General features: G+C 34.4%; 2 protein-coding genes across 2 annotated transcripts; one reads left to right on the top strand and one right to left on the bottom strand.

Moving 5' to 3' along the window:
- The first annotated feature begins 19,027 nt into the window (after window positions 1-19,027).
- LOC18589349 (pumilio homolog 6, chloroplastic-like) lies at window positions 19,028-34,501 on the top strand. The gene is made up of 10 exons (XM_018127261.2): window positions 19,028-19,188; window positions 21,224-21,955; window positions 22,272-23,707; window positions 24,757-24,898; window positions 25,018-25,125; window positions 27,976-28,188; window positions 28,296-28,406; window positions 30,197-30,391; window positions 31,446-31,617; window positions 33,696-34,501. The coding sequence occupies exons 2-10, from the start codon at window positions 21,314-21,316 to the stop codon at window positions 33,716-33,718; spliced, it is 3,042 nt and encodes a 1,013-aa protein (XP_017982750.1). The 5' UTR covers window positions 19,028-19,188; window positions 21,224-21,313; the 3' UTR covers window positions 33,719-34,501.
- Window positions 34,502-34,903: 402 nt separating this feature from the next.
- CYP59 (cyclophilin 59) lies at window positions 34,904-46,013 on the bottom strand. The gene is made up of 14 exons (XM_007014281.3): window positions 45,626-46,013; window positions 45,379-45,483; window positions 45,073-45,190; window positions 44,817-44,867; window positions 43,805-43,896; window positions 43,565-43,664; window positions 41,800-41,922; window positions 41,634-41,711; window positions 41,213-41,259; window positions 41,075-41,130; window positions 39,189-39,229; window positions 38,091-38,196; window positions 35,779-35,911; window positions 34,904-35,691 (listed from the first exon to the last, which is right to left on the bottom strand). The coding sequence occupies exons 1-14, from the start codon at window positions 45,721-45,723 to the stop codon at window positions 35,058-35,060; spliced, it is 1,782 nt and encodes a 593-aa protein (XP_007014343.3). The 5' UTR covers window positions 45,724-46,013; the 3' UTR covers window positions 34,904-35,057.
- Window positions 46,014-72,089: the final 26,076 nt, after the last annotated feature.

Raw genomic sequence — 72,089 nt, 5'->3', positions numbered from 1 at the left:
TCTTTTATTATAGTTTGGTGTCAAAGACGAACAAAAAAAAACTGAATACAATGTCAATTACTTTATCTATATTTGCAATCATGAAATTTAAAGCCTTTGCTTTTTTATATTGTTTTTGTCTTACAGTGGTTGAATAAGTGTAGATCAACAGTACTATACTCAAAGAATGTTGCCAAAATGATCTCGGTGCAAGTTTATTATCTGCAAGTTGACAATATTATGAGAAAGTTTATTATTTCACTATTTTATACTATTTTGCTTATATGGGATTTTATGCTTTAGACTTGATTGTTGTTTTCATTATTTTGTTATCTGTCATTTTATCATTTAAAAACCATAGTTGTTATTACCAAGAGTTTACTTCTTCTGTTCTTTTGTTGCTTCATTTTGGTGTTACAATGAAGGCTATAAATCATCAATAAGAGTAAGTAGGAGAAAACTAATATTTCATAGTTTAAGTATACTTTTTATTTTTTTTTAACTATTTTTCTTTTATGACTTCTTATATTTGGATTATTGCATTATACTTCAATTTTTTGGTTAATGCTGCTAATTTTTTCTTAATACTTGTTTTAGTTCTTTGCTAATACTTTTGGTTTTCCTAATATGGTTTTGTAGGAAATTAATATATGTACATTTTCTCTTGATAGCTATCTTGCTATAATTATGAAATTGTCCAAGTAGAAATGAGATTATTATATATTATACCTTTTTTTTTTGGATTTGGAGAAAAGAGATTCGAACTCTGCTCTTTAGGTAAGGGGATCATGTACCAATCAATGAGTCAAATGCTCGGGTGCTCATTATATATTATGCTCTTTTTAAGCACAAATTGAGATAAATTGAATAAATTTTAAATTCTATTATATCTTATGTTTTCTTTAAGAGAACTCTTAAATTGACAATATTATGATTAATTATGGTTTAGAAACTTTTCAATCAAACAAATAAAACTTTATAGTTTATTTCAAATAATATATTGGTGGATTACATTTGTCCATGCATAAAACATTTTTATTTTTTTATAGAGTTATTACTAAATTATGCTATTTTTATGTTCATGAAACATAAAATCATGCTAGCTCAAGTGCATCGCATAGACAACCCTTTATTTATCAAAACACATAAATTTTGTATTAATCATGCAACATAACTTTCACAGTAAGTTGTTTTTATTTGTTATTTTTATTTATTTTAATTATTTTTACTTATTTATAATATGTTTTATCATTCATCTTGATATAACGTAAATAGAGTACTTCTTTTGCTAAGCACAAGAAGGTTTGTTCTTTAAAATAATATAAAAAGTAGTTATGGATAACATAATATTATTTTCTAAGTGATATAATATTGTTGAGTTGTTGAAGGTTTAATAACATAATATTATTTGAATGTTATGGATTACATTAACTAAACTATAGTATTTAACATATAAATAAACAATGATTTCTTAGTCAATTTTACTATAATATACATTAGATTTCCTTTTCTATGACTTTTAGCTAAATACTATCCTTTATGTCTAAATTAATTCCATTTTCTTAGCTAAATACTTTCTTCATAGATTGAGTGCAATGTCACCTAAAATCTTACTATTGATTGGTTTTCTAGATATTTCATTGAGCATACAGAAGACCTAAATGGAGCTACTCAATTTACCAAAGCACATGCCAATTTGATGATGCATTTAATAGTATTATTAAAATTTTTAGTATTATAGTGAGTACACGACAATTCCTTATGTCATGTTTGGTATGAAGGCAGAATGAGATAGTAATTATCAAAATTAAAATTAGAGTCATAATAGAATGGTGTGATTAATGATTAATTTGGTTTATTAAAATGCTACTATTATGAAGGTTTGAGAATTTGGGATCAATTTGTTTGGTTGTCTATTTGAATTAGTTATAATAAAGACAATTTTTCTTTCTTTTCACATTTGTCACTGCATGTTTCATTTTCTACTCATTTTTTTAAGAATTTACAAAGTATTTATTTTTATTAATGTGGATCGAATTATTTTTAGGAATGACTCTATACATGTGATCGAAATTTATGTAAGCTTCATTCTTTATATTTAGAAATACTATTGTAAGTTGCTCTATCTTTTTTTTTAGCATTTGTTTATGTGCTTAAGTTGCTTTGGGGCACTAAAAATGGTTGAATATCCCTTGGTTGGTTCTAACATTTTGTTAGGTGGTTGTTCACTATAGTGTATATATTTTTTATGAAATACTTTACTACTTTATTGATAGTATAGATTATACCTGCATATGTACTATTTCTTATTTACTATAATAGTTTTTTGGGAATTTAACAAACTTATAAGAAATCAGTTTGACTGTATTGAAGATTTGGTGCTATGATTGAATAATTTCTTATTCTTATTTATTTAATTGCTTTAACTATCAATAAATTTATTTATCAATATCCTTTGAATACCTGTATAGCATTTTAATTAAATTTGTCTTCCTTACCACTTTGACGTTTATATTTTTTATTTATGGTTTATAGATTTGCTGGTAATCACATTTTGATTTTGATTTGATATTTACTTTCTTCTATTAATTCATAAATGTTTGACACCTTCTGTTTTACTTTGTTATCATGTTTTTGTCTTTTATAGATTTTCCTTTTTGATTGTTGGTCTCATTGTTCTATTTTTTTTTTTGCAAAATATAATATACGTTTTATATTGATACGTCATTTTTTTTTCACAAATCAATTTATTGCTTACTTTCACTTGTAGACTACAATTGTTTAATTGCAAATTCACAATTCACTTGAGTTGTCAAATGCATTTGTTGTTCTTCAATTTCAAATTTTGAACCTATAGACAAAACTATAATCATTTAGATGTTGAATATTATTTTAATTGCAATTTCACAAACAAGTTAAGTGATACTATTGTTTTCCTATGTACAACTATTATTAAAATTTCATTTTGAATATAATATATTCTTATTATGCACATCTATTTTTTCATAATTGTAATATCCCGTACTATGATATGGTGGCTAATAAAGCTTATCGAATGCTAATTGAGGTTAATTGGAATATTTAAAAGTGATGAAAGGTGAAAAGAGTATTTTAAGATAAAATATTTTGCACGTGAAGAAATAATAATAAAATAATAATATTTTTATCGGAGAAATTTACGAGATAAAAAGTGATTCAAAAGTGAATTGAAGTATAATAAGGTATTTTAGGTGCCAATGAGACAAGTGAAAATTTTTAAAATAAAATAATATTAAAATATTAATATTTTATTCAGTGTCAAAATTTTTCATGAAAAAGGAATATATGGTCAATCTAAGTGGGGGAGAAGACAAACGAGGAAATTTTGAAGAAAAATGAAGTTAATGGAGCCCGCGTGCATGTATTAAATAAAGATAGCACGGGTAGATAAATATTTTAAATATTATGGGGACACCACGTTGGAGTACAAACTTTATATTTCATTTGTACATGTGTAAAAGAAGATAATGGAAAGAAATTGGAATTAAAAGATTACGGGAGGATACAATTAAAAAAGGTAAAAACCTTGGAGGATAAAATGATAATTTTGCCATTAAAGTGGAAGCTTTGACTCTTCATCCTTATCCTTGGTTGATCCTTATCTCTTCGAGATGGCATTTTTTCTTCTCCATCTCCTTCCTCCCACGCCATTTCCATACTTCCACCCCATATTCACTTTACTCCCATGCAAATGAAGAGAAAAATAGAAAGAATCAGCTAAGGAAAGAAAGGAGAGAAATGTGGAAGGCTTGGGTAGTAAGTGATTCAAGAGTAATTGAAGAAATATCAAGTGGGTCTCAAGATTCAAGAGACATAAGGTAAGGGTTTTTGTGTTTTAAGCTCATGGTTGGTTAAATCTTTGGAAAAATGATGTGTGAATCATTTTGTGGCAATTATGGTGACCATGGGTGTGAGGAAATTATGAATTTTGTTGGGTGAAATCCAAGTTAAAACCAAGTGATAAGCTTAATGCTACAATTTGAAGCTTATGATTGGTTTAATATTGTGAGAATGATCGTATGCATATGTAGTGCTATTGTGATGTCATGGGTATGGTTGGAACGCAAGTATATTAATTGGAAGTTTGGTGTGTAGATATGTGTTGTTAGGAAAGGTTTAAAAGGTTATGGATGTTGGTGTGCATGAATGAATATTAATGTAATGCTTGGTGGCAACATGTAAATGAGGATGGTGGTACATGTAGACTTAGAAAATGTAAAGCCCGACCTTATAAAATACTATTCATGATATACATGCGATGATAGCATGATTGCATGCTAGAAGAGTCCCGAAAAATTTACAAAAGTCGATATTGTACCTAGAAGTACAACAAAGTTTATTTAATCCTCGAACTAGATCAAATAGGAATTTTAAGGTGAGATTAAGAGTTTCACGGTTCATGGATGACTTAAAATGGTAATTTGGAGTTTGAGGATCAATTTGGAGTCAAATCCGAATTTTCACTAACCAGGGGCAAAATGGTCATTTGCCACCTAGGGACAAAATGGGAATTTTAGAAAAGATGTTTTTGACCCCATTTGACTTATTGGAGTATAATTTGACTTATTGGAGTATGATTTGAGGTTTAGAAGTGAAAAATTTTAATTTCGGTATAATTTGGAGTAAAAAGGTAAAATGGTAATTTTACCACCTCATGGGCAAAATTGTAATTTTCCACCACCAGGATATTTTTCCAGCGCATGGTCTTCCTTTATCTTCATCTTTGACCCTTGACTAATCATGTGGTGGAGATAAATTGTTTAAATTTTTAAAATTTTAAAAACGGACCAATGACATGATGCCACGTGTCTTGCCTTTATTAATTTATTATTTTCCTTTTTAAAAGGCACAAAAATCAGCTCATCTTCCACCCCATGGCCGGCCAAACCAGCAAGAAGAGAGAGAAAATCAAAGAAAAAGTGTGAATTTTCAAGAAAATTAAGTGAAAAAGGTGAGATTTTTCTATTAAGCTTGAGTTTTCTTATTCCCAAGCATTTCTCTTTATTTTCCATGATTAAATTACATGTTTTCATGATGAATTCAATTCTGAAAAAATAGGTTAGGAGAGAGAAAGTTGTTGGATTTATTTGATTTTAATTTATGTTAGTGTTTTTAGTTAGTTTAGCATATTTAGAAACAAAACAACAAGAAAAGAATTTATTTTCTCCCCCAACCATTAATGGCTGAATTTACCATGTAGTGAGTGAGGATGAGTTTGATTTTATTCTAGGAGAATTGGTTAAGGAATAATGAATTATGAGCCTAGAAAAATAATGAGAATTTTCGGAGCAAAAATATGAATTTTTACCCACTAGGGGTATTTTCGTAATTTACTATTGAGACTGATAATTTGCACCACACTAAGGGACATTAAGTTAATTTGGGTGCAATTGAGGTATAGAAACTGAAAAGAATTAAATTGGAGTTTAAACGGACGCGTTAGGAATTTAATCGGGTGATAAGACGAATTAGGTCAATACTGAGTTTAGATAGTTACCAGTGCATTTTTGCATTCCATATTGTGCATTGGTAGTCTAAATTAGTTTAATTTTGATTTAGTACCAACTTGGTGAAATTCTTGACTTTGTACTGTGTCAAGGTGGTGAGTCCTCCGATAAAGGCAAGGAAATTGCATCCGAGGACCAGTAGACAGAGTGCTTCAAAAGTCTGGATTCTAGACATTGTGAGTAAACTTACTGTCATTTTAATTATCTATGGTGGTTTTTAGATGCTTTCATGAATTCTATGGAAAAAGGAATTTAAAAAGGTAAATTTTCATGTTTTATGAATAAATGAGTTTTAATGAAATTAATTTATAAATTGTTTTGGAATTAATAATGATTTTGAAAAATACAGTGCACGGAGATTATTAATTGTGACAATTTGATTATTTAAATTGACTGGCCTATGATAAATCGAGCATGATTGGCTAGTTGGCAATTGTATTGAAATGCGAATTGTTTGGTTGCCTTGAAAAACTGCGAATTACAAAATTGCCATATCATGTTATTGAGTTTTATTATATGGTGGATTATATATTAATTAATCACTGCAGTAGGGGGTTTATGTGAATCAGACTTTTAGAGAGGCACGGTAAACCCCATTATATTCTTACCTTGAACGGAGAGGCGCGTAGGGTATCTCCTGGGATAAAGTTTAGGGTTCACTTCACGCCAAACCACCACATGAAGGGGAACTCAGCCAACGCCAAGGAACGGCTATGTTTTCAAAACAAAAATATGAGTTATGTGAAATGTGAATTTTAATAGCCTTGGCGGTCTCAGTAGGATGCCTCAGCCAAGGTGTCCCCGAGAATAGATTTATGGCACAAGCCTAGATTTTTGTGAGATTCATAAGCCTTTTTACGTATTTTGAACGAGATGTGTTCTAATTATATAACCCAGTTTATGATGATTTACTTTATTGTCTCCATGTACTCAACTTTAGATGTTTATGATGATGTCTGTTTACTCATTGGGATTTTATAATCTCACCACCCTCCTTTCCACCAATTTCAGGTTCAGTATAGACTGTAGATAGCTGATCTCATCGAGGACTACAGTGGGATTTGCATTTTCCAAACCGTAGGTTCACAGTCCTCTTTACTTTTGTTTATTCGAGGGCACTCTTGTTATTGTAAATTAAATTAAATATTTTGGCTTACTGTATTTAAGTATGTATAAATTTATTTAGCTTTTACGCTATAAAAATTATTCACGTATAACTCTATAAATATTGTTTTATAAGAAAATAGAATATTTTACTTAATATTTCTTTTATTTTCTTATTATATTCAAATAACCATAATTTCGTTTTAAATGAAGATTTTAGACTTTTAAACTCGTTTTGAATATGAATTATGTGTTTTGTACTTGCATATTACGTTTTAGCCAGTTTCGAAATTTTTGAGAAAAATGACCAAAATACCCTTGTGAGACGAAAAATAATATTTTATTTGTTTAAAGTTAGAAACAGCTTAAAATCTTTTAGAACACGATATTTGACAATGGTTGCTCACAAGGGAACAAAGAAACTGATAGTAAAGCCTTGCGGGGTTTCGGGTTGACATCCTGGGCAATAAGTGTCTATCGGGACACCGCGGCGGTTGTCACGGGCTCGAGGGGAGTACCGGGTCGTGACAATTCGATTGGTATCAGAGCTTTTGGTTTTAAAGATCAAAGTTTTTAGTTTTAAAGTTGTTTTAAAAATTTATAATATCAGTGTGGCCCCGGATTAAGTTAAGTTAGGTTAGGTTGAATAGAATGCATGCATCTGCATATAGAGCCTAAGGTTACCTAAACTTGCTCGTATTTTTTTATAGATTACAATGCCTCCTCAACGCGGACGCCCACCTCTCACTAGATCGGTTAGGAGTGGAAGAAGTCGTTCCCAACGTCATCAGCCAGATACAGTAAAGGAGGAATCAGCTGCATCTACCATTCGGACAGCACCTGCTGCTGAGCAGGCCGATAGTCCTCCACATCCTCCATCTCCTCAGCCACCTACGGGTATTCCCGCCATGCCTACTGAGGTAGCACAAGCATTGGCAGTTTTCTTTGCCGCAATGGCTGGTCAAGCTCAGATCGGTCAAGTTCCACCTGTAGTGCCTCCAACTACTCCTTTAGTTCCACCACCAGTACAGGATGTATCCATTTCCAAGAAGCTGAAGGAGGCTAGGCAATTGGGTTGTGTATCTTTCACGGGTGAGTTGGATGCCACTATGGCCAAGGACTGGATTAATCAAGTTTCAGAGACTCTCTCTAATATGGGATTAGACGACTACATGAAGTTGATGGTGGCTACGAGATTATTAGAGAAGAGCTCGTACTTGGTGGAATTCGGTGAAGTCCCGTTCCGAGATTCCTCAAACATGGTCTGATTTTCTCAGGGAATTCGATGGTCAGTATTTCACTTATTTCCATCAGAAAGAAAAGAAGAGAGAATTTTTTAGTTTGAAATAGGGAAATCTAACTGTAGAGGAGTACGAGACTCGTTTTAACGAGTTGATGTTATATGTGCCGGATCTGGTGAAATCTGAGCAGGATCAGGCCAGCTATTTCGAGGAAGGGCTCCGTAATGAGATTAGAGAGCAAATGACAGTGACTGGTAAGGAGCCACATAAGGAGGTGGTACAAATGGCTTTATGGGCTGAGAAGCTCGCGAATGAGAATAGGAGGATTCGGATTGAGTTTGCAAAAAGGAGGAATCTTGGTATGTTTTCTAGTCAGCCAGTAAAAAGAGGCAAGGACTTAGCGACTTCAGGGAGCACTACTTCTGTTTTCGTGACATCTCCTCGACCTCCATTTCCACCATCACAACAGAGACCTTCGAGGTTTAGCAGATCTGCTATGACTGGTTCTGGAAAGAGTTTCGGAGGTTCTGACAGATGCAAAAATTGTGGAAATTATCATAGTGGGCTATGTAGAGGGCCAACAAGATGTTTCCAATGTGGACAGATGGGTCATATTAGGAGTAATTGCCCACAATTAGGACAAGCCACTGTAGCTGCATCATCTCCACCAGCTCGCACTGATATGTAGAAGAGAGATTTTTCTGGGTTACCACCGGGATAGGGAGTAGCCATACGGTCCGGTGTGGAGAGTAATACCCCGTCACATCCACCTTCGAGACCACCGACTCGTACCGCCACAAGAGTTTTTGCTGTGACAGAAGATGAGGCACGATTTCGACCTGGAGCAGTGACAAGTACTATGTCTTTATTTGATAAAGATGCTTATGTTTTGATAGATTCTGGCTCAGATAGATCTTATGTGAGTACGACATTTGCATCAATTGCTTATAGAAACCTGTCACCATTAGAGGGAGAAATTGTAGTGCATACCCCTCTAGGAGAACAGTTGATTAGAAATACTTGTTATAGAGACTGTGGGGTAAGGGTAGGTGAGGAAGAATTTAGGGGTGATTTAATTCCTCTAGAGATCTTAGATTTTGATTTAATATTGGGTATGGACTGGTTAACTGCACATCGGGCGAACGTGGATTGTTTCCGAAAAGAAGCTGTTCTTCGAAATTCGGAGGGAGCAAAGATTGTGTTTGTAGGGGAACGTCGAGTATTACCATCTTGTGTAATCTCGGCCATCAAAGCTTCGAAATTAGTGTAAAAAGGGTATCCGGCTTATTTGGCATACGTGATCGATACTTCAAAGGGGGAACCTAAGTTAGAGGATGTCCCAATAGTAAGTGAGTTTCTTGATGTATTTCCTGATGATTTACCAAGACTACCTCCTGATCGAGAGCTTGAGTTCCCTATTGATTTACTTTCGAGTACCTCACCTATTTCTATTCCTCCATAGAATGGCTCCAGCAGAGTTGAAGGAACTGAAAGTCCAGTTGCAAGATTTGGTGGATAAAGGTTTCATTCGCCCCAGCATTTCTCCTTGGGGAGCACCAGTCCTATTTGTAAAGAAGAAAGATGGCACTATTCGATTGTGTATCGATTACCGTCAGTTGAATCGAGTGACCATCAAGAATAAATACTTTTTACCCCGGATAGATGATCTTTTTGATCAATTACGAGGTGCTATGGTATTCTCTAAGATTGATTTGAGATCTGGGTACTATCAGTTGAGGATTAAGGAACAGGATGTACCCAAGACTGCTTTCAGGACGCGTTATGGGCATTATGAGTTTCTGGTGATGCCGTTTGGTTTGACTAATGTCCCGGCAGTTTTTATGGATCTTATGAACAGGGTATTCCATCCATACTTGGATAAGTTTGTGATAGTATTCATCGATGACATCCTGGTTTATTCGAAGAATGATGATGAACATGCTGCCCATTTGCGCATTGTGTTGCAAACTTTGCGCGAGAGACAACTCTATGCCAAGTTCTCTAAATGTGAATTCTGGTTGAAGGAAGTGGTTTTCTTGGGACATGTGGTGTTCGGAGCTGGAATTTATGTCGATCCTAAGAAGATAGAGGCAATCTTACAATGGGAGCAACCAAGAACGGTTATAGAGATTCGTAGTTTTCTTGGCTTAGCCGGTTATTATCGGAGATTTGTTCAGGGATTTTCTGTGATAGCAGCTCCTCTGACTCGTTTGACTCGTAAATGAGTTAAGTTTGAGTGGGATGATGTTTGTGAGAATCGATTTCAGAAGCTAAAGAACCGGTTAACCTCCGCTCCTGTTTTAACACTTCCTGTTAGTGGAAAAGAATTTGTGGTATATAGCGATGCATCTAAGTTGGGATTAGGGTGTGTGTTGATGCAGGACGAGAAGGTAATAGCTTATACTTCCCAGCAGTTGAAGAAGTACGAGACTAATTACCCTACTCACGACTTGGAGTTAACAGCAGTAGTCTTTGCATTGAAGATTTGGTGACATTATTTATATGGTGAGCGTTGCCGAATTTTTACTAATCATAAGAGTTTGAAGTATTTGCTCACCCAGAAAGAGCTTAACTTGAGACAGAGACGATGGTTGGAGTTGATTAAGGATTATGACTTAGTGATTGATTATCATCCGGGAAAAGCAAATGTTGTAGCGGATGCCTTAAGTCTTAAATCCTCATCGTCGTTAGTAACACTTCAGAGTTCTTATTTTTCGATGTTACTTGAGATGAAATCTCTAGGGATCCAGTTGAATAATGGTGAGGATGGAACTCTACTTGCTAGTTTCGTCGTGAGACCTTCATTGTTGAATCAGATAAGAGAATTGCAGAAATCTGATGATTGGTTGAAACAAAAAGTTCAAAAGCTGCAAGATGGAGAAGTTAGTGAGTTTAGACTCAGCGATGATGGTACTTTGATGCTTAAAGACCGAATTTGTGTTCCTAAGGATGATCAGTTGAGACGAGCTATTTTGGAGGAAGCTCATTCTTCCGCCTACGCTTTACATCTCGAAAGCACCAAGATGTATCGGACTGTTAAAGAAAGTTATTGGTGGCCGGGTATGAAACGAGACATAGCAGAGTTTGTAGCGAAATGTCTCACATGCCAACAGATCAAGGCGGAGCATAAAAAATCGTCAGGTACTCTTCAGCCTTTACCGATTCCTGAATGGAAGTGGGAACACGTGACTATGGACTTTGTATTGGGTTACCGCAGACACAAAGTGGGAAGGATGCTATTTGGGTGATTGTGGATAGATTGACTAAGTCCGCCCATTTCTTGGCTATCCATAGCACGTATTTTATTGAGAGGCTGGCAAGACTTTATATAGATGAGGTTGTGAGATTACATGGAGTTCTAGTTTCTATTGTGTCAGATCGAGACCCTCGATTTACTTCTCAATTTTAGCCGAAATTTCAGGAAGCTCTTGGAACTAAATTGAGATTTAGTACTACCTTTCATCCACAGACAGATGGTCAATCTGAGAGAACTATTCAGACATTAGAGGATATGTTACGGGCTTGTGTCATTGACTTTATTGGGAGTTGGGACAGACACTTGCCATTGGTGGAGTTTGCTTATAATAACAGTTTTTAGTCTAGTATTGGGATGGCACCATACGAGGCTCTGTATGGAAGGAAATGCCGAACTCCGCTCTGTTGGGATGAAGTGGGTGAGAGAAAATTGGTGAATGTGGAATTGATTGATTTGACAAACGATAAGGTCAAAGTTATCCGAGAGCGATTAAAGACAGCTCAAGATAAGCAGAAGAATTATTCGGATAAACGAAGGAAAGATTTGGAGTTTGAAGTCGACGATAAAGTTTTTCTTAAGGTTTCTCCTTGGAAAGGTAATAATTTGAAATTTTCAAGTATTAAATCTTATTTGATTATACTATTGTGATAATTTGTGGTATTTATTGGATGATGAAAGGTGTGATTCGATTCGCGAAGAGGGGAAAGCTCAATCCAAGATACATTGGACCCTTTCGTATCATTGAAAGGATTGGGCCAGTGGCTTACAGACTTGAATTACCCCTAGAGTTAGATCGGATTCATAATGTCTTCCACGTCTCGATGTTGAAAAAGTATGTTCCCGATCCCTCTCACATTTTAAAGACACCTCCAATTAAGTTGCATGAGGATTTGAAGTTCGAGGTGCAGCCTGTATGTATTCTAGATCGAAAGGATCGAGTGCTAAGGAACAAGAGCATTCCAATGGTGAAAGTATTGTGGAAGAATACTAGAATGGAGGAGATGACGTGGGAAGTCGAGAGCCAGATGAGAAACCAATATCCACATCTTTTCTTCGAATCAGGTAAGTGAAATTTTGAGGTCAAAATTTTATTTTAAGGGGGTAAGTGCTGTAAAGCCCGACCTTATAAAATACTATTCATGACATACATGTGATGATAGCATGATTGCATGCTAGAAGAGTCCCGAAAAATTTACAAAAGTCGATATTGTACCTAGAAGTACAACAAAGTTTATTTAATCTTCGAACTAGATCAAATAGGAATTTTAAGGTGAGATTAAGAGTTTCACAGTTCATGGATGACTTAAAATGGTAATTTGGAGTTTGAGGATCAATTTGGAGTCAAATCCGAATTTTCACTAACTAGGGGCAAAATGGTCATTTGCCACTTAGGGACAAAATGAGAATTTTAGAAAAGATTTTTTTGACCCCATTTGACTTATTGGAGTATAATTTGACTTATTGGAGTATGATTTGAGGTTTATAAGTGAAAAATTTTAATTTCGGTATAATTTGGAGTAAAAGGGTAAAATAGTAATTTTGCCACCTCAGGGGCAAAATTGTAATTTTCCACCACCAGGATATTTTTCCAGCACATGGTCTTCCTTTATGTTCATCTTTGACCCTTGACTAATCATGTGGTGGAGATAAATTGTTTAAATTTTTAAAATTTTAAAAACGGACCAATGACATGATGCCACGTGTCCTGCCTTTATTAATTTATTATTTTCTTTTTTAAAGGCACAAAAATCAGCTCATCTTCCACCCCATGGCCAGCCAAACCAGCAAGAAGAGAGAGAAAACAAAAACAAAACCCTAGAGAGAGAAAATCAAAGAAAAAGTGTGAATTTTCAAGAAAATTAAGTGAAAAAGGTGAGATTTTTCTATTAAGCTTGAGTTTTCTTATTCCCAAGCATTTCTCTTTATTTTTCATGATTAAATTACATGTTTTCATGATGAATTCAATTCTGAAAAAATGGGTTAGGAGAGAGAAAGTTGTTGGATTTATTTGATTTTAATTTATGTTAGTGTTTTTAGTTAGTTTAGCATATTTAGAAACAAAACAACAAGAAAAGAATTTATTTTCTCCCCCAACCATTAATGGCTGAATTTACCATGTAGTGAGTGAGGATGAGTTTGATTTTATTCTAGGAGAATTGGTTAAGGAATAATGAATTATGAGCCTAGAAAAATAATGGGAATTTTCGGAGCAAAAATATGAATTTTTACCCACTAGGGGTATTTTCGTAATTTACTATCGAGACTGATAATTTGCACCACACTGAGGGACATTAAGTTAATTTGGGTGCAATTGAGGTATAGAAACTGAAAAGAATTAAATTGGAGTTTAAACGGACGCGTTAGGAATTTAATCGGGTGATAAGACGAATTAGGCCAATACTGAGTTTAGATAGTTACCAGTGCATTTTTGCATTCCATATCATGCATTGGCAGTCTAAATTAGTTTAATTTTGATTTAGTACCAACTTGGTGAAATTCTTGATTTTGTATTGTGTCAAGGTGGTGAGTCCTCCGATAAAGGCAAGGAAATTGCATCCGAGGACCAGTAGACAGAGTGCTTCGAAAGTCTGCATTCTAGACATTGTGAGTAAACTTACTGTCATTTTAATTATATAGGGTGGTTTTTAAATGCTTTCATGAATTCTATGGAAAAAGGAATTTAAAAAGGTAAATTTTCATGTTTTATGAATAAATGAGTTTTAATGAAATTAATTTATAAATTGTTTTGGAATTAATAATGATTTTGAAAAATAGAGTACACGGAGATTGTTAATTGTGACAATTTGATTATTTAAATTGACTGGCTTATGATAAATAGAGCATGATTGGCTAGTTGGCAATTGTATTGAAATGCGAATTGTTTGGTTGCCTTGAAAAACTGCGAATTACAAAATTACCATATCATGTTATTGAGTTTTATTATATGGTGGATTATATATTAATTAATCACTGCAGTAGGGGGTTTATGTGGACCAGCTTTTAGAGGGGCACGGTAAACCCCATTATATTCTTACCTTGAACGGAGAGACGCGTAGGGTATCTCCTGGGGTAAAGCTTAGGGTTCACTTCACGCCAAACCACCACGTGAAAGGGAACTCAGCCAACGCCAAGGAACGGCTATGTTTTCAAAACAAAAATATGAGTTATGTGAAATGTGAATTTTAATAGTCTTGGCGGTCTCGGTAGGATGCCTCAGCCAAGGTGTCCCCGAGAATAGATTTATGGCACAAGCCTAGATTTTGTGAGATTCATAAGCCTTTTTACGTATTTTGAACGAGATGTGTTCTAATTGTATAACCCAGCTTATGATGATTTACTTTATTATCTCCATGTACTCAACTCTAGATGTTTATGATGATGTCTGTTTACTCATTGGGATTTTATAATCTCACCACTCTTCTTTCCACCCATTTCAGGTTCAGTATAGACTGTAGATAGCTAATCTCATCGAGGACTATAGTGGGATCTGCATTTTCCAAACTGTAGGTTCACAGTCCTCTTTACTTTTGTTTATTCGGGGGCACTCTTATTATTGTAAATTAAATTAAATATTTTGGCTTACTGTATTTAAGTATGTATAAATTTATTTAGCTTTTACGCTATAAAAATTATTCACGTATAACTCTATAAATATTGTTTTATAAGAAAATAGAATATTTTACTTAATATTTCTTTTATTTTCTTATTATATTCAAATAACCATAATTTTATTTTAAATGAAGATTTTAGACTTTTAAACTCATTTTGAATATGAATTATGTGTTTTGTACTTGTATATTACGTTTTAGCCAGTTTCGAAATTTTTGAGAAAAATGACCAAAATACCCTTGTGAGACGAAAAATAATATTTTATTTGTTTAAAGTTGGAAACAGCTTAAAATCTTTTAGAACATGATATTTGACAATGGTTTCTCACAAGGAAACAAAGAAACTGATAGTAAAGCCTTGCGGGGTTTCGGGTTGACATCTCGGACAATAAGTGTCTACCGGGACACCGCGGCTATTGTCACGGGCTCGAGGGGAGTACCAGGTCGTGACAGAAAATGTTTGATGGAAGTAAATTTATTGTTGCTGCCATGTGCTAGGTAATTATTGTGGAAATGATGGATAAACTTGATAAATATCTTTAGACAAGATTTATATGTGTTAGAGTCATAAATAAGTTGTCGGTATCCATAATCTAAAGAATTACGCAATTAAAAGATAAAGGCCACTTTGGTAAAGAATGTGTCAAGATATAAGTTAGTTGAATAAGGATTCATGATTGAAGGAAAAAGAGAAGTAGAAATGAGGTACACTAAAGATATTGAATTTGGATTGTTGCTAGGAAGTACAAAAGTAAAGGTAGTGTACTGTGGTAGCGTGTCGGAGGAAATAATGAGTGACCGACAAGTAGCAATAGCTAGATACGCTTCCGAACTAATAACGATATAACATCCCGCTATCGCAAGGTGAGTGAACTTACATTTAAAATGCTTTGAACAAATGCATATGTGTTTGAATAAAATATTTAAATATCCTTGGTTGATTTCTTTTAAAATTTTGCATAGGAACAAGCTTTTCACAAGTAATTCTTTTACGTGGTTGAATAAATAATGTGTTGAGTTATGTACTTGGAATGTTATGTTGATTTGCCAATTGATTTGTGGCATGTGTGTATTAGAAATCTAGAAATGTCCTACATTATTGGCAAAATGAATAATGTTATTCTTTTTGAGTGTTGGATAGTGCAATTATGTTTATGACCAGTAAAATAATGAATTATGTGAGATATAGTACTATGCAAAGATTTTTGTTATGTGTTGATATGTGTGTTATTCTTTGAAATGTAATGTTGTTGATTAATATAACCGTGCGTGTGTGGTGTGGGAGTGCACATGACGGTGCCGGTAATGGTGTGGGTAGGAGTGCGTGTGATGGTATTGAAATATGTGTGTAGGGAGTGCACATGATGATATTGAAATGTGCATGTAGGGAGTGCACATGATGATATTACCTTGTGCGTGTAGGGAGTGCACAAGAGTTGATGACTGGTGGTTGCATGTATGTTTATATATTTATACGCTATAGAGATGTTTATATATGCTTTAGAAATGTTTATATATGCTATGAAAAGGTTAAGGAAATATTATGTGATTGTATTGAATGTTGAAAGCTGATTTTCTTAAATGTTTTAAACGAGTTAAAAAACAACATGGAATCGAGTTTTGTTTATGGCATACAAAATTTCATTGTTTTCAAAACGAGTGCATCATGTTTTCAAAACCTTTCCGTATTGGTTGCTTGTTCCTTTTTTATGTTCACTCACTGAGTTTATACTCATTCTTTTCAAATTCATGTTTTAGTTTCAGGATCGAAGGTAGTTGGATCCTAGGTCGAGGTGCTCCCTCCTATTCAACTTTCAATAGGTTCACCATACAATTAAATGTTAGTACCCACGCCCAGAGTCACTCTGTTGACGGTTAGGGTCATTGTATGTGTATATGTATACTTAATGTGAATTGCTAAGATTCATTTGTCAAACTATCTATGTATATAATGATTGATGATGCCATTATGAGTAAATACTTAGGGTTTATGAATTGTTTTCAAAGAAATTATATTTGAATATTATGAATTATAGATTTTAAAGAAATATGGATGATAGATGGGCTAATTTATAGGTTCATATAGCAAGGCTTGCTTGGGCTTAGTGGGCTGTGCTTATTGGGCCCTTGCGTCGGTCATGGCCCGAGATTTGGACTGTGACAATAATCTCTAAGAATTTCACATTTTAAAGTCTTTGTATCTCACTATTAACTTTTGACAAGTTAGCATTTACAACCAAATGACCTACTACAAGCCTTTTGTTCACTTTTTGTTAATTCAGTAATAGTAAATCAAATGCCTTCTCTTTTTTGTATGAAGGCAGTAACCTTAGGTAGACCCTGTTAAACATCTGTCATTCAAATGCAAGTTTTTCATCCAGCCTATGTATATAACAAATTGCAAAAAAGTTTATTGGCAATTGTACAGTAGAAAGCCTTCTCATTTTTGTATGAAGGAAGTAGAACTACCAATGCCACTAAGATAGCTATTGATATATTGCTATATCTTTTGTAAGAAAATATTTTGTATATATGAAATTTTGTATAATCAAGTTCTTATACTTTTATTTTGAATCAAATCTATAACTTACTTAACTCATTTTACCACGTGTCAGTTAAAAGGGTATCCACGTTGAGACTTAAAGAAAAAGTTATAAACTCTTAGAGATTGAGCTGGGGCCCGACATGTGACGAGTTGGGAGCCAGCAAGGTTTTATTATATTGGGTTTTTCATCTTTTGATAGGTGGATTCTTGCTCCGTGTACAATGCACGGGTCGTAACTCTAGTAAATCCTTAATAATTGACTAATTATTATTTGTCAAAATATCACTTATCATCTTATGTCACGTGATATTAACGTGATATGTTGTCATATCATAATAAATGATGACATGACATAATGGCATGATCATGTGACAATATTTTGACCTTTCAGAGTTAATGTCATGTTAATATCACGTGTAATAAAAAGATAAATAACATTTTGATTAATGACAATTAGTCAATCATTACTTATTAAGAGTTTATTTGATTTAAAATAAAAAAATTGATTGAATGTAATAGAAAAATAATAATTTATTTAAAATTTTTAAATAATTTAAAGATATTTTTCAAACGTTATGCGTATATGAATGTACATTGTTAAATCCAACGTAAAGAATAAAGTAATGGATCTTATATATATATATATTCTAACAGTAGTTGACAAAATTCCCCGTTCTTGGGCTGTACGGTTTCTTTTGATTTTATCTAAATTATAATAAGAGAGAAGACATCCATATTAAACATTTCAAATCAAGTAGACAAAAAGGGACTCCAAGTTGTGCTTTGTTACAAAAAGGCAACTTCTTTTTCAATGTGAACAATCAAGCGATGACGATTTAGAAAGTGATTTCCAATTAACAAGTCTTCATACACGCTGTGAATGTTGGCACTGTTGTGCTGTGAAAACATGATTGATGACATAACTCAAAATTAGTAAACAGATGTTTCAATTTTGGCTTTTTCATTACCTCTTGCCTCTTGCTCACTGAAATATAATTTATTTGCATATACGATGCTCATTTAATCTACTATATAGTTCCTACAATTAATACGCAACAGTTGTAGCATAAAGTAAGCGCACTCCATATTATTCTTCTATAGAAAAATCACACTATTGATTTCCAGCTCCACCTCTCCTTAGCATTCACATCAATGGAAAAATAATTTAATTTTGACCAATTCCCAATATCTTATTTGTAAATTACAATCCATAATTTAATCATCTCATTGATAATTTATTAAAGTGAAAAGTTCTTGTACTTTTAAGTTGAATCAAATAAATTTTTATAATTAATGGTTGGTTAATTGATATTAATAAAACGTCAATTATCATTTTATATCCACGTGATGTTTATATGATTATTATCTATATATAATATAAAATAATAAATGATATTTTGATTAATAATAGACAATCGATTATTATTTATAAAAATTTATTTAATTTAAAAATTTAAAATTTAAAAATTTAATTTAAAACAATAAAAGAATTGTATTATGACTTGAATATAATCAAATTATTACGAATAATTTGAATAAAAATAAAATTATAATTATTACGTGTCACTTGTATGCAATATGACAATGGTGCGAATCGCGGTTTTGCAAGGGCTTGCTGTTTTGTACATTTCCGAACCAACAAACAGAAGCTCAAACTTAGCCAAAGTCGTGCTCTGGCATTAGCGCTTTTCTCCTGTTTATAGCAACTTTTTTTTTTTAAAAAAAAAGAAAATTTCCCTTGACTAAAACTAATTTTGTCATTTTAGAGCCAACTCCTTCACTCTTTCTGTCGCTTTGAACTCTCTCTCTCTCTCTCTCAAAGTCTTTTTTGTTTCTCTCTCTGTGGAAACTGGAAAGAAGGAATCTTGGGGTTTTGAACAGTTAATCTTTGCGGCATCAGTGTATCTGGGTAAGAGAATCTTCCTCTGTTTTTGCTAAGTCTTTCTCTTGTTTTTCCTTTTTAAAAGTTCACTTAGGGTTTCAAAAGTTAGTTTTTGTCTTCACTAACTATTGCTCATATTTTCATTTCTTTCTATTATTTGCTTGATTTTTCTTCACGGGTTTTTCATTTCTTTCATTTCTTTTGACTTTCAATTAGCTCTTCAAGCATTTTTCTTCTCAAATTTTGTTTTTAGTTTTTATCAATGGACTGTGCATATAAGTATTTATTTGGTATTTAAGTATGATATAGCTAATTCTGTTTTTAGCTGTTTCAAATCAAATTAGCTCTGTGTAATCTGTGTTAATGAAATTGCTGGTCATATATTCTTTGCCGCTGGAAGTTTCACTGTAATTAGAGGTAATAATTACCAGGATTACAAGATTCTGAAAGAATTGGAAACAGGGCATCGATATTCTCCTGTTTAGAGCTTTTACTATTTTCTTGTGGTCTGTAATTTGGGTCATGGCTGGTGTTGTTTTTGTTTGCGGTTTTTTATTATTGGGATTGGTTCAGTGTACTAGAGAATGAAGGTTGCATGATTTTGTCTGGTAATCGTTCAAAAAAAGTGTTTTTATTATATTTTTGTTAATCTAAAAGCTATTGTCGTCTTCATTACTTTGACATGCACAATGATATCTGTCTGATTCATGGCTGCCCTTTTAAGATAGAAATTTAAGTCAAAGCAAAGTTCTTCTTGTTGCATCTTGAATGAATTGAATATTCTAAATATTTCCAAGTTTATTTTATTAGATGACTTTAGTCATTAATGAGTCTAATTGTTTAATAACTCATGTCTTTTGTACTGTTCTCCACCCATTTAAACATGACTTGTACTCATCATTATTTTTTTCCCAATATCAAATTGATGAATTCATGATTTGCAGCTTTTCTTTGCAACCAATATATGTGCTAACTCTTATCAGCTTTGTTGGTCTCTTGATGTTTGTGGTGAGGTTGTTTTAATTAACACTTACTTTTACTTGTATATATGAACAATGTCAATGAGGGAACTGCCAATATTCATAATCTTGTGGTTTTGTTTTTATGCCTAAATTTCTGGGAATTCCATCTTCAGGGTTTGCAAAGTGTTAGTGTTGCCATCAGGAGTATTTTTCTGTTAGTAAAAGTAATGTTAGAATGGAGTTATTTCTGATTGATCTTCACCTAGTAGAATTAGATATTCATATTTAAAGTATGCAATGCATACTCATCCTTGTGTTTGTGTTTTTGTGTCAATCTGACATATAACACTCTTTGAGTAATATATATATATATATAATACTCTTCTTGATCTTCTAAAGTTGGCAGATAATGAAGTGGTTATAGTTTGTTGGCAGTCCAGTTTATTAGTTACTGGAAATATGCTAAATGATGCTTTGCTCTGGTATAAGTTTAGTTATTGAAGTATGCAAATATTAAGTTGATTAATTATTGTCAATTTATGTTATAAGTTTGTGGGCTATCCTGTTTATTACCTCATACATATATATAATACTCTTCTTGATCTTTCTGAAGTTTGCAGATAAGGAAGTTGTTATAGTTTGTTGGCAGTCCTGTTTAATAGTGCTGGAAATACGCTAAATGATACTTTGCTCTGGTATAAGTTTAGTTATTGAGGCTGCAAATATTAAGTTGATTAATTATTGGCAATTGACCTTTTAAGTGTGTGGGCTATCTTGTTTATTAGTTACTGGAAATATATATATATATATTTATATACATATATATATTTATTATAATACTTCTTTGATCTTCTAAATTTGCAGATAAGGAATTGGCTATGAGTTTGTGGGCAATCCTGTTTATTAGTTACTGGAAATATGCTAAATAATACTTTGTTCTGATATGAGTTTAGTTATTGAGGTTGCAAATATTAAGTCGATTATTGTATTGTGAATTCACCTTGTTTAGTACTTTTTTTTCTTGTTTCTGAAAATTATCAAAACATTACTTGTCCCAGTGTTTAGTCTAAGAATTTTTGCAATGTTTTCATCTCTTCTAGATCGAAATAGGATATCATTTGGCTGCCATTCAAAGGACCATGTGAGATCTCTTATCATTCACCATAAGGAAGGAGCGGTGCAAATTTCTCATGGCCACTGAGAGTCCAATTAGAATTTCAGAAATGAGTGGAAAATGGCCCACCCATCAGGAGGCTGCAGCATTTTCAGCATCATCTACTAATGTCGCAGCAGAAGAATTAAGACTGCTTCAAAGGGGTCATAGGTATCTTCCGAGTGGAACAGAGGCAGTCCCTAATCGTAGTGGAAGTGCTCCTCCAAGCATGGAGGGTTCTTATTTGGCCATAGATAACCTTATATCCCAGCAAAACCCCACTGTTAATTTGAACTCAGCTAGTTTGAACAGTGCACTAGAAAAATGCCAGTCTGAAGAACAGTTATGTGCTCATCCAGCTTACATAGCATATTACTGTTCAAATGTCAATCTTAACCCTAGACTTCCTCCTCCACTCATCTCATGGAGGAATCAGCATCTCAAGTGTCAAATTGGTAGGTTTGGCAATAATCAGGTTTTGAGTTCTATAGATGACAGTGGTAATACTTTTTTGCATTTCTCAAAAGGCTCCCTTTCTACACACAAGGAAGTGCCAGAGGATGATCAGTCACCCCGACAATCTTCTGATGATTTGATAGAAAGCGCTAATGGGTTTTTGTTTGGACAGGATGCAGCTTCACTGGTTGGCCAACAGAAAGAATCTGTCAATTTAGTACAGGTAAAGATCTTGGTAACAATTTTATTTGTTGCAACATGTCAAATTCCCTAATTGTTAATTAGCATGCTTGGGTGCATTTGTCATTCTTTTGTTGAGATTGGAAACACTCCAGCTTCAATTGACAGTAACCATACAGGAAGTTTTTTATTTACTTCTTGGGAGAGCTGCAGTGGGGGGGTGGGGGAGGGGGGGGGGGGGGGGGGGAGTGGAGGTGGTTGTGAAGCCTGAAGTTTGTTGAAATCCCTCACAAGTTCTCACGTTGTTTTGTTTGGGTTGCGTGTTTGTAACTGATAAGTTTTTGATTATAAACTTACAGGAAAACTTCCCCTGCACTTCATCACCTGTATATAATCAGTCTCAACCTCTAAGTTATGGAATAACAGAAATGGATTATTGTGACGGTGATTCCAATTCCCTGCATGACCTCTCTATTAGTGCTGCAAGTACTATTACATCAACTTTGGACGCAGATATTGGGCTATCATCAAGAGCTGATCAAAAGACTATACCTAGTTCAAGCTCATTGTCCCACCCTTGTACAGCAACCGCATCGTCCGTGCCTTATCTTCAAAAAGGAGTTCTACATAATAGAGATATCCATCTGAAGGATGAAGCTATTGTTGGCGATGCTAGTAGTTCAGATGTTTCTGTCATTGAGTCTGAGATGAAAGGTCTTAATATATCTACCCTGCGCCTGCAAAATTCTGAAAATCATAAGAATCAAGAACAGAAGCGACGTAACTATCAGAATAGTTTGGTCCAACACCAAGGACCATTCCAACAACCAAGCAACCCATTTCAGGTTCAAACTGCCAAGTCCCAATCAACTCCTCAGGGAGTAAATGGTGCATACATTGGCATGGATCAGTTTATGCAAGCCCCCTCCAAGTTTGCAGCTGAGGTACAGCCGGTACTCCAGTCATCTGGGTTCACACCACCATTTTATGCAACTGCAGGATACATGCCTACACCAAATCCATTTTATACAAACGTTCAAGCTCCAGGTTTACATTCTCCTCAGTATGGTGTAGGTGGATATGGTTTTAATTCTTCTGCTGTTCCCCCATTTATCACTTACCCACCCAATGGTGCTATTCCATTTGTTTTTGATGGCCCTATGGGCCCAAACTTCAATGCTCAAATGCCTGCTGTTTCATCTGGTGGAAGCATTGCAAATGGAGCTGATATGCAACACCTTAACAAGTTCTATGGGCAGTTTGGATATGCAGCCCAATCTTCCTTTGGTGACCCCCTTTATATGCAATGTTACCAACAGCCATTTGGGGAAGCGTATGGTATTTCTGGTCAGTATGACCCTATGGCTAGGGGTGGCATTGTTGGGAGCCAGAATAGTGCTTTTGACTCTCATAAAGGGTCAAACCTTGCTGCTTGCACGGAGGATCAGAAACTACAACATCAGCGAGGTGGAGGATCAAGTAATCTGCATACAGGTAGAGGAGGGTTGATGAGCCCTCATTACGTTGGAAACCCTCAAAACATGATACAATATCCGTCTGCATCGTTTGCTAGTCCAGTTATGCCTGGATCTCAAGTAGCGGGGACAGGTGTTCCTGTTGGGAAGAATGACATTAGATTTGCAGCTAGTTCTGGTATACATTCTGGATGGCAACCTCAAAGAGGATTTGAGAGTTCTAATGACCCCCAGATATATAATTTTCTTGAAGAGTTGAAATCTGGGAAAGGCCGAAGATTTGAGCTATCTGATATTGTAGGACATATTGTTGAATTCAGGCAAGTTCTAGACTGCAATTAATATTCATTTTGTTTATTTATTGGGTAAATTACAAAAAATACCTTGTGGTTTGACATGAAAGACAATTGCTGCCTACGGTTTAAATTCTAACACTTAGCCACCCTGTGTATTTGTCATTTAGCATTTGCAATTTGCTTGACATGTTAACTCTATAGACATGCGAGGGTCACATGTTTTGCCTCTTACTGGAAACTTCTTCTTGTTTATGCTGATTTCAATTCTACCATATCAAAAGAAAAGCTAATACAAGAAAATTGGACTTCTCTTTTGTTCCCTTTTACTGTATCTGACTTTCTCACTCTAGACTTATATTCTTCCGGCCCAAATATCAGAAGATATCCGCACAGAATCAAAATCCTAAGAACAAGTGAAACAAAATAGCCATCCAATGCTGCCACTCCCAAATTCAAAATTGAACACATACCCATCATTCTACAAGTCTGTATACACAGAAGGCAACAATCATGATAGCGACTTTGTGCTTTCCAAAATGATTAACTTTTTCAAAACCTTCATTTGCATGAAATTGATCAGAGCCTTTTAGACTAGTTTGTCAAATTAAGGTATGGAGATAAAATTTTTAAGAGAGAAAGGCTTGGATAAGGATGAAAGAGAAAAAAAAAAAAAGAAGGAACAAATTAGGGGTGGGAGGAGGGAGGGTGCACAGCTGAAACTTGGAGCCATGCTCCAGCCTTTGCTTCGGAAGGATTTTTCTTCTTTTGGCTAGAAACCTTGGATGATTAAAGAGAGAGAAATTACATAGGCTTAGAGAGAGAGTTGAAAGTTTCTGGCAAATGAGAAAACGGATGGAGAAAAGAAAAAAGTTGGCTACATGGCTGAAAGTGAGTGGGATTAGTTAACAGTGTTAATCTGGTGGCTAAAGGAAAAATCCTCAGGTACTTAATTCTCCCTTTTTGAATCTGAAGGGGCAAAATTTTCACCCTTAACCACAGGGTATTTTGTGTAGTTTACCCTTATTATTTTTGGCACTGGAACATTAAATAACAGCGGGAAGTTTCAAATATAGTGCTGATCAACATGGGAGTCGATTTATTCAGCAAAAGTTAGAAAATTGTAGCATTGAGGAGAAGGCGTCTGTGTTCAAAGAAGTTCTTCCACATGCTTCCAAACTGATGACTGATGTCTTTGGTAACTATGTTATTCAGAAGGTGTGTTCCAAAATACCTACCAAACTTTATATATATATAAACTACCACATTTTGTATAGTTTGTAACTTCTGGTTATCTGGGTTTTCTGAGTTAATCTTTTTACATTGTCTATTTGCAGTTTTTTGAGTATGGAAGCCCTGAGCAGAGAAAGGAACTTGCCTATAAGCTTTCTGGTCAGATTTTGAATTTTAGTCTGCAAATGTATGGCTGTCGTGTAATACAAAAGGTATTTCTGATCTCTACACCATACTAATGGGTGCCAAGCATACGTTTTATCCCATTTTTGTGCATCTTTAAACTTGTAAATCTGAATTGTCTTGGCTGCTTGTTTTAACCTTTCATTTTCTGCTTTTCTTGCATGTCAATAAGGTAGGAGTCTGTGTTAGCTTTCCCGAAATGTGTTCTGATGGTCGTTCTTTTATTATTTACTTTTGTTTTGTATACATATTCTACTATGATACAACATGCCACTTATTCTTTATGTAGAAGAAAATTCCATTCTAAGGAGAATGCTTAGAATCTTGACATATATTTTACTAGGTACAGGAAATAGAATTATATGTACATAATATAGTGCTTCTCTGCTAGATTCTGTGGATAGATGTTCCTATCATGTTTAAGTCTATTCCTGATTAAGAAGATTCATATGCTCTTTTCAATATATGCTGAAGAATTTCTTCCCAATGAATCTTTTTTTTACTGGTAATATGTATGATTGTGCTTTTCAGAAGTGTACTGGATGCTGATTTTCGTATACCTAAAATGTTTCTTAGATTCATTTGTTGAAATTTTGTAGCAATGAGGATCAATAATGGGCCCCAACTTTTCTATTTCATAACTAATTCTGTCTTCATATTAGAGCCATAGGAATCTTTTTGTAGTAATCTACATCTTGGCAGATGTATTTGTTACTTGTTGATGTCTTTGAGGGGTTGGATCTGAACTGGATCATTCTGGACTAAAGCTTGGTGTTTGTGTCACACCAAGTGCTTTAGAGAAGTAGGCAGGGTGCTTCAATCCCACATCAGGTAGGTTGGGGATTTTCTGGTGATTCCCTCTCCAATGCTTAAGTCAGTAGGTGTCAAGAAGAGAGAGGAGAGGGAAGGAGAAGATGAGATGAGAGAGAAAAGAGGGAGCATGAGAGTGAGGAGTGGAAATTGTACTTGGGATCATGTGCATTAGACTTGGCAATTTGTGTTCGCATGACTTAATTGTGTTGTGTAAACATAAGGTATTAATAGTTATATGGGTAAACACGAATACAACATGATTAGTTGAATGTGTCAAGGTCATAAACACATACATGGATATGTTTGTTAAAAGTGTAACACGACATGATATGCTTAACACGTTTATTAAATGGATCGGATTAAATTTATTACGATACGACATGATTGCTAACTTGTTTAAACTATTAACATGGTTAAATTAAAACATATTTTGTTAATAATTTAATTATAATATATATACAAAGAAAATATTACTCTATTATTCAAATTTAAAACAAATAATCATAAAACATCCATAACAAAACAATAATATCCATTATGTGAAAAATCCATCAGCATCAACATAAGCATAATAAAAATCCAACAAAAACATCAACATCAACATAAGAGTACCATAATAAAATCCAAATAATATTCATAATCCATCCGCATAATAAAACATCAAAAGCCAAGATTGAAGACTCTTGTCACTGCCACATATCATTCTCATGCCACAAAACCTATTTATAAAATAGAAACAATATATTAATAGAATTAGATAAAATTTATGCAGGTTACTTATATGGGTCATAAATGGGTAAACAAGTTATATGGGCTGATAACATGATTAACTAAATGAGTTAAACTGGTTAAGCAGGTTTGATACATATAAGACATGCAATTGTTGTCTTAAATGTGTCGAAACGATTAATACACAGAACACAATTACCATAAACTTGCTTAACTTCGTGACTTGTTAACATGTTGTGTGCAAAATTGCCAAGTCTAATGTGCATAGCTGTCATATTTAGCCTTCCCTTTTAGGTACAGGTGGTGTCTTTTGATACAGCCACATAGGCACCTCGCCATATGTGGGTTTCATGGGCTACTTAGATGACTGTCCTTTCAGGGACAGGTGGTGTCTATTGATAGCCACATAGGCGCCTTGCCATATGTGTTTTATGGGCTTCTTAGATGGTTCGGCCTTAGGCCAAGTCATAACATTACTCATATGCAGATGCGTTTTTCATAGAAAAACAGACAGTTATTGAGGGCAATTTAGAGTATGCTACTGCTTCTATTAAAGTTGGAAGTTGAACTTTTGGTATATTTGTAAAATCCATGGATATATGGGTAGTTCTTTTATACTTTGGTTAATAAATTGACCCAATGAACTAGTTTTTACTGTATTATTAACAGTTAAATTGCCTAACTTATTTGTCTTGGATTATTGTGCATAATTTGATTAAATACGTAAATTACCTTGGATATAAAGTTTCTGTGTTCTTCTATTTTGTGGTACATGCAAAAGTTCACAATTTCTGTGCATCTGCCATGTGTAAAAGCAACTGCTGTATATCTATATCTGCTTCCTTCTTGACCTTTAGCAGGTTTTGTTTTCCTGTTGTTTTGGTGGCAAGGGTTGGTTGCCGTTGTTCATTAGCATGGATGCAAATACATTTAGTAATTTGTTGGCTTGGGCTGATTGGTAGCATAGCTTTACATTGCTTATATAGTTACATTCTGAACTTAATCGTGTGGATGTTTGTTTATTATGCTTGTGTTTTGCTTCATCTATTGAAGATGATGTTAACAAATATCATAATTTCTGGAAACACACTTTTTTTGCCGATATAAGGAGGTGATTCTTTTCAGTTTTTTCATCTGTTTTCTTTTCCAGGAGGCTTTTAGTTAATGTTTTGAATAATATAGGTTGCTTTGCGTGCTAGATTCTGAGATAATTGTCATTGTAGAACATAAAACTATCTTGTTTGGCAGATATCAAGTATTTGCTTCTTTTAAGAATTGATACTTGTCGCTTTCCATTCTGAGAACGAAATTAGTTTTGACTTTATATGCGCATTTAGGCACTTGAAGTTATTGATCTTGAACAAAAAGCTCAGCTTGTTCGTGAACTGGATGGACATGTTATGAGATGTGTACGTGATCAAAATGGAAATCATGTCATACAGAAGTGCATTGAGAGTGTTCCTACTGACAAAATTGGGTTTATAATTTCTGCTTTTCATGGTCAAGTTGCCACACTTTCTACTCATCCTTATGGTTGCCGTGTCATACAGGTAAGATTACACTTAGGTGGACTATTGGAGCTTTCCTTCTTTCCTTCTCCTTTTTCATCCTTTTCTTGACCATAGAACACTATGGAGCTGTTTTTTGTTTCTTGTAGAGGGTTTTAGAACATTGCACAGACGAGCAGCAATGCCAATTTATAGTGGATGAAATCTTGGAATCTGTTTGTGCTCTTGCTCAGGACCAATATGGGAATTATGTTACCCAGGTTAGTGTTTCTTTATGGCGGTTGGTTGCAATTTTAATATCTGTCTGGTGCAAAGCTTGTCAATTTTGGAATTTGTGATTGCTTCTGATTCTTCCAGTAATTATTTATGCGTTTGATATACCCAGATAGCTAAGGCACTCCATTCATTACAAAGTAATGTTATTTTGATAGTTTATACCTGTTTGCAACAAGAAATACAGCTTGGGTTCTTATTAATATCTTCCAAAATGTGTTTTGTTACATCAGTTACCAAAATATTTGACGCGATATGGACATGATTCTTTCATCACCAAATAAAGAATTCTAATCAGGATTAGATGCTCTAATGGCACTTAAATCTTTTTTCTTTAACCATGATACTGTGTTCAGGAAACTTTGACTTCGTTTCAGTTTGGTTTATTATTTTTACTGTTCAATGTAGTTAATGCTTCAAATCATAAAGCTGTATCTTCCTAGTACAATCTTAGTTTATTTTAGTTAGGGTTAGTTAGCAAACCTGACGGTCCATTGATGCAGCACGGGAGAATAAAGAGTAGGAGACGGAGCAATAAGGTTAGAGGGGAGAGAAGATAGGATAGAGATAGAAAGTAGAGAGAAAGATGGAGAAATGGAAGAAGAAAGAGAAAGAAAGAACTTAGAAGAGGGAGAGAGAATTTCAATATTCAAACATCAAAATGCCAAATAATATAACAAAATAAAGTATTTACAGTTACAACATGTAACCCTAGTCCATGATGAAGAGCGAATTCCCAAACTAACCTTATTATAGATCATATGCTTAAGTATTCTAGTTATCCTTTATCAGCCACTAATTAGTAGTTGGTTGTTTTAGTTTCATCTTATTACTTAGTTTTGTGCTTCTGCTGAAATAGTCTTGTGGGAACAACAGAGATCAGTGCCAGACCTGAAAAAGATCTTACCTGGTTTGGTGCTAACCTTAAGCCATCAGGAAAAAGAGGATTACCAGTTTTTATTTTTATGTTTTAAGGTCCAGTCAGTAATAAATTGCAGTTTTTGTCTATTGACTGCGACTGGAGAGTGCATTATTTTTTGTAGAAATCTTAGGCTGTGATGGCTGTTCATGAATCTGAGGTACTTATGTTGCTTTTTTTGTAGTAGTTTTTACCCTTTTCATATGATTCTTAATTTCTAGACTTGAATGAACTTAGGGCATGTAGACCGGGGAAGCTGTTTGGAAATGAGTCTGATACTTCATAATTTTGCTTGTTTTGGGAGGATGCAAGTGTCACAGGCCTAGGCCTGAACCCAAAAGAGCAGCCTATTAGGTGAAGTGAGCATCCCTCTGAACATGCCCAAGATCACTCTAGCACATCCAATGTGGGACTCAGTTCACTCCTGCTTGCATAGTCTTGCATTGTACTGCCTCCAAGTCCACATGATAGTACCCCTAGGGCCATTGTCATGGGCTTGGGCCTCAAACCAAAAGACTAGCCTATTGGATGAAATGACCATCCCTTTATATATGCTGAAGATAACCTTAGTATGTATCCAATATGGGACCCAGCACACTGACACACCATGACACAAGCACCGTTCAATCCTATTACTGTTGTTCTACATGTGTGTGTTTTGTGCCTGTGCATGTGTGTTCATGCTCTGATTTTTTGTCTTAGTTGATTCTCATTTTTCTTTAATGTTCTTGATTTGAAGAATGAAGGTTTTTTCAAATTCTGTGTGTACCTTCTCCAACTGCATGAATGAGATATCTTTTCTGTTATAATTTCCTCTTTCCATTGTTGATGTCAATCTAAATGCCATATCATTTGCAGCACGTATTGGAGAGGGGAAAGCATCAAGAAAGAAGCAAAATTATTAGCAAGTTGTCTGGGTATATTGTGCAACTGAGCCAGCATAAATTTGCATCAAATGTTATTGAGAAATGCTTGGAGTATGGTAGTCCCTCTGAACGAGAAGTAATAGTTGAGGAGATTGTTGGACATACTGAGGGAAATGATAATTTATTGGTACGTCCTTATAGTGCTTATGATAAATAACGGTTGTATAAATTGCAGCAATGTTCTCTAGCCTGAAGGAAACAGATTGGATTATGTGCAAGATTTCTACTATGAATTTTATTTCCTATTCATATTTAACAATTGATACCTTTGTGAACTTGAATGAGCTGGGCTGTACATATGACTTTACTGCTTAATTTAAGATATTAAAGAAAAAGAGTAAGAATTGAGAAGAATTGAGCTCAATATGTGTCTGTTGTTTGAGGAGAGGTAGAGAACCAATGACTGCTCCATCACCTGGAAATCGGAGATTGGCATTAAAAAAAAACTAGTTGTTTCTTTCTTTGTTAATATCTTAATTCTCTCTTACTACACCTTCATGGTGCATGTCAAAACACCAGTTTGTCTGTTAAAAAGGAAAATGAAGTCTTACTTAAGTATGTAAGTGTATATATATGTATATATTAATTTATTTTTCATCATATTTGTGATAAATTAAAGCAACAGAAAAGACTTTGAAAGAGAATGGCTTTTATTTAGCATCTGATTTGAGCACATTCTGCCAACCCCTTATCAATTTTCTCTTGGAAGTAAATTATGTGTATAAGATGAATTTTTTGTGTTTTTTACCTTTTCTCTTTTATTAGTCTTAAATATAATAAACTTGATGGGTGTCATGTTCTTAAATGCTTGATTTCACTCTACTCCTATGGAGTGATCTTTGTGGAAATATGTTGTTTGGTTGGTTATTTTTTTTTTTGGGCTTTACAATTGTTTTGTTTTAGACATGCTAGCTAAGGGTTCATGACTTATAGAAATTGAATGTTTGCTGATCTTGAATAAGAAAATGCTCCTCCTAACATTTTTGTGCCTTGTCTTACTTTTCCAACTCCATCCTACTTGTGAAGGTTCAGATTTTTGTTTTTCTTGAAGTCATTATTCAATCATCCAATTAAATCATAATTGTTTATAGATTGATAGCACTTACTGCATCTGATGTGAGAATTTTGAATATGAAGTTCTATTGCACTTAGTTAATGTGTTCAATTGTTTAATGTTCCAGATAATGATGAAGGACCAATTTGCAAATTATGTTGTCCAGAAGATTTTTGAAACATGTACAGATAATCAACGAGCAGTACTGCTTAGTCGCATCAGATTGCATGCTCATGCTTTGAAAAAATATACTTATGGAAAACACATTGTTGCTCGGTTTGAGCAGCTATTTGGAGAAGGTATGTGCTAGTAGATTCACTGACTTGCTTGTACTCTTGCTTTGACTTATGCTTCCTAAATTTTTAAAAAATTTTGTGGTATATTTCTTTGTGGTCATAAGTTTTTTTTCTAGCTTGATGCCATTGTTAATTATCTCTATCATGCCATGAAGTTGTGTTTTGGTGAACCATTTTAGCTCCATGGGTTTGCTTCTCCCTTTGAAGGCCAATTACTTTATTAATATTTTCAAATCTGTTCGCATCTTCTAATGCATTGATGTTGTCTACTTGTCTTGAAGTAAAGCTTCTAAAGTCACCATGAAGAATGGGAACAATAACAAATATAAGTGAGTGGTGAGGGTGCAAGAACATGATATTTGAGTGGACGGAAAATGATGAGTAGCACATTAGTACATAAAGGTGTTAAAAGACTAGGTAGCACATTAGTAGATAAAGGTCTTAAAAGACTGCATCTTGAAAAATGCCAATAAAATATTGGATTATCTGTCAAAATTAATGACTTAAAGGCTTGTGGATTATCTAATTGTTGGAAGGTGGTTTTGTTTCACTGGCTAAATCTATAACTATTTGCCAGCCAGGGTGGAGTGGAAAAATGGGTAGAGGTGGTCAGACACAGCTGATCAGGAACCGAAGGGCATCTTTTCTTTTTCTGTGGTTGTTTTTCCCTTGATGATAAGAACAAACATAATGATATTTTTTTTTCGGGGGGGGTTGTTTGGGGACAGTTTGCCTCCTTTGAACACAATTTTTTATGACACTTGACAAGAGCAATAAGAATGGTTTTTTGTTTTTCTTTTTTTGGGTGAGTGTATGTTTGAATCTTCAAAATCAGTTTTCAAGAAACAAAACCATATTAATCCAGTTAAAACAAGGAGTTCTCAAAAGCATAGGGTGTTCCATTTTAAGGGTATTGAAGCCTCTGAGAGGGAAACCATGGGGGTTTGATGGGGGACAACAAAAATGGTTGAGAGAAATGAACTTAGGAGCCCTCAGATGAAGTTTTGGGTGGTTAGAACACTTAAGAGGGTAGGATACGAGTTTCTGATGAGGCATGACTTGCTGATGCAAATAATCATTTGCATGTGAATGAATCAGTTATACTGTAAGGTGTTTGAGATAGAATTATGGTTTCCTTTCTGTATACTCTTTCTTTCGTTTTGTATTTGTTGGTTGGCTAAGGCATCAGAAGACTGAATGTTGTTTGGTAAAACCGAAAGTTGAAAGAATTGAATATTTCAAGAGCTGAAATTTTAGCTGAAACATTTAATTGAAATGTTGGATAGCTAAAGCTACTGAAGGTTGAATAAATGTTATTAACAATTGTGAAGCTACAATACACCACGTTGAACATATATTTTAGGAAAATTAGATGAAATAATGCATAGTGATATTGGCTGTGGTTGTAATGATTACGATTATACTCTGGTATTGATGCTGATAATAATCATGATATTGATGTTTGTAATTTTGCTGATGGTTAAGGTGGTGAAAAGTGTCAAAGGGAATAATGGTGGCAGTTGTATTTCAGCGGCGTTGGTATTGGTGAGGCTGCATGGGTGTTGTTAGTATTTATAGTATTGGAGCCATAATATTCTGATGGTTGTAGGGTTAGAGTAAGGTGGTGACAGATGGTGTGGTATGGTGGTCGTGATGGGTAGCATTCTTGCTGCTTATAATATTGTGATGATGGTGCTAATGGTCTTACTGATGGTTGTAGGGGTAGAGTGAGGTGGTGACAGGGTGTGCATGGTGGTCATGATGGTAGCATTCTTGCTGCTGATAATATTCTGACAAACACTTGTAATAAGTATGTGAGGAGCAACTTGATACCTAAAATGAATTTTACAAGTTGATTGCGTAGTCATGATGTGTCATAAGACTTGGTCAGAGTTGAAGATTTAGGTTTATTGTTTATTGGTTTTATGTTGGATACTTGACATATAAAGCTGTCATTTCCCATTTCATGAAATAATAATAGTAAAAAAGTGGTTATATTCCATGCTATATTTCTTGGAGGATGAGATGCTTGACCATAGTTGATGTTAACCATTTAGAGTATGTTATTCTCCTGCATACAGAAAATCAGACTACAGGGTCTTGATACAGACATGAAGGGAGTTTCTGGGATGTCCTCCAAGTGCTGTTGAGGCTGGGAAAGCATTGCAGTGAAGGCCTGTTCATTGAACGGTTCAAAGTCTTGACATGGGTTCCTGGGCGGGTGGATTTAACGATGGGCGTCTGATGGCTAAGCCCTATGATGGCCCCTGCTACAGGAAGTTTCAATCATTAGTGACAGTGACAGGGTTTATACTGTTCAACCAGTAAATATATGTATATCTGTCTGTGTTTATGTTTGTGTAGCATAATTATTCTACCCAAAAAAGAAAATGAAAAAGGAAAAATAGAATTATGGGATTCTATGTAGGAGATTGCAATATATTTTAAAGGGGAATTACTTGGAACTCGGAACTCGGAAGGAAGCCCTTCCTGATGCTGTAAAATTATTTACTGCAACCGTTATGCATGCGTGGTTTTAATGGAAAAGAAAAAAAGTATGGGATCTGGAATTTACATCCTTCTTTGTGACTTTGCACAGAAGTTGAAGCTGCCATGACATTGACAGATGGTAACTATAAATGGGGACAAGAGAATTCATGGCATCCCAGAAACTATTATACCTAATGCATCAAAGGGCAGATGCTGGGTTGGTAACTGTATCATTACGGAGCTGGTAATTGGATGGGTCAGATTGGGTCGAGTTGTTTCGAGTTTGGTTTGGTTCATTTGTGGATAGTAGGTGGTTTTAAATCTGAATCATTTCCAAGTGTAACATTTGGATTATTTGAATTTGTGTTAGTTTTTATGTTTGTGGTAATATATCTCATGCTGTTGTCAATAGATTATAAAAGGATTAATAAACAACTATGAATTTAGTATTAATTTTCCTCAGATTTCATCTCTACCTGATAAGATTAAAAAGGTATAGAATATTTTCTTGTTATGTTCTCTGGACAAGTAATTATGTAGATAACTTTTCTTGTGTATAATTTCCCATCGACACAATTAGGCAGCTCACAATCACAACCAAACCCAGCAGGATTGGTCACCATAGGGATGCTAATGCAGATTACAGTGGGGCAATCCCAATCCCAATCCTATCCCACCATCCTAAAAATGTAAAACGAAAACTAGCAGAACTCAAAGAAGCTAAACAATTTTAAAGATCAGTGACCAGCCACTGGCAAAGATCGCAAGTTCAAGCCATATGCATTTAAGTCAACAAAGATTGCATCCTAAACGGATTTAGTTGATTCATATGAATATAGTGATTGGTTGTTCACTTTCTCAGAACAGTAACTTAGTTTGGTCCATTTATCTGTAAATCAGGAAATTTGATTTCATTTGTACACCAGGAAAATAAGGTTACATCATGTATCATTCTATCTCTTCCTATCACCTCGGTGTCTTCCATCTCTATCATAATCATCTTTTTCCATGCGTTGATGCCTATCTGTTCGTTCTGCCCTTCGATGTTTATGGCCATGGTCATTTGAACCACTTTTTCTGTAACTTGGGTCATTCCTTGTGTCTCGTTTGTTGCTATCTGCATTTTTCTTCCAATAATCTCTCTCATCCCTCTTGTCCACATAGATATTACGATCACCACTCTTTTTATGATCTCCATTGTGCCTTCTATTTGGAGGACTATCGTTGTCAGCATATCTCTTTCTGTGATCTCCATCATCTCTCCGGTCATCACCACAAATATCTGAACTGCTTTTTCTGCGACTGTGCTCATCTCTCCCTCTTTGTCTGTCCATATGCATTTCTCCCTTAATGTCGTCTTTAAGATACTTTTCATCTCTCCTCCCACCAGATTGACCCACATCCACTCTGTTATCTCTTCTTCTGATTCTCTGCCTATCCTTATCATTGAAGTCTTTCCCCTCAATAGCATCAGAACTATACTTGTTCACTTTATATCTGTATTCATGGTCATCAGGATCACGGGCTCGATGTCTTTTTCCTTGCCTGGGACTCTGTGGAGTGTCTCCATCAAATACCATCTCATACCTATGACACAACATAATGTCAAAAGAGAAAAGTAAAGAGGGTGTGGAAGGAGCGAGGATGCACATAATACAATTCAACTTTACAAACCTTGAGCTACTGGCTCCACCATGCTGTATGTTTTCATCCTTTAATATATATTTTGAAGGCTGCAGCTTGGTGGAAGGTCCCCCAGTACAGTCCTTGGCAATGTGATCAAGAGCACCACATTTGAAGCAACCTCCTACATCCAAACATACAATCAAACATGGTAACTTCTGCAATTGTGGAAATTGCCTGTAAAAAGGTACATGACACTCGAGACAAACAAAGATTGACAGAAAGGAATTAGATAACATGTAAAGAAGGAATTATAATGGACCTTGGGAATTTCCTTTCTGCAGGCTCCAAATTATTCCCTTTGGGAGGATAATCGTTGCTTGCAATGAACCAAACTTTAAAGAGATGTGTTTACCAACGTTCTATTAATTTATCAAAAATCAATTATCATGGAACCAATATATGAAGCAATCTTTACTCAAATTTGTTGATTTCTCAAACGAAAAGAGAGAGGACAACTCATCTAGCACAAAGACTCCTCACCCAACTTATCTTACACAAGTTTCCTATCCTCCCATCTTTACATCATTGTGAAATTCATTTTTGCCAAGGTTCTCTAGTTTGGTATACAGCCAGAAAGATTCCCTTCTAGATGTGCAAGACGTGCAATTGAACCCACATGCACTAATTTGGTGCAATTAAGTCCATGTACAGTTACTTTTGGCCAATTAAACATAATTCAGATGGAAAATTCTCATGACCACACATGACCTACCCAATTTAAGCTCTTTTATGTCAGCACACAAGTAAAAAAAATTAGGCCCTTTTCTTGATGTGCCAGGTTTACCAAGTTTACAAAAAAAATCTTGGACTAATTATAATCTCATCCTAGAATATTCATAATAAATTAAAAATGAAATCTTATATAAATCCAACTAAGGTATAGAAGAAAAAACCAAAATCTTACCTAAATTCAATAAAATATAAAAGAAAATAAAACTCCAATCCTTGAAATCTCTCTCATTCTCCTCCCAACCTCTGCTGCTATTGCAACCACCTTTCTTCATGCTTTTTTCAATCACCTTCCACTTGCCCTCTCTCACTTTAAGGTACCCAAGCTGGTTTATGACCGGTTATCAAATATTAATCTTTGTCACATAGTATAGGTCTTTTGTCACCACAAATGGCAGTTTTAGGCTGTTAACTTCTAGCATAAAGGATTACGAGACCAAAAAAATGAGGAGAGATTGTCACATATTATTGTTAGAGAACAAAAACCAATATTAATTCTTTTTAACACCATTGGAAGCTAAGAGAGGAGAGAAAAAGAGATAAGTTCAATGATAAATTTTTTCTGTGGGTCATGTTTGTTGCTATTTCTAGGTTATGTAATGGCAGTCAAGTTGGTTTATTTGGTATTTTATGAGGAGCAATAACTGTGGCCATGAAAAATCTTAATGTTGTTGGTGGTGGAAGCATAGCCATAGCAATGAGAGAGGGAGAGAAAGAGAAAGGAAGATGGCAAACCAGTGATGGTGAACATTAGCAAAGAGGGAACAGAGGAGCACAGGTGTTCAGATATTTCTCATATTCTTGTTCTTAGACTAGATTTATTTTTATTCATGCAAGTTCATTATTATTGATTATGAAATTGGGCTCAGGTTTGGTTAAATATTTTTCAAATTGCAAGTATGTTGCACATGATAACAAGGACCCAATTTTTACCGTATACTCCAGCATAGTTGCTGCTCATGTTAGAGTTTCCATTTATTTTAATTGGCTCAGATTAATAATAGAATGTGGGATTAATTGAGCAGGAAACTTAGTATAAATTCTTAACTGCATATTCTGCACAAGTTTAAGGGTTTTCTACTTGGTTTTAAGCCTTCCTATTTTAGGTATTTAAACACTTTGCAGATGTCATCTTTTGTCTTCAACTTTTCCATTCTTAGATCAATAGAATCCATCTATTCAGAACTTGATCATCTAAGTTGCAAGAAATTCCATATACTCACTCTAAACATTCTCTAGTCATGCAACTGCAAAAATGCTCAGGAGCCTACTCTGCACTAGAGTTGATCTGCACAGGTTCGCTAACTAATTGGACAGAGAAATGTCAAAGCAACTTGACATAAGCTGGATATTAGGTGTTTATATCTCCTGTTTATATTTGTTTGTAACAAATTATCATTATCTATGTATCAACCAGTGCCAAAGCACTGAGGATGTGCAGGGTACTTAAAAAGCATGCCTAGGGCCTCAAGCATGTTGTCTAATGCCATGCATGGGAATGTAACCAACACAGATTTGTATGTAAACTGACACCAGTGTAAGCCATGTATATACTCTGGCAGTAAATTTACCTTGACCCTTTTGGTGATCCTTGCGCCTGTACTGGGACCAAAGTTTTGCAACACTTTGACTAAAATCCACATGTATCCTTCTATCATCAATCAAGGCATTATCCATCTGCCATGAAAAATTAGGTCAACCAAATTTCCATGCCCAGGATAAAACAAATTGCAGAAAAAATATCTGATTAAAAAAAAAAAAACACATGTTAGCAGCTGTTCTAGAACCCTTGACGTTTAAAACACTTCTCAGCAAGTTTTCCCAAGAGCCTGATGTTAGGACCACTGCCATCATTATCATGTCCATAAGAAAGATGTTGCATCGCTTATTCCCAAGGACAAGAATCATGCCCATTGAAGTGCTAAATAACTTAGGAATGAGTTTTATTTGCATTGTATATTTTTTATCAGCTTGATTGTAAATTTAATATATTTAGGGCATTTCAAGTTATATTCATATTAGTTTTGCTTATTTAGCAAGTACTAGGTTTAGAAAGTAGGCAATAAATGCTGATATTATTTTTGATTTAAGCAACTTTTGTTGATGAATTAAGTAACTAGATCTGAGCATTGAGATTTTCCCCTTCCTCTACTTCCTAATGGTAAGTGTTAAAAATTTTGACAAAATGCTGAAAAGACGGAATTCTATCAGAGCTCTAGAAGAGCTACATAAAAGTATGTTGAACTCTCTCCTATGCCAAAGAACCCCCTCCCCTATCCCCAAGGTGGAACTTGAGACCTCCAAATTGCAGTCTCAAGTAACAACCATTTTGGGTGCATCCTCAAGGACTACTACAATCCTGATTGACAAATCAGGTAGTTGAAACAAAGAAAAAATAGTTTTCTTCCCAATTAAATCCTGGAAACCTGAGACTTTACAATGAAAACAACAATAATAATTATAATTCCTAGGAAAACGCCATAATTTGTTGAACAACAAAAGATAAATAGTTACTTGTGTGCTCAATTCACATAGATGCTAAATTAAACAACAAAAGATGAATAGTTTCTCATGTGCTCAATTCACATAGATGTATCTTCAAATATCCAGAAAGTAAGAAACATGCAATACTAAAGAAAAGCAAGTAAACTTTTTGTCTTATATTTTACCTTGAAATATGCTTGTTCACATGCCTCTTTGGTCTCAAATTCTGTAATAATAAAATATGCTTGATAAGATTCTCTATCCAAGAGAAAATAACATAATAATAATCAGGTTATAAGTGCAAATGAAAACAAGAAGGAAAAAACCTTGATGGTACCTATGGTTTGCAATTTTTTTTCCACAAATACATATCAAGGCCCATGGTTCATAAAAGTAGTTCTACAAGAACATTTTTGACCTCTTTGTTCTTTTCCATACCTTGAACTACTCCTTGTTCTTTTCCATACCTTTCTTGAACTATGTTACTCAGACTTGAGAGTGAATGTTGGATATGGGTACATTCAATTTTTTTTCTTAAGTTTTTCCCTATATTTGGAGGGTCAAACCTCCACACCCATGTCCGTTGGATATGTACCTGACAGAGTACTTCAAGGAAATGAAGTGTCAGAGCAACATAGTTCTTGACTTACTTCCCCTGAATTCACTAGCTGAATAATTTGCCAACCCATTCTCAAAATAATAACAAAACAAACTTAGATTTAGCTGTAGCTTGATAAACTAAAAAATTCAACATTGGAAAATAAAGTGCTGAAGTTTTACTTAAGGAAAATTTAAGTACTGAACCTTGACAATATAAATCGTTTGATATGCTGCTGAAAATTATAGAATTGAGTAGATCTTTATTTTTTTATTTTTGTAAAAGAGATATGAATTTATTAGGTTTACAATAATAAAAGTTAAAGAAGAAAGAATATAAAATGTAACTAAATGATAAAAATTTCATTCAATAAGATAGTGAGTTTTTGAAATAAGTTATCAAACGCTTTCAAAAAACATATATAATCTTCGTAAATTTAGTTTTCAATGATTTTAAAAGTTAAAGGTTTATCGAATAGCACCTTAGTAAAATATAATCATTGCACTAACATGTGAAGCCGATGCAGGGGTTGTGTTTACCCTTCAATAGCTCAAATTGCTTATCAGTCACCACAATAATCTTGTTTCATAAGTGCCTAACAAAGCAGGTAATAATCTATTACACTCAGACTCAAGTATGGGAATAGCATGTCGGTCTGTATCCAAGTGTCTTATTCATCAATTGCCCTAAGACACAGTGACACAGTATAAAAGGCCCTAAAGAAGGATATGACTGTCAAGTAGTCACTTTCTAATAATTTTTGGAACAATCTTGTACACCTTAAGTGTATACCAAGCTTCAAATGGTTTTTATTTACTCTTTCAATTTTCCCACCTACCTCTTTGTTCAAAGAGACCTAATCTTTAGCACAGAATCAACTGCACACCTTTTAGCCTATGTTTAACCTTTTTCTTCTAGCCTTTGACCACTTGATCTCAATGGTGACCACTCATAAAAGACACATGGCTGAAGCAATGCCTCAATATGAACTAACATTAATTAACAATTACACATACCCATAAAGATCAGGTGGATGTGTAATCATGAAAGCTTAAGGCGGCACCTAAGAACTTGATGTAAAACATTGTCTTATACAGCATCCATGAGTCAACTACTATTTACAAATTCGATAAGAATAGAGAAACAGAACCCAAACCAAATACTTTGATAGGCTCACTGTAATCTATTTTGCCAGCATATTATACTTTGTTTCATCTTCAGTATTCAAAACAGTAACTGTCAATCAAAAACAATGTATAACTTTCACTTAAGATTTGGATCAGAGCTAGAAAAAGGTTCCAACACATTCTGTAGGCAAGTTCAAAGTTGTCATAAATTAAAGAGTACAGCGAGAATACCATTATTTAAACCAAACTAAAGTAGACCTGAACATCATTGTTTTCTACACTACAAATAACAAGTTATAGATGTTCTTCGATAAATATAAATAAATAAAATCAAGATTCCACTCACCAATGAAAGCATAGCATAAGCTGTCTCCAGTCTTATAATCACGGATTACCTCAGCCCTGTCATTTAATTGCAGTGAAAAATACATCCAAAGTCACAAGCATCCCAATATCACCAAATATTAAGAATATTTATACTTACGATAGTACAGTTCCAAAACGTGAAAAGATAGTATGCAAGTCCTCATCCTGCAGTTAGAAGAGCCAATCAAAAAGTGTCTTCAAATGCAAACAGTAAGTGTTGGTACTTTGGTTTTAACATTCTGTCTTGTAGGAAGGAAAAGTTGTCACGGATAAATTAGCAAATAGGTCTTTTCCTCTGATTAAGACAAAGGAACAAGTAGCATAGGATGCAAATTATCAGGTTGAAGAGAGCAAAATGTTTAGAACAATAAAAGAACCCCTCATGTTCACAGCCAACTTTTCCTTCCTTGTCAGTCCTTCCCTCTGACAAACTTACCTAATCAAAGTCCAAATAAATAAAATAACTACCGAAATGATATAAATATATATATATATATATATTATTTATCACCACCACTGAATACAAAATAAGCACTCACTTCAGTGACTGGATTCAGTTTACAAACAAATAGAACATTCTCAGGAGGCTTAATCTCAGCATCAGGAATATCCCCAATCTGCAATGGAGATAAGACATTAAATAACTTGAATAGAAGGTCACATTCAAACAAAAAAACCACAATCATCATGGATGTAGGAACCTACACTTTCAAGTACAACTGCTCTTGAATGGGCATCCTTTGCACGGAGAACCTCCTCAAGTTCTGCAGTACCTAATTGTTCATCCATGGGAACCCAATCATCTTCAAGTCGAACATCATCATCAACCTAGAAGCAAGTGATGAGAAACTAGTTGTGACTATGAATAGAAAATACTTAACAACAGCAGCAGTATATTCATTGGCCTGATATAAATTACAAATATGACATGAAATTTGACCATGTTTACTCATTCTTAATACCTAACATCAGTTTTTGAGTACAAAAACACTAGTATCAATTGCAGCTGAGCATCAAATTGAAGAGGTCAGACATCCCCATTTTTCTACAGAATCACAATCTGGATCCCTCACAGGTGCATAATGAAGTACCCACAAAGTACCAACTTCAATATTCTCTCCTATATTCTACTATTCTACTACTACATAAAAATACTACAAATGGTAGTAGGGAAAACAAGAATTACATAATCAAATAGAAGAAAAAAAAATAAAAAATGTCAAATAACCAACCTGTTGCAAAATTTACTCAAGTGAGTCATATGCTAGTTTAAAATATAGTTAACAGTGTGTGAGTATGCATGTACACAGTATTTTGGGAAACACAGAATGAGCCTTGTCCAAGTCCCCAGTCACTTTTAAGCATGCAAGGAAAAAGCATCATCAACTTCCACATACATCCAACTCAGATAAATTACTTCTTCTATCTTTATACCTTCACTCATTTCCATTCTCAACCACTCACATCCCAAAATCAATACCTTCATGTTTTTTTCCTCTTTTCTCTCTTTTTGATATAGAGTTGAGAAGGGCAGCAGAAAGAGAGTTGAAAAGGATCAAAGAAAGGGGCCAATTTTTCTGCTGTAATACAGCCAATGTTCAATCAGCCCAGAGAAAGCTAGCAAGATATATATTTAAGTACAGATAAACTCAACTCGCTGAGCTCAAATACTTTTAGATATTGACTTGAAGATACAAATTATCTGCTACAACAGTAAAAATCATTAAACCAACCACCCATTTAAAGAAAAAAAATGAAGGCATATTCTGAAATTGACTGTTCGCAGGCTGAGTACTCTAGGTACAAAACAAACCATTGAAAACTCAACCTCCCATTGAAAGCTTTTTTAATTTTTTTTCTTGGCGGGCAGGGGGAGCCTTTCGGTCCTCTTTAAAATTCCTAGAGGCAAAATTACTGATGTTTGGATGCAATCAGCCTGTTTATATTGAGAACTATTATAAATCAAATATAACAAAAAATGAGCTTTGAACAGAAAAAAAAAAGAACGATGCCCCTAAAGCAGCTGCCTGTTTAATTTGTCACTGAAAAGTTAGCAATTTCTAGTTTAGAAGTATCAAGTGGGAATCTGGTATTATGTCAGCCAAAAAGCAAGTTAAGCAAAAGGTAAGAAAAACATATATATCAACACATTCAAAACCATTAGAATTCCTGGCATCCATAAGCTCACAAGAGGCAATGTGAGACAATTCAATTTCAGTTTATTAAGCATCATCACATATGCTTCTAAGATTTTCATAACATATAGTATGAGACTTTTTCTGCTTCAAATTGTTAAAGATAAGAACATTTCAAGAGACTATGTCTGTGCAACATCTTACTTTAGAAAATGAGTAAGCATCTCAAATGCGGAACTCATAATTTCAAAAGTGATATGCAGATTACTTGCCATTCATCCAACTATTTTGAACCTTTTAAAATACAAATAACTAACATCTGAAAGAGTCCTTACCTCATCCTTTGGTTTTCCTTCAGGGGAAGCATCGGGAATCAACTCAGACAATTGGGGAGGATCATCAAAGGGATCCTCTAATATATATGTGTGTTTGATTCTGGTCAATGTTTAATAGAGACAACTAATCAAATATGGTAACAAAATAAATTCAAATGAACTACTACCAGAGAACAACACATATGGTCCACAGCCCAGATTTTGCAAAAAGAAGATATACAGAATGGAACAAGATTCTACCTGATATTCTTATATGGCCTGTTCTTCTCATCCACATAAGCTTCATTTATCCTGGTCAAAGTTGCAAACCCTTCAGCAACCTCCCCAAACACCTACAATGATAGCTCTCTCTTAAGGAATGTAGGATATTATAAAAAAAAGGCATACAACGTCAGAAAATGAACCTCGACCGTATAAACATTAAAAATTAATGATCATATGCATTCAATCAAACCATTCCTTATCACTCATAAACATAATGACTTGCATATTTCCTTTGGTAACTCAGGTTCTAGGGACAAATGACATATGTTGCTCTGAAACAAGTGTGAGTTTCCCTGGCATGTACCAGAAACAGGTGCATTCAATTTTTTTTCCCAAGTTTTTCCTTATATTTGGAGGGTCAAGACCACATATCAATGTCCAATTTCAGGCTGAGATATGCGTCTAACATAAGTACCTCAGGAAAAATGAAGAGTCAAAACAGCAAAGCAAATAACCACTCTGAAAGGAACCACCGGCAACTCATAAAATCCAAAAAAAAGTTCTCAAATCTCAAAATCATTTCAGCACAAACTCTTAGAAACACAAACATGGGACGTATGAAGGAATACACTAGCTAGACAGCACAGAATATTCTTCTTGTGCGCCACAGAAGCAAATGAACAGATTTGTCATATACCTAGGGTAAACTTATAAGAAACTTTTAAGTTTCTAACAAACAAACGCCTACTTCCAATCAACACAGGAATCAATACAGAAATACCACATTGAACTCTTTCAACCACCTATCTCAATACCTCAGCTATGGTTAACCTACATGGAAATACACATAAAGGATTTATACTAGGGAGTCAAATGAAATTGTTAGAAAGCCTCCCAAAAAATACTGCATAAGCTGCAGTTTACAAGAGTTTTCATATTTCATATTGAACTACAAGAAGTGAACTGGATTGGGACATGATATCTAGAAAGTTATAATTGCTTTGTTTCATAAAAAACTGAAAGTAAGTAAAACGATCAAGAAACTTACTGTGTGCTTCCCGTCAAGATAGTCTAGATCGTCACGAAGTGTGAAATAGAACTGAAAAGAAAAAGTAGTGTTATAAGCAAAATTGTGAGTTAACAATTGCAAGCTGCTTCACATAATGCCTAGAGCTACAAACAAACCAACAACTCATCTTACTGAAGCCTTATTCTTTGTAGAACATGAAACAAATTTCTTATCATAAAAATCTAAAATAAGAGAGCTATTGAGTAATCATGAATCAAGCAAAAGAACCTCATACCTGGGAAGCATTAAGGTTCTCCCCAGCACTAGCCATTGCAACAGTGCCTTTCTTAGCATGCTTCAAATCAAGATGAATCTCATCACCGAAAAATCGAGCCTGATCCCCATATAGGAATCTGAACGAAAAAGGAAAAGACTCATTATCTCTCAATGGAAACTACTGAACAAGAAAGCCAAAGAACTGACAGTCATAGTAATCCAGTACAAAATACAAGATATCAAACTAGTAAATTCTGGCATGTTCAAGGGAAAATCGAAAAGAGAGCAAAATCAACAACCAATGAGGGCATTTCTTGTTTCTTACTTATACACCGAGTCTCCACCAGACCCCGTCCCAGTTGGGTCCCCTGTTTGGGCGGTAAAATCCTTTTGAACCGTGTGAAACAGACACCCATTATAATACTTAATCCTGCACCCAAAAGCATTTAAGTAAAATGGAAAAAGCCAAAAACTTTTACTACGAATGAGCTACAGAAACCATTATGATAGTACTAAACTTTAGGAATTAAAAAAGAAAATGTGGAGAATTGAGTTTTAGGAAAAGAAGTTGCCTGCAAAGCTTTAAGAAATTTTTGGAGGTCAAGGGGCATTTGTCTGTGTACAAATCTATCACAATATCGCCTAAGCTTGTCACTATTAGAACTGACATCGTTTCCTGACGCTCTGTTTGGTAGTGAGGAAGGAAAATGGAGGGAAGGGAAAAAGGAACGGAAGCGAAGGACGGAGACAGAGAAACCGGACAAGAAGGGGAAACGAAGAGGAGATAAAGGTAGAGAGCTGGGGTTTGGGCCTGCGGCCGGCCGTCGGCAGCCACGAGAAAGACCCAATAGCAATAGTTATGGAGGTGGAGGTTGAAGCAGAGAAACCTTCGACCGACGGAGGACGCAGAGGGGCAATGATCTACAATCAACTGGAGGTTTCAAGACCCAAAGCCTGTGGCCTCGGGCCCGAGGACTTGGATATAGGTTTTTCTTGACCCGGTCCAAATCAGTATATTATTTTTTTTTGGAACAAAAAACAGTATATTATTATATTAATAAAAATATTTATTTATTCTTAAGCTTCAAAAAATATTTTAAAACATTAAAATAATTATCTAATATATTTTTTAACATTATAATATGAGTGGATCAAACCCAGATGCAAAGCATAATTTTGCAAAAACTCTTTTAAAACATTAAAGTGATTGATAAATGAATATAACACATGGAAATAGATCATCAGAAAAAAAATTTTATTCATTGCTACACCGTGACATTGAATTTATGTTGTAAGATTGCATGATATATGTGATAATAGTTGGTGTTGTATCTTTATAGATATAATTATTCTTATCTTCTAATATCACAAATTTTATTAAACATAAAGATATTTGGAGTACTTCTAATGAAAAAGATATTTGGAGTAGTTTTAAAACCAATTTATTTTCAATTAAGTTTATTGAGTTTTCAGTTGTTTTAACTTATAAGTCGTTTTTAAGAAAATTTGTTTTCAAAATTTGAATCTAAATAATGCAGTCGAAGGGGAAGATTGTTAGATTTTCTCAAATAATTGAAGTGTAGACTTACATTATTTAATTTATTTTATCTTTTTATCAAAATTAGACTAAATTAATTTGGTATTCATAATGAGCCAATATTATAATCCATAATATGATCTAATAATGTGGCTTAAGCTTCAATATTATATACGGGTTTGATATTGTGTGCTTGTGTAGGAAACCTTAAATAATGGAAAGGATTCAGAATTCATTATATAAAGATAAGTCTAGTTCTTCTCTTCTAACACATTAAGAATTCACCCATCAGAGAGTTATAGATTAAGGAGAAGAAAGATCCTAACGCACTGAATCCCAACAATTAATCTGGATTGTACTATTTTTGTTGTGAAAATCATGAATCAAAAAATCGAGTATGATTTTGTGTTTTGAATTTCTACTATGGTGAATCTTGGGTTAAATATAATTTATTTTATATAAAATATCAATGTAACTCATTATTAGAGTCTCTCTAAACTAAAGTTTATGAGAATGGTGTCCTGTTTTTAGGCAAAGTGTTGGTTAGGGTTAATTTCATTAGTCATTGGTCTTTAGTTTTTTGTTGCTTGGTTTGTTTATTTTGAATAAGTTGTCAACTCTAAATTCATTGAGGAGATTAACGATAGGTAGAAGTAATTCAAGTTTCTAATGAAGAAGCAAACTTTGTTAGGTTAGATACCAGTGGAGATTTGGGCCTTTTGAACAATCATAAAGAATTCTGCTTGTTGGGAACCATATGGGACAAAAGGAAAGTCAATTTGGATGCTATGATCAAATGTTAAGCTCTCTGTAAAGGCTAAATGGATGATTAATGGTTAAAGAAATTAGAGATAATAAGTTTTTGTTTAGTTTCGATGTTAAAAAGGATTGTCGCGGCATTGGGTCGAGGCCTAAACCTAACTTTGTTAAATTGGTTTTTTTTTTATTCTTTTTCTTTCATTCTCTAGCCGACTAACACCTCCCAACCTCTCCTCCTTCATTTTTCCATATTCTTGCATCCACTTCACTCTGCCACTAGTGTTTTTAAAGTCTAAGTTTTTCCATTCATTCCATTCACAAAAAAATGATTCACCATTCCACTCTCCACATATTCAATCAAGTAAGTGTTCTTCAACAATTTTTATTTGTTTTGAGATTTTTATTTTGCTGATAGTCATTGCCATTGTTAGAGTCCATAGATTTTATATATTAAATGGGTAACTTGTACATGGTTGATGATGGGTATGCAGATTATTCTTCTTATCTATGCTTTGGGTTAGGCAAAGGTTTGTTTAATTGAGGATGATTATAGCAAATTTTTTGTTGCTTATGGGTTAGGTTCATATAATTTTATGTGCTTGCTAATGCATTTGTTAAAAGTCTTATTGTTTATGGTGTGAGTTGGTAGAAATTTGCTTGGTGGATGATAGGCTTATAGCAGTAATTGTAAATTTGGTTTGGGAAACAATTAGACTATGGCATTCACATATTTGGTGATTTTGGAAATAAATTGTGCTAAAATTATTTGGTTTGATGTCTTTTACACACTTATTATATTTAGTGCTCAAAATTTTTTTTTGGATAAAATTGACCTCTTGTTATTTTTGTTGGCTTTTGTCTTGGTTGGTTATTTTTGGAAATTTTGCAGTAATGGCACCTAAGCGTTCAAAAACAAGTTCAAGTGGCGTGTTTGATCAAACGAAGTTCGTCTTTACTTATGCTTCAATAAGATATTGTACTTTGCTGATTAACAAGGTGCCCATCCCTAAACAAGGTGTAAATATTCCTCTAATCCATTATCAAGAGATGCATCATATGATTGAAGAATGACATTAGCAACGCTTTTGTGACCCACCTGAAGTTGTAGTTGTGCCAGTGGTAAGGGAGTTTTATGCAAATGTATTTGAGTATGTTGATGGTGTTGCTTTTGTATGTCGGTGTATTTTCAAAATCAAAGGTTATGTCACATAATCAAAAGCTATTTTAGCTCAAAGGTTATGTCACATAATAAAAAGCTATTTTAGCTCAAAGGTTATGTCACATAAAGTGACATAGTGTGACTATTGGATTGTAGGTAGGTTTTCATGTGAATGGTTATGCCTCTTGATAAAATGATATTCAAAAGTTATTATAAAAAACATCATAACTCAAAAGTTTAAATATGAAAACTTATTGTTTCAAATTATAACTCAAAGATTATGTTTTATGGAATGAATAATTGTTCTTTTATAAGATGATTATTGAAACAATACCTTTATCAAAAAGTTGTGTCTGGCAAAATGTAAAGATGTCTTTTAGACAAAATGGTGCCTTAATAAAAGGGTTGTGTCCTTGAAGAAAAGACACTTGCAAGCTTATATAAAGGGCTTGTTGCCAACCATTTTGACACATCAAATCAAAAACAAAACAAGAGCAAGAAATGTATTGTGTTTTATTAACATAAATACTTAAGTTCCCATCAACTACAAAAACGTCCAAATTTCTTATAATTTACTTGCTGCAAAAAGTAGGTTCTAAGGCCGAACTACTTTGCAAACCCATAGGTGTATCTAGCGGTCTACTTTCGTAAAATGCAAGACTAAGTTAGACGTTGGCTTCATTGTATCCCTAAGGCTATTCACATTATTCCTCTTTGCATATCGAGTGGTGGGGCCGAAATAAGTCTTAAAGATAGTGTCTATTGAAAGGCTTGTCTTGAAGTTAATTTTGTCAGTTCATAAATTCCATCTAAACCCCATTTGCACCAACAATTTTAAGACTTATTTTTGTGGTATTTAAAATGGCTTCACTTAAAGAGATATCTACCAACATTATCAAGTTAGATCGCTTTGAAGAAGGAAACTTTATTCGATGAAAGAAAAAGATGCACTTTCTCCTTGCAAGTCGCTTATGTTCTAGATACACTAAGACCAAATGAAGAAGGTGGTGAAAAATTCGTGGATAAAACTTGTTAGAGGTAAAAATGGGATAATGATGACTACATATGCATGGGACACATTCTTAATGGAATGTCAGATGCATTGTTCGATGCGCACTAGAATGAAGCTAGTGCACAACAACTTTGGGACAAATTGGAAGCAAGATACATGGCTAAAGATGCAAGTAGCAAAAAATTTATGGTTAGTCGTTTCAATAATTACAAAATGGTTGATAATCATTTTGTTATGGAGCAATTGCATGAGCTTGAATGCATTCTAAATAGCTTTAAGCAATATGGTCTTAACATGGACGAAGCTATTGTGGTATCTTCAATAATTAATAAGCTTCCTCCTTTATGGAGAGACATTAAGAAAACTCTAAAACATTAAAAAGAAGAAATATCTTTCGAGGACCTTGGTAATCATCTTCGTATAGAAGAAGATTATCGCAAATAAGAAAAAGTCAAGCAAGATGAAAAATAAAAAGATTCTAATGAAAAGAATCTTGAGACTTCGAAGGTCCATGTGATGGAACACCAATTATCAAATAAGCCGATCTCACACAACAAAAGAAAACATTTCGTGGGTATGAATGACAAAAGTCATAAGATTAAAAAGAACAAAAAGGGGCCATGTCTCCATGTAACAAACTTGGACACTTTAAGGTGGAATGTAAACTTTTGAAAAATAAGACACAAGACGTGAACAACAACAATTTTGTGGCTATGGTTTCTGAGGTTAATCTTCTCCAAGATGATGGAGCATGGTGGATTGACACTGGTGCAACTAATCATGTATGCAATGACAAGAGTTTCTTCAAGACTTTAGAAGCAGTTAATGATGGAACTGTGCTATACATAGGAAACTCCTCCACTACACAAGTGAAAGGAAAAGGCACTGTTGAACTTATGTTTACTTCTAGAAAAATACTTGTACTAAACAATATTTATTATGTATTGGAAGTTAAAATGAATCTTGTGTCAGGTGCTTTGTTGAATAAGTATGGTTTCAAATTAGTATTTGAAACAGATAAGTTCATCCTTACAAAAAGTGGACAATATGTGGGAAGTGGATTTTTTGTGAAAACATGTTCAAACTTAATATTAATAAGAATATTACTAGTTCTACTTATATTGATGCCTCGTTTAATATTCATGATAATAAAGCAACTTTATCTAATTTATGGCATAATAGATTAGGTCATGTTCATTATAGAAAAATGCATGATATAGCTAAATTAGCTTTAATACCCAACATTGATGTAAATAATGATATGTGCAAGACATGCATGGTTACTAAAATCACAAGAAGTTCATATCCTAAGGTAGAAAGAAACTCCAAATTACTTGCATTAATACATTCTGATGTTTGTGACATGTATAGTACTCCATTTAGTGGTGGAAAGAAATACTTCATAACATTTATAGATGACTTTTCTAGATATTGCTATGTTTACTTATTGCATACTAAAGATGAAGCAATGGAGAAATTTAGAATTTATAAAAATGAAATTGAATTGTATTATGCATTACTTATTAAATGTTTATGAAGTGATAGAGGAGGTGAATATTATGATCCCATGTATTTTGAGTCCACTGGTATTATTCATAAGATTACCACTCCATACAAACTAGAACAAAATGGTGAATGGAACCTAAGAATCGAGTTCTTACGAAAATGGTCAATGCTTTGCTTTCTAATTTAGGTTTGGGAAAAGGATTTTGGGGCAAAGCCTTATTAACGGCTTGCCATATACTAAATAGAATCCTAAACAAGAGGAGTAAAACTACTCCTTATGAGCTATGTAAAGGAAGAAAGCCAAACCTTAATTATTTAAGAGTTTGGGGATGTTGAGTCATAGTAAGAGTTCCGGAACCAAAGAAAAGGAAATTAGGTGAAAGAGGAATTGAATGTATATTTATAGGATATGCTAAACACAGCAAAGTCTATCGTTTCATGGTGATAAAGCCCAATGATTCATATTCCATTAATATAGTCATAGAATCAAGAAACACTATCTTTGATGAAACAACGTTCAATTCAATTCCAAGACCCAAAGAACTAATAACAAAAAGCGATAAACTTTTAGAAAATGGCGAGAAAACTATTGAGCTTCAAAAAAGTAAAAGAATTAAAAAAGCCAAGACATATGGATCCAATTTCCTTATGTACTTAGTAGAAGGTACAAGAGAAGAAATAAGTGAATACTTACCTTATTGCTTCAATGTAGAAGGTGAAAGTGATCCTCAAACTTATAAGGAGGCAATGAAATCGAGATGCTTCCTTTTAGAGAGAAGCAATACAAGATGAGATGAACTCGATAATGAGAAACAAAACATGGAAGTTGGTAGACCTTCCACACGGTTCCAAGCCAATAGGCTGTAAGTAGATTTTTAAAAAGAAAATGAAAGCTGATGGAACCGTAGAAAAGTTTAAAGCAAGGCTAGTGGCAAAAGTCTTTAAACAAAAAGAAGGTGTTGATTATTTTGATACATATGCATCGTAGCGAGAGTAGCTACAATTAGAGTGCTTATAGCACTTGCATATATACATAAGATGGTAATTCACTAGATGGATGTTAAAACAACATTTCTAAATGGTGAGTTAGATGAAGAGGTGTATATGGAACAACTTGAAGGGTTTGTCTTTCTTGGTCAAGAAAGAAAAGTATGTAAGCTTGTAAAATTCTTGTATAGATTCAAACAAGCACCTAAACAATGGTATCAAAAGTTTGATGAAGTTGTGCAAGCTAACGGTTATAAAATCAATCAATTTGACAAATGTGTCTGTAGTAAGTTCCATAATGGTAGAGGTGTCATCATTTGTTTATATGTAAAATACATGTTAATCTTTAGTACTGATTTAGAACAAGTAGAGAACACAAAAAGGTTATTGTCACAGAATTTTGACATGAAAGATATGGGTGTGGCATATATTATTCTTGGTATAAGAATAACGAGAGACAATAATGGCCTAACATTGTCTCAATCTCATTACATTGAAAAGATTGTAATGAAATACGATAAGTCAGATGGTATGCCAATGTCTACACCTTATGATTCTAATTTAAAGCTTGTACCTAACAAAGACAAGCCAATAACACAAAATAAATATGCAAAAGTAATTGGATGCCTAATGTATGCTATGGTCTATACAAGGTTGGGTATTGCTTTTGCGGTTAAGATGCCAAGTCGATTTACAAGTAATCCAAGTAAAAAACATTGGTATGCTATTCATAGAATTCTAACATACTTAAAGAGTACAAAGAATTATGACATTTGTTATTCAGGTTTTTCCTTCAGTTTTATAAGGGTCTACAGATGCTAGTTGGAACTCAAATAGAATGGATCATACTTCTACGACTGGTTGGATTTTTAGAATTGTGGGGTGCTATTTCTTAGGAATCTAAAAAACAATCTTGTCAAACGAACTCTGTTGGCTCCATTAGTTTTTGGTGATAATAAAATATTCCCATCATTTGTGTCTAATATCTCTACTTGAGTGTACAGGACAAAAATTGTATGCAAGTAATTAATAAATCATTCAAATGCACATATCAAAGAGCAAAGGAATAAGGAAGTCACTATTGATCAACAAGACAGAAGCCCTTTAGTCAATTAATAAGGAGTTAATCAGCTAAAATTTAAATAAGAAGTTAGCGGGCTAAAGAGTATTGAGAGAACCAACTTAGTTGATCAAGAAGTAAGTTAATCGACTAAGTGCACACTGCCAGAAACTGGGATCAGAAGACAGAGACGACTTAGTCGACTAAGATATTGGTTAGTCAACTAAGAGCATTCTGTCAAAAAATTTGAATCTTACACTAGAAGACAAATTAACAGTCAGAATTGCTACCCAAACTATTTCTAACGGTCAAAAACTGTCTAACTCACTTCAAAGATAATTTTCTAAGTATAAAAGGGACTTCCAACGGCTAGAAATGCCAATGAAGACTTCCAAGTACATAAAAGAGCTGAAAAGCTTGCAAATACTCTCTGCTCATTTACTGCACTCAAACTCCTATCTTTATAATTGTGATCTGTACTTCACTTTGTACCATTTAGATCAACCTTGTGATCATAGGTACACTTTCATCACTTCTCTATTTGTATTCTTAGAGTGAGCAAGTCACTCTAAGGGATTGATTCAAGCTAGGATTGCTTGATTGGCTATAGGTTCTAACTTAACCTTGAAAAGTTAGGTGTTGGATTTTAGTTGATCCCGGTAAAAACTATTGTGAAAGGTTTTGGCTAAGCCTGGTAAAAGCCATTGTAAAGCTTGGTGAAAGCTTGTGAATTTCACCTTTTATAGTGGATTGATTTGGAAAATCCTTGGTTGAATAATCAAGATAGTGGATGTAGGTCTTAGACCAAACCACTCTAAATTCTACTGTGTTGTCTACTCTGTTTTTGTTCTTATTTTTATTCTTTTTTTTCACTTGCATTTGTTCCCACTTAGAGCTAATTTTTGAAAGAGCCAAATTGTGCTATTCACCACCCCTCTAGCACATTTACTTGGGAGCAACAGACTCCACTATGGCTGCTGAATTTATAGTTTTAGCATCTGCCACCCAAGAAGCGGAATGGTTGAGAGATTTACTTTATGAAATTCTGTTGTGGCCTAGACTAATGGCACCAATCTTGATACATTGTGACAATGAAACAACTGTATCAAAGGCATATAATCAAGCATACAACGGAAAGAGTTGATATATTAGACTTTGACATAGCATTGTAAGACAAATAATTAGTGATGGTATAGTCACTATAAGTTATATGAGGTCTTACGAAGATTTAGCAGATCCGTTTACTAAAGGTTTAAAAAAGAACTTGGTAATAAAGACCTCAGGAGGGATGGATCTCAAGCCTATCAACTAAATCTCCAATGGTGGGAGGTCACCTTGACACTTGTGGTCAACTTGCAAGTCTTGGGTACTGACCATTCTACCACATGGATGATTGCAAACACTAATTTATATTTTCCATCCTAAGGTGTATAGTGCTTGGTTCGCGTAATGTGAAAGGTAAGGTTGAACGAAAGTTCTTAATAGACCCATAACATGTATATGTTTAAGTATTATAACTACGGAGTACTTTTGATAGGAGCTACCTATGTTTAAGATGGAGCCTGGTGAAGATATCACCAGCATGTTAGATAGATTTACAAACATCACAAACAAATTAAGTCAACTAGACAAACCAATTCTCGAGCATGAAATTGTAAAAAGACTTCTTAAAAGCCTACCTAAAAATTGGAAGCCTAAAGTGACAACCATTCGAGAAGTCAAGGACTTAAATGTCATAACTTTGGATGAAATTTGTGGTTATCTCTTTACTCATGAGCTAGAACTCAAGGAAGAGGAAGAAGAAGATAGGTGGGAAGCTAAAGAAAAGAAAAAAAGCATTGCCCTAAAAGCCAGCATTCTTGAAGAGGAACTAGACGAGCTATCCTGTGATGATGATGAAGAATTGGCACTGGTGGCAAGAAAATTCAGAAAGCTGATGGGCAAAAAAAATCAGAGACTAGCTAGAAGAGGGTTTAGAAAAGATCAAGGTTCTTCATGGAGAACTAGAAACAAAAACGACTCCAACAAAAAGGAAGAGCTTACATGCTTTGAATGTAAGAAGCTTGGACATTTCAAGTCCGACTGCCCCTTGCTGAAAGAAGAAACTCCAAAAAGAAATAAGAAATCAACGAAGGTAATGGTGGCAGCTATTTGGTCAGACAATGATACTTTAAGTTCTGAAGCTGAGGAAAAAAAGCCTGAAGAAAGAGCAAACTTGTGTTTGATGGCACGGATGATGAATCCGAGGTATCTTCATCCCCCTGCAATATTTCTATTGATGAGCTTCAAGATGAATATGAATGTTTATATGATGAATTTGAGAAACTTGTTTTGAAATACAAGACTTTAAAAAAAAAGTCTGCATCTCTAGAATCAGATTTGGAAAAGATTAAACTTGACTTTAATTCTATTTTTGAATAAAGAAACTTTCTGCAAATTGAATTGGTGTTGGCTCCATTAGTTTTTGATGATAATAAAACATTTCCATTTATTTGTGTCTAATACTTTTACTTGAGTGTGTAGGAAATTAATATATGAAATTAATTTATTAACTCTTCAAAGAGTATTTTTGAAAGAAAAAGAGCAATAAAATCAACAAGATGTAACTGAATAACAAGGAGGAAGCTTATTGGTGAAATAAAGAAGAATGTTGGTTGATCAAAGTTTTAAATTAAAGAAATAACGGGTTGAAGAGTTTGAGAAACAGAATCAACTTAGTCGACCAAGACAATCGACTAAGTGCTCCATGCCAAGATCTACAAATCAAAAACAGAATCAACTTAGTCGACCAAGTCAGTCGACTAAGAGCTCTCTGTTTGCAATTTGAACCAGAGCACTACAAGACAGATTAACGGCTAGAACTCATCCTCAACTATTTCCAACGGATATAAACTGCCATTAAAGTTGCATCTCCAAGTATAAATGGGTTTTCCAACAATTAGAAACAATTTTGAGAAGCCTTGAATGAGATTTAAACTATAGAAAATAGAAAAACCAGAAAAGCTTCACTGCACTTGTCTGCACTTAAACGCCTACTCTTTGTATTTGTGTTTAGCACTCAATCTTGTACCACTCAGATTAACCAGTGATCACTCAGATCAACTAGTGATCATACGTACTTTCTTTTACTACCTATCTTGTATTCTTAGAGTGAAGAAGTCACTCTATGGGGTTATTCAAGCTTGGGATAGCTTGATTGTTATAGGTTGTGGTTGAGTCTTGGAAAACCACTTTGGAGTTTTAGTTGAGCCCATGAAAAATGAGTGTAAAAGGTTTTGGCTGAGCCTGGTAAAAGTCATTGTAAAAGCTTGGTAAAAGCTTGTGAATTTCATTGGTTGTTAGTGAATTTGTGGGAAAATCCTTGGTTGGATAATCAAGGTAGTGGATTTAGGTCTTGGACCGAACCACTCTAAATTGCTGTGCATTTTATACTCTGTTTTTGTTTTTCTAAGTTTTAAAAATTAGTTTCCAATATTGTTAAGAGTCAAATTATACTATTCACCCCCTCTAGCACATATTATAGGGACCAACAATTAGTATCAGAGCTAGTTCCCTATTTTTAAGGCTTAACATCCTTTGGGATGATCCAAATGGCTCAACAAAAAATAATAGTTTCTGAGGGATAATCAACAAACAGACCACCTCTGTTTGATGGCTCTAATTACCCTTATTGGAGCACTAAAATGTTAATTTATATTATGACTATAGATTATGAAATGTGGGACGTCATAACTAATGGACCCTTTATGCCCTCAACTGTGAATGTTGTGACAAATGAGTTGATGCCCAAGCCAAGGTCTGAATGGACTGAGGCTGAAACTAAGAAAGTTCAAATAAACTTTAAGGCTATCAACACATTGCATTGTGCATTAACCCCTATTAAATTTAACAAAGTCTCAAGCTGTACAACAGCTAAACAATTGTGGGAAAAACTTAGAATAATCTATGAAAGGACTTCTTAAGTAAAGAAGTCCAAAATTGCTCTTTTAACACATAGTTATGAAATGTTCAAAATGGAGTTTGGTGAAGACATCACCAGCATGTTTGATAGGTTTACAAACATCACAAATAAATTGAGTCAACTAGTCAAGCTTGTCCCTGACCATGAATTAGTTAAGAGACTACTTAGAAGCCTACTAAAATCTTGGAAGCCAAAAGTGACTGCCATTAGAGAGGCTAAAGATTTGAACATCATCACACTCGATGAGATTTGTATTTCTCTTCTTACTAATGAGCTAGAGCTTAAGGAAGAAAAAGAAGAAGATCGAAAAGAAGCAAAGGAAAAGAAAGAGAGTATTGCACTTAAAGCCAACATCCTTGAAGAAGAGCTGGAAAAGCTTTCCTATGATGATGATGAAAAATTAGCTTTAGTTGCAAGAAAATTCTGAAAGCTAATGAGCAGAAAAAATCAAAGGCTAACTAGAAGAGATTTCAAGAAAGACCAAGGTGCCTCATGGAAAAACAGAAACAAAATTGACTCCAACAAAAAGGAGCAGCTCATCTGCTACGAGTGCAAGAAACCTGGTCACTTCAAGTCTGAATGCTCATTGTTGAAAGATGAAACTCCGAAGAAAAGTAAGAAATCCAAGAAAGCAATGGTGGCTACTTCATGGTCAGATAGTGACACTTCAAGCTCTGAAATTGATGATGAAAAATATGAAGAAAGAGCAAACATTTGTTTAATGGCACAAGAGGATGAAATAGAGGTACCCTCATCCTTCTGCATTAATTCTTATGATGATTTAGAATATGAGTATGAGTGCTTGTATGATGAATTTGAAAAACTTTTTTCAAAATACAAATCATTAAAGAAAAAGGTTGCATTACTTGAAAATGATTTGGAACAAATCAAACGAGAATTCGCTTTTATTTTTGAGCAAAGAAATATTTTACAAATTGAGTTAGAACACTCAAAAACAGACTTTGAGGTTTTAAAACAAGAGCTGAAAAACAAGTCTGAAGCTTTGCAAATAACTCTTGATGAAAATACAGCTCTTAATGTTTGAAAAATGAATCTTCAAAAAAAGATACATACCACAATAAAAATTCAGCTAAAGCATTACCTAAATGTTATAATTGTGGTAAACATGGTCATTTATCATATGACTATTTTAAGAAAAGAATAGTGCAAAAAGTTAAGAAAATCTAGGTTCCTAAAGGATCATTTGTTGCAACTAACACTCAAGGACCCATCAAAGTATGGGTATCTATAAAGAAAAACTGAAATTTTGTTTTGTACGTCGAGCTGGACTTAAAGGAGACATGTTTAAAAGCTCAACTCAAGAAGAAACAGCCTTGGTACTTGGACAGTGGTTGTTCACGGCACATGATAGGACATGAAATGCTATTTGCTCAGCTGGATAAGAGAAAGAGAGGAACCGTATCCTTTGGAGATGATTTAAAAAGAAGAATCCATGGTATAAGTACGATTGGTAAGAATTCCCAAACTAAAATTAGCCATGTGTTGTTGGTTAAAAGCTTGAAGCATAATTTTCTAAGTATTAGTCAATTATGTGATAAAGGATTTAGAGTGTGCTTTGATTCAACTAAGTGTGAAGTGATAGATATGAGTACAAATAAAATCTCGTTTATAGGAAATAGATTGAAGAATATGTATGTAATTTTTCTTGAAGATGTTAAAGTAAATAGTGAAGTATGTCTTGTTGTAAATATTGAAAATGATAGTTGGCTATGGCATAGGAGATTAGGACATGTGAGCATGAATACTATGTCAAAATTAATTAAGAAAAATCTTGTTGCTGGACTACCTGAGTTAAAATTTGAAAATGATAGGATATGTGATGCTTGCCAACTAGGAAAACAGGTTAGGACATCTTTCAAGTCTAAGAAAATTGTGTCAACATCTAGACCTCTTGAATTGCTTCATATTGATCTATTTGGTTCAATAAGCACTAGTTTAGGAGGAAAATCTTATGGCTTTGTAATAGTTGATGACTACTCTAGATATACTTGGGTGTATTTTCTTGCTCATAAGAATGATGCTCTACAAGCATTCTTAAGTCATTGTAAGAAAGTAGAAAATGAAAAAGGACTAGCCATAGTTAGCATAAGGAGTGATCATGGAGGAGAATTTGAAAATGATGAGTTTGAAAAATTTTGCAATGAAAAGGGGTTGAATCACAATTTTTCTACACCTAGAACACCCCAGCAAAATGGAGTTGTAGAAAGGAAAAATCGAACCTTAAAAGAAATGGCTAAGACCATGCTATGTGAGAACGACCTATCTAAATATCTTTGGCTGAGGTAGTAAATACAGCAACTTATGTTCTTAATAGAGTCTCAATAAGGCCCTTGATTTCAAAGACTCCATATGAACTTTATAAAGGTAGGAAACTAAATATTTCTCACCTTAGGAGTTTTGGCTGTAAATGCTTCGTATTAAATAATGGAAAACAACCCTTAGGGAAGTTTGATGCAAAGAGTGATGAAGCAATATTTTTAGGATATGCATTAAACTCAAAGGCCTATAGAGTTTTTAACAAAAGGACCTTGACCGTTGAAGAATCAATTCATGTAGTTTTTGATGAGTCAAATGCATTTGCGAAAAGAAGTTCATGATGATAATGATGATGTAGAAGTTCTAGAAAAACAAATGGAGGAAAGAATAGGAACAACAAGTCTGAAAAAGAAACTAAAAATCATTTCTGGTTCAGTGAAAGATATATCCGAGACACTAAGAGAAAAGAAGCATAAAACTAACAAGAAGAGAGAAACAGAGCCCTCACTCCACAAAGTTACCAGTTATTCTTCTTCGAAATTTAAGAATAAGTTGCATGAGTATAGATTCAAAAATATCTAGAATGCACCAATCTCTTATGGAAAATTCATTGATTGAAAGAGTTTTGAGGAAAATGTAGAAATCCAGACCAGTCTATCTGAGTACTTTCATGAACTGAAACTAAAAGATTATAGCACCTTTAAGAATAGGTCTTATAGTCCAAGATTGGTCAAAGAGTTTTATTTTGGAATTGCTTTGAAAGGAAAGGAATTAATAGATTCCAATGATTATGTAGAAGATGGTTTGAATGTTTATCGGAATGGAAAAGAGTTTGTTATGACTACTGAGGATTTAGGGAACTTGCTGAAAATAAAATGTAAAGAAGGTGAATTTGAACTGCTTGAAAAATATGATCCGTCCTCATTATGGGAGATCATCACTGGAAAGAAAGAAAAATATTCTTCAAAAAGTAATTTTGGTTTGATAACCCGTCCTCAGATTTGGATTTTGCATTATTTTATAACAGCCAATATACAGGGTAGAAGTGGAAGCGTTAGCTACATCAGCCTCCAAGACCTCTAGCTGATGGAGCATACTTTTAATGGAGTATCTCTGAATTTGGAAAGATTTATGATTGAGAAAATGAGAAGTGCCTGCAGACTTGATAAGGTCAATCTACCATATGGGAATGTGATTACATCCCTTGTGCAGAAGAAAGGAATATGGGCAAAGCGATATGATATGGACTTGGTAAAAACCAGAGATCAAGCTATTCATTATGGTAGCTTAGTTAAAATGGGGTATGTGCTCGATGGAGAAAAGTTCATTAAAACCTTTAAAACTGGCCCAAGAAAAGAACACAGTCTGCTTGCTCAACCTAAATAAGCTTCCTCCAGATTTTCAAATAAAGTGATTTTTAATATTCTCATGAGGATTGATGGTAAGCTGACTGACCAAGGAGTGAAGCTACAAAAAATGGAAGATAAAATCATTAAGTTAGAAAACAACTTGAAAGAGAAGGAAAACATGCCATTTGAACTTGTGACTGCAGACAATTCTACCACATCCAGCACTGCACCTGCATAACAAGGTGCTGAAAGTTCAGCTAAGTCAGCAGAAAAATCTACTCCTCATGTTGAAAGTTGTGGCATTCAGACTGAAGGTTCCACCCATAAATCTGCTAGTCTTGCTCTACAGACTGAAGACTCTCCCTAAGAGGTTGATCAACCTGCCAAGACACCTTCCCTTGAACCTCAAAGCAAAAATGATTCAGAGATAGAGAAACACCAAGCCTCTCCTTTAAATTCAGAGGAAGTTTCCATCATAGATATCTTCTACCAAATGGTTAAGGAGGGACAAGCTAAAAAAGACACTACCAGGACAGAAACTCAAAAGGATGGTGAAGGTGTAGGAAAAGGAAAGAAATATGCATCAGTTACCAGAGTAAAGACAAAAGTAGGGAAAGCCAAAGCCACTGCAGCACCACCAACTGAGGCAAAACTACCAACCAAAGGCAGGAAGACTATGGCAACCAAAACAACTTTTCTTAAGAGAAGAAAGTCTTATAGGTTGGCAGAAAAATCCAGACCAGTTTCAGCCTTCTCTCTAATCCCTATCTTAGACAAGCCCTCACCAGAACCTTCCCCAAGACAGTATGACCTCTCCGAGAGCCCTTTCATTTTCCTCTCAACCCTTTTTACAACACTGAATCCGCACCCTCTGACACATCATATGAATAAAAGCCCCTTCCTTTAATGTTGACAAAAGGTGGAGTAGAATGGGTGCATGAACCAGAAAATAAAATTGCAGAAACCAGAGAATAAACTCAAAAAAAAATGTTAAGGTAGAGGAACCAGAAAGGAACCAAGGAAAGGAAAGAAGGCAAAATCAGCGGTGAATGAACTTAGAAAAATAGGAGATAGGAAGCAAAAATAGTTCAGGGGCAGTTTCGAAATACTTGTTGATTAACTGTTATTTGTGCCATGGTGGCACTTAAACACTCAGTTTTAATTCTGTTATTTATGTGGTTGTATGTGAATAATGAATGCCAATATGACTATGTTGCTTAATTGTTAAAAATTGAAGTCTGCTAATATTTTGCTATTTTGGTATTTTGACTGTCATGAACAAAATCTGCTGGTGCTATGCTGATATTGATTCAGCAGTATTTGAAATCAACAAACTGAAATCAACATTGATGTGAACAAAATCTGAAATCAATAAATTGTTGACAGCTGTTGAAACATTAATGAAAATCTGTCAACATTTAAAGTTGAAAGTTTAATGATGATCTGCTAATACTTACTTGTTGCAAATCACTTTATGTTGTTGAAAATATGAATACTCTAAATGTACAATATCATTTTCTATATGACGAGAATAAAATTGGCTGAAATAAAATAAGCGAAATATGCACACATTAAGGGGGAGCTTATACTTAGGGGGAGCAATCCTCATTTTCTGCAGAAAACTCAAAAAAATAAAAAGACACTATGCTGTTAATTAAGGAATGTTTTGTCATCATCAAAAAGGGGGAGATTGTTGGCTCCATTAGTTTTTGATGATAATAAAACATTCCCATTTCTTTGTGTCTAATACCTTTACTTGAGTGTGCGGGAAATTAATATATGAAATTAATTTATTAACTCTTTAAAGAGTATTTTTGAAGGAAAAAGAGGAATAAAATCAATAAGATGTAACTGAATAACAAAGAGGAAGTTTATTGGTGAAATAAGGAAGAATGTTGGTTGATCAAAGTTTCAAATTGGAGAAATGGCGGGCTGAAGAGTTTGAAAAATAGAATCAACTTAGTCGACCAAGATAGTTGACTAAGTGCTTCCCGCCAAGATCTGTAAACTAGAAACAGAATCAACTTAGTCGACCAAGTCAGTCGATTAAGAGCTCTCTGTCTGTAATTTGAACCAGAGCACTACAAGACAGATTAACGGCTAGAACTCATCCTCAACTGTTTCCAACGGATATAAACTGCAAACTGCCATCAGAGTTGCATCTCTAAGTATAAAAGGGTCTTCCAACAATTAAAAACAATTTTGAGAAGCCTTGAATGAGATTTGAGCTATAGAAAGTAGAAAAACCAGAAAAGCTTCACTGTACTTGTCTGCACTTAAACGCCTACTCTTTGCATTTGTATTTAGCACTCAATCTTGTACCACTCAGATCAATCAGTGGTCACTCAAATCAACTAGTGATCATAGGTACTTTCTTTTACTCCCTCTCTTGTATTCTTAGAGTGAGAAAGTCACTCTATGGGGTTATTCAAAGTTGGGATAACTTGATTATTGTAGTTTGTGATTGAGCCTTAGAAAACCACTTTAGGGTTTTAGTTGAGCCCGTAAAAAATGAGTGTAAAAGGTTTTGGCTGAGCCTGGTAAAAGCCATTGTAAAAGTTTGGTGGAAGCTTGTGAATTTCACCGATTGTTAGTGAATATTTGAAAAAATCTTTGGTTGGATAATCAAGGTAGTGGATGTAGGTCTTGGACCGAACCACTTTAAATTGCTATGCATTTTATACTCTGTTCTTGTTTTCTTAAGTTCTGAAAATTAGTTTTCAATATTGTTAAGAGCCAAATTGTGCTATTCACCCCCCCTCTAGCACATATTATAGAGACCAACAATTGGAACATTCAAAAATAGATTTTAAAACTCTAAAATTAGAATTGGAAAGGAAAACAGAAGCCTTACAAAAGATTAGTGAAGAAAATACTGCATTCAAAGGTTTGAAAAATTAAACTTCAAAAAGAAATGCATACCACAAGAAAAATTCTGCTAATGCATCATCTAGGTGTTATATTTGTGATAAAATTAGCCATTTATCCTATGATTGTAATAAAAAAAGAAATGTGCAAAAAATAAGAAAAATATGGGTTTCAAAAGGATCCTATGTTGCTACTAATAATCAAGGACCCATCAAGGTATGGGTACCTATAAAGAAAAACTGAATATTTGTTTTATAGGTTGAGCGGCATTCAAAATATACATGTTCAAGTGCTCAACTCAAGAAGAAGCAGCCTTGGTATATGGACAGTGGCTGCTCAAGGCACATGACAAGAAATGAAATGCTATTTGCATAGCTAGACAAGAAAAAGAGAGGAACCGTAACCTTTGGTGATGATTCAAAAGGTAGAATTCATGGCATAGGAACGGTTGGTAAGAACACTCAAACTCAAATTAGTCATGTGTTCTTGGTTCAAGGTTTGAAACATAATTTATTGAGCATTAGTCAATTGTGTGATAAAGGATTTAAGGTATGTTTTGACTCAACCAAATGTGAAGTGATAGACATAAGCACTAACAAAGTCTCATTTATAAGAAAAAGATTAAAGAATATTTATGTTATATTTCTTGAGGATCTTGAAATGGGTTGTGAAATATGTCTTGCGGTAAATGCTAAAAATGATAGTTGGTTATGGCATAGGAGATTAGGACATGTGAACATGCATACCATGTTAAAGTTTATTAGAAAAATTTTTTTTGTTAGACTATCGGATCTTAAGTTTGAAAATGATAAGATATGTAATGTTTGCCAGCTAGGAAAACAAGTTAGAACATCTTTTAAGACCAAGAAAGTTTTCTCCACATCTAGACCTCTTGAATTGCTGCACATTGATCTATTTAGCCCAATAAATACAATTAATCTAGGAGAAAAATCTTATGGCTTTGTAATATTTGATGACTGCTCTAAGTACACTTGGGTATATTTCCTTGCTCATAAAAATGATACTCTACTAGCATTCATAAGTCATTGTAGGAAGGTTGAAAATGAAAAAGGACTAGTTATAGTTAGAATTAAAAGTGATCGTGGAGGTGAGTTTGAAGGAGATGAATTTGAGAACTTCTGTAATGAAAAGGGGCTAGATCATAACTTTTCTACACCTAGAACACCCTAAAAAATGGAGTTGTAGAGAGGAAAAACCAAGCATTGAAAGAAATGGCTCAAACTATGCTATGTGAGAACAATCTGCCTAAGTACTTTTGGGCAGAAGCTGTTAACACAGCATGTTATATTCTTAATAAAGTGTTCATAAGAGCCATGGTATCAAAGATTCGTATGAACTTTACAAGGGTAGGAACCAAATATCTCTCACCTTAGGAGCTTTGGCTGTAAGTGTTTTGTATTGAACAATGGTAAACAACCTTTAGAGAAGTTTGATGCAAAGAGTGATGAAGCTATATCTTTAGGATATGCATTAAACTCAAAAGCCTATAGAGTCTTCAACAAAAGATCTTTAACGGTTAAAGAATCTATCCATTTAGTTTTTGATGAATCCAATACCTTACAAAAGGAAATTTCTAATGATGAGCATGATATGGATGATCTTGAAAAACAAATGGAAGAGATGAGTTTAGATGATAAGAAAAACAATAAAGAAAATTTCCTAGAAAGAGAAACAGAACCTCCACCCATAGAAACCCTACAAAGAATTGAAAATCAGCATAATGACCTTCCAAGGAGTTAGAGATATGCAAAAAACCACCCACAAGAACTAATCATAGGCGATATCTCACAAGGTGTCAAAACTAAGAGTGCAACTAAAGAGACTTGTGAGTTTTAAGCTTTCATATCTCAAATTGAGCCTAAAATATTTGAGGAAAGCTAGATATTGGCCCTGCAAGAGGAACTTGATCAATTCAAAAGAAACCATGTATGGTCATAGTCTCTAGGCCTAAAAATCACCCTATTGTTGGAACAAAATGGGTGTTTAGAAATAAGGTAGATGAGCAAGGGAATGTAGTTAGAAATAAAGCTAGGTTGGTAGCCCAAGGATACAACCAAGAGGAAGGAATTGCCTATGATAAAACCTTTGCTCCAGTGGCCAAGATAAAAGCTATAAGATTGTTGCTTGCATTTGCTTGCTTTATGAACTTGTAGTTATTCCAAATGAAGGTAAAGAGTGCATTCTTAAATGGTTTCTTCCAATGAGAAGTTTATGTTGAGCAACCACTCGGTTTTGAGGACTTTGAAAAACAAGATCATGTTTTAAAACTTCATAAAGCCTTGTATGGATTGAAACAAGCTCCTAGAGCTTGGTATGAGAGGCTTTCAAAATTTCTAGTTGAAAAGGGTTATGTTAGAGGTAGTATTGACACAACATTGTTTATCAAAAGATACTTAAATGATTTAATTGTTGTTCAAATTTATGTGGATGACATTGTGTTTGGTGCAACTAATGAGGCTTTATGCAGGAACTTTGCTAAAGAAATGCAGGGTGAATTTAAAATGAGCATGATGGGTGGGTTGAAGTATTTTCTTGGGCTTTAAATCAAACAAAGTGAGAAAAGAATCTTCATCAACCAAGAAAGATACACTCAAGACATGCTCAAAAGGTTTGATATGCTAAAGCTGATATCAATTTATACACTAATGAGTCCATCCATCAGACTTGATTTAGATGAAAAAGTGAAGGATGTTGATCAAAAGCTCTATAGAGGTATGATCGAATCACTTCTTTATTTAACAACCAGCAGGCCTGATATCCAATTTAGTGTGTGTTGTGTGCTCGTTTTCAATCTCAACCTAAAGAATCACACATGACTGCTGTTAAAAGAATTTTTAGATACCTCATAGACACACAAACTTTAGGCATATGGTACCCTAAAGAATCATCCTTTAACTTAGTTGGATATTCGGATGCTGATTTTGTTGGTAGCAAAATAAATAGAAAGAGCACTAGTGGAACTTGCTAGTTTCTAAGTAGTATGCTTATGTCATGGTCAAGCAAAAAGTAGAATTTAGTAGCTTTCTCTATAGCTGAAGCCCAATATGTATCTCTAGGTAGCTGCTATGCTCAAATATTATGGATTAAACAACAACTAAAAGATTATGAAATTTCAATGCATAACATACCAATATATTGTGACAATACAAGTGCAATCAACATTTCAAAAAATCCTGTGCAACATTCTAAGACTAAGCATATTGAGATTAAGCACCACTTTGTTAGAGATCATGTAGTTAAAGGTGACATTAAAATTGAGTTTGTAAATACTTTACATCAATTACCTAACATCTTCACAAAACCCTTAAATGAGGATAGATTTTGTGAGATTAAAAGAAATTTAGGAATGGTTAGTATGCAGGAGCTTTAAGAAACATTTTGAAATTTTCTCAAAAGACAATAGGCACTTAGTCGACTAAGAGAGGCACTTAGTCAACTAAGAGCATTCTGTTACTTTAAATAATAAGACTCAGTGAGTTAGAGAGAAAAAGAATAAAATAGTGAACAGGAGCAGTATACAAGGTGAAGAGAATGGGTAGAAAATACTATCTAGATGAAAAATAAAATAGGAGGCAAAGTTTGAATTTTGAACAGGAGAAAAACTGACAGTATTTAAGGGGGAGACATACGATTTTTAGGAAAATCAAACTTCGCATTAACTCATTTCCTCTACATTTTCTCTCCTCTGAAACCGATCCACCTAAAATTGAAACCCTTTCCTTTTAAATTCTTGAAACCTTCAGTCAGAAAACCTCTCAAATCAAATGGCAAAATCAGGGCAATCTAAAGAAACCCGAAAAAGAAAAAGGTGAAGAGGCCACTAGAGGAAAGCTCACAAACCGAAATGCAGAAGAAGAAGAAAAAGATTTTACATGCATCTAGAATCAAAAAATCTGGAAAAACGCTGATCATGAAGGGTCACAAAATAGAAAAGAAGAAAGAGAAGGGAAAATCATCTAAGAAAGGTAACTCCTCATCCTCCAAGTTTAGGAATAAGGCCCATGAGGATAGATACAAGAAAATAGAAAATGCCCCAATTTCCTATTGTAAATTCATAGACTGGGATAGTTTCAATGAAACCCCAAAAATTCAGACAAGTATATCTAATTATTTTGAGGAATTAAAATTGAAGAAGTATAGTACCTTTAAGAATCGATCTTACAGTGCCTATTTGGTTAAAGAGTTTTATGCAAGTATTGCATTAGGAAAGGAGGAACTTGAAGATTCTGATGATTATATTGATCATGGTCTAAATGTGTTTATGAATGGTAAGGAATTTGTTGTAATGGCTGCTGATCTAGGGAGTTTACTTAAAATCGAATGTGAGGAAGGTAAGGTTTGAATTCCCTGAAAATTATGACCCATCCTCCTTGTAGGAAATAATTACAAGGAAGAAAGAAAAATACTCTTCAAAAAATTAATGTCGGTTTGATCACTAGTCCTCAAATTAGGATTCTGTATTACTTTATAACAGCAAACATTCATGACAGAAGTGGCAGTTTTAGCTACATTAGCCTTCAGGACTTATGGCTAATGGAGCATGCATTCAATGGTACTCCCCTAAATCTAGGTTGATTTAAGGTTGAAAGGATGAGAAGAGCCTGTATAAGGGACAAGATAAATCTGTCATATGAAAATATCATTACTTCACTAGTACAAAAGAAAGGTATTTGGGCTCAACAGTATGAAATGGACTTGGTAAAAAGTGGAGACCGGGCTATCAACCTAGGTAGTCTGCTAAAGATGGGTTACAAGATAGATAGAGAAAAATTTACTAAAACGCCCAAGGTTTCTGCAATACCAACACAAACAGAGGCAACACCCTCACCATTTTCCAGTGAAATGATTTTCAATCTGTTGATGAGAATGGATGGGAAGCTTACAGAGCAATCTTCAAAAATGGTGAAAATGGAAGAAAGACTTGCAGAGCTTGAAAATATGTGAAGGAAAAAGGGAAATCTACTGTTGAGCCTACAGTTGAGGACACCTCAGCAACTCCAAGTCCAGCACCAACAAGGTAAGCTGCTAAAGGCCCTGCCTTCTAAGCTGAGAGTTCTGCAGGCCCTGTTCCTTAAGATAAAGATGCTAAACTAATGATTGACCCTGAAGCTAAGCTTGAAAAGGAAAAAAGATTAGATAAGGGGACTGAAGTTCTTGGATTTCTTGATAGCAGCCCTCCATCTATTCAAGATCCATAACCAGAACCTCAACCATCTCCTCCACATTCTGAAGAGGTTTCAATCATGGGTCTTTTTCATCAAATGGTTCATGAAGAGCAAGCTGAGGAAAAAGTAGCTAAAGCAAAAACACAACAAGCCACATTTACTCCAGCACAAACAACAGAGAAACAGACTGGGAAAGAAAAAAAAAAGCTATTGCAGCTCCACAAACTAAATCGAAACCACCTGGTAAAGGCATCAAGAGAATGGCAACCAAGACCAAGTTCCTCAAAAGAAGAAAATCCACCAGAATTGCTGGAAAGGCTAGACCAGCAACCATCTCTTATCCTCAAGAACCCTTAAAAGTTTCTGACAAATCCTTACCTGAACAATCTCCATAAAAATCACCACCAAAACCCTCACCCGAACCTTTGAATGTTTTCTATGGTACTGATTAGTCCACTCCTTTAACCTCTTCAGAGGATTAACCCCCCTTAAATTTGATGATGCCAAAAAAGGGGATAAGTGGAAAGCTAAGGGAAAAGGATAATAAATTAAAAAAAATTGTTAAGGTAGAGGTACTAGAAATCTAGGAGAAATTTAGGGCGTTGAATCTGACTAGGTTGTCTATGATAGATGGTCTATGGTAGTTTGTTGGAAATTGAATACTAATCATTGTGCTGAGACACTGCTTATTTATTTTGTTCCTCTGTTGATGACTAATGCTGAAAGTGTGTTGAGAACTTATTCTGATAATATACTGAAAACTTATTCTCATGATATTTTGGTTGGATTGTGAATATATGCAATGCTGAAAAGTTGATGATTAAATATTTATATCTACCATTGAGTTTCTGCTGATGCTTTGGTGCTAATATTGGACTGTTATGCTAATAATTAATTATTAATGTGATATTGTGAGTGAAATTTGGATGAAAATAAATATGAATGTTGATATTTTTGACTGGATGGTTTATGGCATTTAGCTTTGGAATGAATTAAGTCTGGAAACAATATGACAGACAACAAGCTGAAGTAGTAATAATGTTCTGTCATCCTATCACTTACTGGTTATTATTCCATAAGCCTGTATACATATATTCTGTAAAAAATTTGAACCCTTATGTGTCATTTTCTGTATGACAAGAATAGAAACATGCAGAGATGAATAATAAAACTATGCACACATTAAGGGGGAGTACACACTTAGGGGGAGGAAAACCTCCATTTTGTGTGAAACTGAAAAGAATATAAGGACACTTTGCTGTTAACCAAGGAATGTTTTGTCATCATAAAAAAAAAGGATATTGTTTGCTCCATTAGTTTTTTATGATAATAAAACATTCTCATTCATTTGTGTCTAATATCTCTACTTAAGTGTGCAGGACAAAAATTGTATACAAGTAATTAATAAATCATTCAAATGCACATACCAAAGAGCAAAGGAATAAGGAAGTCACAATTGATCAACAAGATAAAAGCCCCTTAGTCGATTAATAAGGAGTTAGTCAGCTAAAATTTAAATCATAAGTTGGCAAGCTGAAGAGTATTGAGAGACAGAACCAACTTAGTTGACCAAGAAGTAAGTTAATCGACTAAGTGCACACTGCCAAAAACTGGATTTAGAAGACAGAGATGACTTTGTCGACTAAGATATCGGTTAGTCAACTAAGAGCATTCTGCCAAAAAATTTGAATCTTGCACTAAAAGAGAAATTAATGACCAGAATTGCTACCCAAATTGTTTCCAATGGTCAAAAACTATCTAACTCACTTCAGAGTTGATTTTCCTAGTATAAAGGAACTTCCAAGTATAAGGGATTGATTCAGGCTAGGATTGCTTGATTGGGTATAGGTTCTAACTTAGCCTTGAAAAGTTAGATGTTGTGTTTTAGTTGATCTCGGTAAAAACTATTGTGAAAGGTTTTGGCTAAGCCTGGTAAACGCCATTGTAAAGCTTGGTGAAAGCTTGTGAATTTCACCTTTTATAGTGGATTGATTTGGAAAATCCTTGGTTGAATAATCAAAGTAATGGATGTAGGTCTTAGACCGAGCCACTCTAAATTCTGTTGTATTGTCTACTCTGTCTTTATTCTTATTTTCATTCTTTCTTTTCACTTGCATTTGTTCCCACTTAGAGCCAATTTTTGAAAGAGCCAAATTGTATTATTCACTCCCCCTCTAGCACATTTACTTGGGAACAATAGACTCCACTATGGCAGCTGAATTTATAGTTTTAGCATCTACCACCCAAGAACTAAAATGGTTGAGAAATTTACTCTATGAAATTTTATTGTGGCTTAAACTAATGGCACAAATCTTGATACATTGTGACAATGAAACAACTGTATCAAAGGCATATAATCAAGCATACAATGGAAAGAGTCGATATATTGGACTTTGACATAGCATTGTAAGACAAAGAATTAGTGATGGTATAGTCACTATAAGTTATATGAGGTTTTGCGAAGATTTAGCGGATCCATTTACTAAAGGTCTAAAAAAGGACTTGGTAATAAAGACCTTAAGAGGGATGGGTCTCACGCCTATCAACTAAATCTCCAATGGTGGGAGGTCACCTTGACACTTATGGTCGACTTGCAAGTCTTGGGTACTGACCATTCTACCACCTGGATGATTGCAAGCACTAATTTATATTTTCCATTCCAAGGTGTGTAGTGCTTGGTTCCCGTAATGTGAAAGGTAAGGTTGAACGAAAGTTCTTAATAGACCCATAACATGTATATGTTGAAGTATTATAACTACGGAGTACTTTTGATGGGCACTACCTATGTGAGTGGAAGTGTGGTCACTTCTAGAAGCTAAAGGCTTGGCTTTAATAGCACTCATGAATGGATGCAAAACATAAGGCCATAAAACGTGTTGCAAAACTAGATACAAAGTGAGCAATGAAGCTTATGTGTGTTTAGTGGCCCGACTAGTCAAATGAAGAATCAATGGTTCAATGCTTAGTCAACCACTCAATTTAGACTAGAACCAACCACACTCACTAAGTGAAAGTTCAAATTTACGGGGATACCTTCATGTATGCAGAAGGTTCCCAAAGTTGTTGGTATTTGAAAATTTTGAAAATGGAGGGGGATTGTTGGTGTATTTTCAAAATCAAAGGTTATGTCACATAATGAAAAGCTATCTAGCTCAAAGGTTTTTTTTTTTTATGTTGAAAGTTCTTGTAAGGCCTAGCTACCCTGTAATTATTTTATTAATAATCAAAAAGTTAAGCACAAAGGAGAAGGGGACCAAAACCTTACCTCAAAAATTACATGAGCATATGACAGAATCGAAAAAACACTAAAAGTAGGGAAATCTAATTTACGTGCATAACTAGTGATGCTACAGTAAAACAGAGATCACCCACTAT

Source organism: Theobroma cacao, chromosome 9 (genome assembly GCF_053813885.1).
Source record: "Theobroma cacao isolate CCN51 chromosome 9, ASM5381388v1, whole genome shotgun sequence".
Classification (NCBI taxonomy): domain Eukaryota; kingdom Viridiplantae; phylum Streptophyta; class Magnoliopsida; order Malvales; family Malvaceae; genus Theobroma; species Theobroma cacao.
Note: the sequence above shows the minus strand (reverse complement) of the source record. Positions and strands in the feature narration are given on the sequence as shown.

Excerpts from the sequence above, each read along its gene's own strand:
- LOC18589349 (XM_018127261.2), top strand. The coding sequence starts at position 21,314 with ATGGCCACTGAGAGTCCAATTAGAATTTCAGAAATGAGTGGAAAATGG. Across the intron at positions 23,708-24,756 it reads GGACATATTGTTGAATTCAG|TGCTGATCAACATGGGAGTC; the intron begins GCAAGTTCTAGA and ends TTTCAAATATAG. Across the intron at positions 25,126-27,975 it reads GCTGTCGTGTAATACAAAAG|GCACTTGAAGTTATTGATCT; the intron begins GTATTTCTGATC and ends ATGCGCATTTAG.
- CYP59 (XM_007014281.3), bottom strand. The coding sequence starts at position 45,723 with ATGTCAGTTCTAATAGTGACAAGCTTAGGCGATATTGTGATAGATTTG. Across the intron at positions 41,712-41,799 it reads GAGCAGTTGTACTTGAAAGT|ATTGGGGATATTCCTGATGC; the intron begins GTAGGTTCCTAC and ends TCTCCATTGCAG. Across the intron at positions 39,230-41,074 it reads CTTATGCTATGCTTTCATTG|AATTTGAGACCAAAGAGGCA; the intron begins GTGAGTGGAATC and ends TTATTATTACAG.